The sequence below is a fragment of the Musca domestica genome, unplaced genomic scaffold, assembly GCF_030504385.1.
Source record: "Musca domestica strain aabys unplaced genomic scaffold, Musca_domestica.polishedcontigs.V.1.1 22, whole genome shotgun sequence".
Taxonomy (NCBI): Eukaryota; Metazoa; Arthropoda; class Insecta; order Diptera; family Muscidae; genus Musca; species Musca domestica.
The window spans coordinates 1,333,391-1,405,479 of record NW_026712262.1 but is presented as its reverse complement, the minus strand read 5'-3'; the positions used below and the strand labels follow the sequence as shown (position 1 = coordinate 1,405,479).

Here is a 72,089-nt window from a genome sequence, read left to right as displayed (position 1 = left end):
TAACAAGTAAGCAAAGGATATAGTCTTATATAATCCAATGGTCATCCAAAATGAAGGAATTCTTCCCTGTCCTTAGCTCTCTTCTCAGGCGTGTCAGTTGGCTTTAATTGTGTGATCAGGATTTTTCCTTTTTATACCCTACACCACAAGGTGGTCAGGGTATTATGTCTTTTTGCATTTGTTTGTAGCAGGCAAAAGGAAACGAGATAGACCCATAGTTCCTTTTGATGATCTGCATAGAATCACATTCTGAGTCGATTTATGCATGTCTGTCCGTCCGTCGGTCCGTCTGTCCATGTATTTTTGTAAACAAAGTACAATTCGCATTTATTGCCCTATCCAGATGAAATTTTGCACAAATCATTTGTTTGGCCCAAGGGCGAACCCTATTGAAATTGGAGATAATCGGTCAAAATTTAGATATAGCTCCCATATATATCTTCGTCCGATTTGTCTTTTATTCTGCACCAAGCGTGTAATATCAGGCCGAATGGTATGGAATTTTGCACATACAACCAGATTAGGCCTGAAAATAAGTATGCCAAATTTTATCGAAATCGGTTCAGATATAGCTATAGCTCCCATATATTGTTCATCCGATTTGTAATTTTTGTCCTCCGCAGCCGTAATATGCACTCTGTAACTACAATATTTTGGGAAATATATCAAATACAACTCAGAAATACATTCGCTAAATTTTATCGAGATCGGTTCAGATTTGGATATAGCTCCCATATATAACTTCGTCCGATTTACCTTTGATTGTGCACCAAACGTCTAATATTTGTCCAAATGGGATGGAATTTGGCAGTTACGACCAAATTGAGACTAGAAGCTAATATGTCAAATTTGGTGAAGATCGGTTCAGATATAGCTATAGCTCCCATACATACCCTCCATCCGATTTGTTATATTTGTTACCCACAGCTGTAGTATGCACTCCGTAACGACGATATTCAGGGAAATATATCAAATAGAGCTCAGAAATATCTTTGCCAAATTTTATCGAGATCGGTTCCGATTTGGATATAGCTCCCATATATATCATTATCCGATTTCAAGTTAATTGTGCACCAAATGGGTAATACAATTCCGGAGCTCTACTAAATTAGCAAAGTGGTGTAGGGTATCATAAAGTCGGCCCCGCCCGACTTTCTTTACTGTTTTTTTTTTTTTTTTGGTTATTTGAACCCTAAATATTTTGCGGTAATCCCCAAAAGCAAGAGGCCTTCTGTATCTCCAAATTTAGACTCATCTATATGATTAGCTTGTCTACGATATTTGGCTATATTCGCCAACGAAATCAGCATAACAAAGCCAGAAGTTTGACTTTTTATACCTTCCACCATACCATGGAGCGTATATTCATTTTGTCATTCCGTTTGTAACTCATCGAAATAATTATCTTAGACCCAACAAAGTATATATTCTTGATCAGCGTAAAATTCTAAGACGATTTAGCCCTGTACATCCCTCTGTCCGTCCGTCTGTTGTAACCACGCTACAGTCTAAACGAATTGAAATAGGAAGCTAAAATTTTGCACAGATCTCTCTTTTGTCTGCAGGCAGGTGAAGTTCGAAGATGGGCTATATCGGTCCACGATATCGTATAGCCCCCATATAACGGTACCCCCCGATATTCGGTATTTTGATGATTTTAGTGCCATTATTCACCGGAATTGTTTAAAATTTGGTATTTGAAGTTCGCAACGGATACTACAGCCTAAGACAGAAAATTGTCTATGCAGGTCCAAGTCTTCATATAGCCCCCATATAACGGTACCTCCCGATATTCGATATTTTCATGATTTTAGCGACATTAGTCACCGGAATTGTTTAAAATTTGGTATTTGAAGTTTGCAACGGATACTACAGCCTAAGACAGAAAATTGTCTATGCAGGTCCAGGTCTTCATATAGCCCCCATATACCAGTACTTCCTATATTCGGTATTTTGACGAGTTTAGGTACAATACTCACCGAAATTGTTTGAAATGTCGTATTTGAAGTTCGTAATGGATGCCACAGCCTATGACACCGTTTATTTCAAGTTCCGAATTTGAATTTGGTAATGACTTATGACAAACAATGCCCGTATGGGTCCAGGTCTTATAGGCACCAATATAACGGCTATATTCGGAATTTTTAAAATTTTAACAAAATTTTTTCAGGATTTTATTTCCAAATTCGTTCCAAATGGTGGAGGGTATTCAAAGTTCGGCCCGGCCGAACTTACCGCTTTTTAACTTGTTTGTTTTAAATTTTATTGAATGAAAGCAAAAATGTCGGAAATAGCATCAAATTTTAGAATAAGTTTAGATTTGTTCGAATTGGTCACCTTTGGCACGAATTATGGCCTTCAAACGGCCAATGAAACCGTCACACACTGCCCGAATGTTGCTCTGAGGTATTTTGGCCCACTCCCGGCGAAACGCTTGCTTGAGGTGATCGACTTTCCAAAATACTCCAGACACAATAGTCCAACAGATTGGTATCCGAAGATTTTGGTGGCCATTGTGCGCTGGAAATGAAGCGAGGAACCTAATTTTGTTACCATTCCTGGTTGGCGCGAACTGAGTCCTGTTGGAATGTCCAAGATCTGCAGCCTAAATGTTTGCGTGCCCAAGGCTTTAATACACCCTCCAGAATATTTTCACGATAATATTCGGCATTTATTCTGATGCCACGGTCGATTAATACTAGCAGAGAGCGACCATCGGCTGTTATGGTGGCTCACACCATCACTATGGCCGGCGCTTGAGTTCTGATGGCCAACCGAAGGTGCTTATTTTCAGCTGACCTCTTTGGCAAGTAAACACAATCATTTTGTTTGTTTACAAACTGCTGGACAACGAATCTTTTCTCATCGGAAAAAACCAAATTCAGCAGTTCACCACTTTCGGCCAAGCGAAGCAACTCTTTAGCTCTTTTGAGTCTATTTTCTTGCCGTTGCTGTGTAAGTTCTTGCACTTTTTGGAATTTCAATGGCTTTACCCCAAGCTAATTTTTCAATATTTGCCGAATGGAATATTGCGATATGTTCATGGCTCACGAGCTATTTTTCGGCCACTGCGACGCGGGTTTCGATCAAGTCGCTTCTTTACTTTTCGAACTGATGTTGCTGTTTTCTTCCGTTCACTTCCTTGACGTCGGGCTACGCTACCAGTACCACGGTAACGAGCGATGGTACGAGACACACACATTTAATGCTGGAGTGCTATAACGATAGTCACTTGCGGTTTTCCAGTCAAATATAAGGAAATCACACTATCACGCTTGACTTCCATCACGAATAACTTTTTTTCTAGAAAATTCTCTCCAAAATGCTTTTGTACCCTTGTAAACAATATATTGAGCTGTCACTGGAATAATTTTAACAGCTGTCGGACGAGTGGCTTAGAAATTACAGCAATCCGAATTTAAAGACAAGATATTGGTTTTAAGATAATTAAATTAGACTTTTGTACTATTTTTCGAGCTTTTGGTCCATTTGAACTATTGCATATCAAGTCGATAAAAATTCTGATCACGAATGGATGTTAGTTAAATAAGATCACTTTTGCTTCACAGTGTATATCTACAATGAACGTGAAAGACACCAAGTTGTCCTTCGAAATCATATTTCACAATAAAAACCAATCACAATTGACTGCTGATGTTCAGAATCAAATGATAAAATATTTTTATCCAGTGGATGACTAGTCAGCGAAGGAAACCCTTTTATAGGAGACATCATATCATCGTGAGATGTGCTCAACAACCATATTCATGTGACCATTTAGTCATGTAATTAATTAGCATTTTTTGGAGAAATCAGCAATAGACGAGGTTTCGCACAACGCATAGATTTGATTGAAGCCCATCCATAAAATTGGACAAAACTCATCAAAACCGGCGGATGGGAGATACCAAATATGTCGGTGCGTATTCGTACAGTTCATATGAAAGTATGACGGATTGATTTAATGTGCAGACATTCCAGCATGTCTCTGTCGGGCAGCGGTTACTTAGCCATCCATCCATCCGCCCGTCCGCCGAGCAATCCAATCATAATGGGCCTGCACAAAATGCTGACAACATAGACCGGCCGACAGCCACTGTTTGTCAGAGTTTAGGCCAAAGACTGGAGATTTTTTTTATGTGGAAACTTATTAAAAATTCATCATGATACTGCGTGATGTGATGTGCCCGATGTGCGCTGGCATAAGAAGAAATCACTTGAATTAACATATTTAAGCGAATTATCTGTCTGCTGATTGATTCTTTGGTCAAAACGAACGAAAAGAAAGAAATGATTGAAACTATTGATGGTCCGCCATTGATTTGTTTTGGGAGAAAGCAGGGACGGCGACACGCATCACACGAATCGTGATTCGCTATGTCAATGTTTTTATGATTAACGTTCTGACCATTGGTGGTTACAACTACTTCTTGGATGTTAACGGAAAGGTACGTGATCTGATGTCCTGAATTCGAATGGCATATTTTGGTGGGTGTAATTTATCAAAATTCCATAAAAGTGATCACAAATAGGAAAAAATGCATAGATCAGGCTTTAAAAAATTAAAATCGGTTAAACCACTATTTTAAGAGATATAACAAGGGTCTTGATTGGTATGTGCCTCTTAGAGGGTTTACCAAAAGAAGAAGGATGCTGCCAACTGTTCCTAAAAAACAACAGCTGATACTTAAAATTACTAAATGTCAATAAGGTTGGAAAATAATTTCCTGACAAAAATCGGAATGAAAATCTTTCCTTTTTATTTGATGGAAGGGGAGAGCGTTATTCAGGAGGTTCTCAACCCTACCACCATCAACCCTAGGGAATGAACACTTAAGGGAAATGAACTGATATAATAACTGACATAAACACAAACTTAAAACCAGTAAAAAAAGTCCTTAAGTCAGGCGGGGCCGACTTTATGATGCCCTACACCACTATGCCAATTAAGTAGAGCTCCACATAACAAAAGATTTTATGGGAGAATTTAATAATACACGCTATAATTATAATTGTAATTTAAAGTTCAAAGAACTAAATATGCCGAAGCATTTGTATCTTTTAAATTCGGACTTGTATAGCCCATTTGGTGCACAAATTATTTAAAATCGGATAAAAATATATCTTCACCAAATTTGACATACTAGCTTCTAGACTCAATTCGGTTGTAAGTGCCAAATTTCATCCAATTTGGGCAAATATTAGACGTTTGGTGCACAATAAAAGGTAAATCGGACGAAGTTATATATGGGAGCTATATCCAAATCTGAACCGATCTCGATAAAATTCAGCAAATGTATTTCTGAGCTGTATTTGATATATTTCCCTGAATATCGTTGTTGCGGAGTGCATATTACGGCTGTGGTTAACAAATACAACAAATCGGATGAACAATATACATGGGAGCTATAGCTATATCTAAACCGATCTTCACCAAATTTGACATACTAGCTTCTAGACTCAATTCCGATTCTGAACCGATTTCGATCAAATTTGGCATACTTATTTTCAGGTCCAATCTGATCGTACGTGCAAAATTCCATATTATTCGGACTGATATTACACGTTTGGTACACAATAAAAAGCAAATCGGGCGAAGATATATATGGGAGCTATATCTAAATTTTGATCGATTATCTCCAATTTCAATAGGGTTCGTCCTTGGGCCAAACAAATGATTTGTGCAAAATTTCATCTGGATAGGGCAATAAATGCGAACTGTACTTTGTTTATAAAAATACATGGACAGACGGACGGACATGCATAATTCGACTCAGAATGTGATTCTATGCACATCATCTCGTTTCCTTTTGCCTGTTACAAACAAGTGCACAAAGACATAATACCCTGACCACCTTGTGGTGTAGGGTATAATGAAAACAAAACATATACTTATGACACAGGGGCTTGATGTTCATTGCTCCCCCGGTATGCCCATCCATAAATGTCCAACCATAATAAAATTGTTAAAGGGACCCAAAAAGACACACACACTTACTTCCTTATAACATACGCATAATCTCCTATCTCACAAACAAAAATAAGAACGAAATATCAATTTTCGAAACAATTAGACGTAACAATCATTTATTGACACTATCAAGAGGGTATATTAATTTTATCATTCCGTTTGTTACACCTCGAAATAAATTATATAAGCTCCCGAACGAAATGAAGTAGGTTAATAAAATTTTTCTCAAATGTATATTATGTCTGCAGGACTTTTGGTATTGAAAATGGGCCATGTACGTCCACGTTTTGGAACAGCCCCCATATAACGGTATCTCCCGATATTCGGTACTTTGTTGATTTTTGCGACATTATTCACCAAAATTGTTTCAAATTTGGTAGTTGAAGTTCGTAATGGATGCTACAGCCTAAGACAGAAAAATGTCTGTGTAGGTCGAGGTCTTCGTATAGCTCACATATAAAGGTACCTCCCAATATTCGGTATTTTGATGATTTTAGCGACATTATTCACCGGAATTGTTTCAAATTTGGTATTTGAAGTTTGAAAGGGATAATACAGCTTGGGACAGACAATTGTCTGTGCAGGTCCACGTCTTCGCATAGCCTCATATGACGGTACCTCCCGATATTCGGTATTTTGTTGATTTTTGCGACATTATTCACTAGGATTGTTTCAAATTTGTTTGTTGTTTGTATTTAAAGTTCGAAATGGATACTACAGCCTATGACAGGAGATTGTCGGTGCAGGTCCACTTCTTCGTATAGCCCCCATATAAAGAACGTGATCTGTACCTCCCGATATTCGGTATTTTGATGGTTTTAGCAACATTATTCACCGGAATTGTTTCAAATTTGGTACTTGAAGTTCGTAATAGATACTACAGCCTAGGACAGAAAAATGTCTGTTCAGGTCCAGGTCTTCGTATAGCTTACATATAACGGTACCTCCCTATATTCGGTATTTTGACGATTTTATTATGGTTATAGTGGATTAATGTATTCATTTTCTCAATTCACGTTAGTATAGGCTCATTCAGCGGAACTGGTTTTCTTTTTGATTGTAAGTAATTTTTCTACCCTTAGCCATATGGCTAGAGAGGGTATATATCATTTGATACGGCCAAAACGTGCCTCATCGAAATAACGGTTTTAGACTCTAGGTTTCAGGGCATTTGCAGACGATCTAGCAATGTCCGTCCGTCTGTCCGGCAGGTGCGCACAATAACTCTGGAAAGTAGTATTCGATTTGACCCAAACTTGGTATATCATTATATTATTATCAAACTTAGATCGAGCTAGGAGATGGGAAATATCGGTCCACTCCTTCTGGTACTTCTCCAACAAAACGTCACAATTTTCAATACTTATATTTGTCAAAGAAGTCTCTCAACCTGGGACTTGAGATGAATATCGCATAAAATTGGATAAAAATTTTCGATTTTTGTTTTTTAAATTATGAAAATGGATTACTTCGGTCGACTATATCTGGTACCTCACACACATATAGTCCAAACCTGGCAAGTCGCGATACTTATATCATAGTTATTTTGGTCCAATACAAAATGGACGATATTGGCCCATTTCTTCGGAACCTACTCCATAGAGATTCAACAACTTAAATTATCATAACAGAAGTCAAAATTTATTTAAATAATCGAACATTGGCTGAGGGTCAACATATGTTGGCATATGACTGATTCCTTTTTTCATCTTGTTCTTAGTTTTGTTCCCTGGATAATTCCGTACTTATTTTAAAAATTTCTTTCTCTTTACAGAATTTTATATCATGATATCTGGATGCTATGGGGAGCTTCCAGGATTGGTCTTATCTCTCTGTTCTTTTATTAAACTTTCCCACAATTTTTCTGACATTTATTATACCCTACACCACAAGGTGGTCAGGATATTATGTCTTTGTGCATTTGTTTGTAACAGGCAAAAGGAAACAAGATAGACCCATAGTTCCTTTTGATGAGCTGCATAGAATCACTTTCTGAATTGATATATGCATGTCAGTCCGTCTGTCCGTCTGTCCATGTATTCTTGTGAACAAAATGCAGGTCGCATTTATTATCCGATTGAGATTAAATTTTGCAAGCAACATTTGTTTGGCCCAAGGACGAACCCTATTGAAATTGGAGATAATCGGTAAAAATTTAGATGTAGCTCCCATATATATCTTCGTCCGATTTGCCTTTTATTGTGCACCAAACGTGTAATATCAGCCCGAATAGTATGGAATTTTGCACATACAACCAAATTAGGCCTGAAAATAAGTATACCAAATTTTATCGAAATCGGTTCAGATATAGCTATAGCTTCCATATATATTGTTCATCCGATTTTTTATTTTTGTCCTCCGCAGCCGTAATATGCACTCTGTAACAACAATATTTGGGGAAATATATCAAATGCAGCTCGGAAATACCTTTGCTAAATTTTATCGAGATCGGTTCAGATTTGGATATAGCTCCCATATATAACTTCGTCGGATTTACCATTTATTGTGCACCAAACGTCTAATATTTGTTTAAATGGGATGGAATTTGGCACATACGACCGAATTTAGTCTAGAAGGTAGTATGCCAAATTTGGTGAAGATCGGTTCAGATATAGTTATAGCTCCCATATATATTGTTCATCCGATTTATTGTATTTGTTACCCACAGCCGTAATATGCACTCCGTAACAACGATATTCTGGGAAATATATCAAATACAGCTGAGAAATATCTTTGCCAAATTTTATCGAGATCGGTTCAGATTTGGATATAGTTCCCATATATATTTTTATCCGATTTCAAATTAATTTCGCACCAAATGGGCAATACAAGTCCGAATTTAGAAGATACAAATGCTTCGGCATATTTAGTCCTTTGAATTTTAAATTATAATTATAATCATAGCGTGTATGATTGAATTCTCCCATAAAAACTTTTAATTATTAAGTGGAGCTCAACTAAATTAGCAAAGTGGTGTAGGGTATCATAAAATCGGCCCCGCCCGTCTTTAGGACTTTCTTTACTGGTTTTCTTTATTTATCTTTATCAGGTGTTCTACCCAACCAATATTATTCCCAGAGCCGTATTTTTGTAACTCGTCTATTGTGTTGCAAAAAAAATCGTTTGAAAACTTGGCATCGCGCTTTCGGTGTATTAATTTCTCATAAATTTTCTTGGAAATATTATACCAGTTTTTGTCCATTATCAAAATTAGTCCTACAAATGAATCAAAGATGGTCGAAGACACGAGGTGTCGGTGTTTTATGGAAGCCACTAGGAATCGCCTACTCCTACAAGTTGGATGGAAAGTACAGTGTTTGCACTTTATTTGCGATCATGAAAGCGGCAAATTTGATTAGAACTGTGGAGAATGACTATAACTGAACCGGTGACTATTCATGTGGATAGTCAAGCGGCTCTTAAAGCTGTTGAATATTCTACAATAATTTCCAATTGGCAAATCTGTGATATTGAGGGAAATGTTAAAGCCGATGAATTGGCGAGGGCTTGCAGTCAAGAGACCATGAAGTCGCCGATATCTTAAAACGCATTCTTTGCCATTTCAAGAGAGCATTAGAACTACTCTTCAGGGAGAAACCCTAAACGTGCTGGTACAACGAACAACGTGCAAGGTGGTGAAACTAATTTGGCCAGACATCTCCTAGCGTAGAATTCAGTCTCTATAAAGCATGAATAAATCAACGTTTCGGATAACACTAGGGATACTAACAGGTCATTTCAACATCCGGCCAAAATGTCCAAATGGGATAAGTCTTACGTCGATGCATCACAATGGATCGGAAGGTCTGCGAGCGAGGTAGTTACAATCTCAATTGTAACTAAACATCCTCTAACCTTTCTAAACGCGTCTCATCGAAATAATTGTTTTAGTCCTTAGGACATTTGGAGTCGATCTATCGATGTTCGTTTCAGAAAATTTGGAGTCGATCTAACGATGTCCGTCCGTCCGTCTTTCTATCTGGATGGCTGATGCGCACGATTACTCTCGAAGCGAGTATCTGATTCGGTCCAAACTTGGGTACATCGCAATATTATTACCGAAATTAGATCGGGTTCCAAAATGGGCAATATCGGTCTACTCCTTCTGGTACAAATCCCACAAAAGGTCGAAATTTTAAAAAAATAGTTTTCTGCACAAAAAGAGAAAGGATAATCCGATTTTAGGTCAACTTTGCAAATCCTGATATTTTCATAAGATCTAGGTCAGGTGCGAAAAAGAGTCAAAATTTTGAAAAATTATAACTCCTGCTTCTCCCCCACAAAGGGTCAACATTTTGAATACTCATGAAGCTCATAAAACGCGAAATTAATATCCGATTCCATTTAGACTTGGCACATCTGAATATTTCTATCAACACGAGATCTGTTATAGAGATAGTAGAGATCGAACCATTCCTTCTGGTACCTCCCCCGCAAAGGGTCAAAGTTTTGAATAACCAAAACGATGTAAAATCCGAAATACGCGTCAGGTTCTCTTCATATTTCACACATTATTTCTACTAAAACAAGATCTTGGGTGAAGAGAGGATATATCGGCACACTCCTTCTGGTACCACCCTCACATAGGGTTCAAAATTTTGAGAATCAAACATTTCTGCTAACACAAGATCCGTAGTGAAGTTGATATATATCTGCGATCCCCTTTTATCTGCAGTAGATGAAGTATGAAAATGGAATACTTCGGCCGACTACTTTGGTACCTCACGCACATTTTTCTACAAATTTACACATATATCATATAAAGTGAAGGAAGTAACCAATATTGTCCGAATCTGGCACATCGCAATATTTATATCACATTTATTAAGGTCCGTTTTAGATTCCCTCAGAACCTAATCCATAGAGGCCAACAATTTGAGTAATCATAACCGAAGTCAAAATATATTTAAATAATCGAACATTGGCTGAGGGTATACATCTGTCGGCGAAACCGGCTGATACTTTATAACTTGTTTTATTAAATATAAGTACATTAATACCCTATATTTAAGAAGAGATATCTAGATAACTTCTAATTTAATAAAATATATTGTAAACTATTAATGTCAAAAACTACGTTTATTAAATAAGATCCGCAATACAAATATTTTTCTCATCACTTCTTTAAATCTGAATTCTTTGAGAAATACTCGTGATCGATGCCTCACGAACCTGAACCTTCCTTTCTTGCCGTTCTTTTACTTCATCCCAAAGCGAAATGCTAACTGACATTACTTACGGTGACCATCTTGAATTGAAGAAAGATGGCCACAGAATTCTAATGAATGGTGATAAATTTTCCACCAATCACGCATCCAAAAAGGTAGCGACGACACGAAAATATTTATCCAAAAGATACCTACCTAACCGAACATAAAGTACGTAGTCATGCCACAAACGATGAAAACAGACGACACAGTAACCACCAGAAGCTTCTTCAAGTCCCTCTGAAAAAAAAAAAAAAAAAAAAAAAAAAACGACACGAGGAAAATATTTATCACGAAAAGTCATCAAAGATCGATTGGCACTACCATTGAGCTGTGGTTGAGTTGAGCTGATGTTTCTTGCTCTGGCGTGTATGCGTATGAGTGTGTGAGACCAGTAGCTGTTGCAAGAAGTCTGCAGCCACAGTAAAGAGAAATGCTGCTGCATTGTCGCTGTTGTTGCTGCTTCTGTTGATGATGGTGCTGCACATGGAATAACAATTACGCTTAAACGGTCATAAAATTAAGCGAAGCCAACTAACGAGTGATGATTTTACATCCAGACTTGATTTAAAAAGGCAATCCAACCCAGCACTATTGCAGGTGATGGTAACGAAGATTCCCAGGGGTGAATCACACAACAAATCTAACAGAGTATACTATTCAACGCCTAAAAGTATGCAATCATGAAAAACCAAACATATTGTTTTATTTACCAAATCGTTGAAATTTACTTTTCAAATCAACGTAAATTTAATGTGCATGTTGCACCCTCTCAGGCAACAATAAACCGTTCGGTTGCCAATTTTCGACAAGGAGCGGTAAGTAAACTTCCGGTTCCGGCAGATTACGAAGTGTCCACACATTTGACAATATTCATTCAAGTTGCACAGGAGAGTGTTCGTGAGGATCCAGAAACATCAACCAGAAAACGTTCACCACAACTTGATCTCTCAAGAGGGTCGCTGCAGCGAATTTAGCATACCATAAGAATGTTTCCATACAAAATTCAACTTGACAGAGAATTGAAACCGACAGATTACCAACAACGACTTGACTAACAACGACCTATCAAGGTCGCAACGATCCAGGAAACGAAGCTGAGTACCACATGCAGGCTTCTAATTTGTGATCGACACAACGTATTGAGTAAGGATCGCACCAGATGTGGAGGATTAGCGTTCCTATTTCTTGATTCTATTATTTTTATTTGATTGTTATGAATTGAAAGTTTTATTTCGAATGAATATAAATTTTCATTACATTGACAATATTACAAAATAATTTACAACGCATGCTACTATTTAAAATTAAAATTTAATTGAGTGAAAAAACTTACAAAATCAAAGTGTTCAACACTATTGCACCACTCTGTCCAGTTCAGACCTATCTCGCCTAATCTTCACTCTAGTGACCCATACATGGAATGTATGTAGACAAATGTCATCCGTAACGCTAAGCCATCCAAAGCATTGGGCTCGGGCAAAATATTAATGGAAAATTTGAATCAGATACGTCTCCCTCTCTCTAGATCATGCAGGTACTTCTGACACGCCTCATGTAAATGGTGTATTGTAGTCATGACGCCCTCTGTTGCAGTTCGCAAGGCATTAAAGCACTAGTATTCTAGTTTTCGGTCTGTGATGGACCCACTAATTCTGCGACCACGTACCTATCTGTTTGCAGTCAAGTTACCGACGGATAACGGAGCTTTGTTTATAACTGGCCGCCTCAACAAATGTAAGTTTGAATTATCAAATCCGTACCATGGCACGGAGGCTAAGCCATGGTCGACATTAATTCCTATAGAAAACTATGACACATGGAAGATAAACTATAAACCACCAAACGAAATGGTGGACCCGCTAAGAATTAAGCAGTTGCAGCATGTCACAATGTTGATATCTTCTCTAATATGCTTTTAACTCCAAGTTGGGTCCATAGCGATACGGGAGATATATGAATAGATTTGGCTGGACAGTTAAAGAGGCTCAGCGTGTCATGTGCCTCACGCTGAACAGGTGTTCTGCACACTACTGTCAATTCGAGCACCATACGAATAGAGGCAGCTGCTCTTTTAAGATCTCAGTTATGCCAAAACTACTCTGGTTTGTAGCGGCAGCTCTCGTTCTTCAGCTGCAATGGGGGTGCAGAGGATCGCCAGTAGATCACGAGCAGACTTTCCTGGTTATTTTTCTTTTAAAGCAGAAACATAAACATGGACATGCTGGGCTGGTCGGACCTGTGATGCCTCTACATTCACTCCTTCAAAAGCAATGACGGACAGATCTAGTCGCAAACGGGTATTTGCAAGTGGGATTAGTTGACTTTGGGACAATACGAGTGTTTTACACAACCAGTCGAACACAAAGCTAATAAAAGAGGAATGGCACTCGGTCGGAACTGATATCTTTAGTCCCCAAATGCGGAGAAATTTAATGTTATTTTTTTACTTGACGCAAAATGACTGAAAAGTACACAGTTCTTCTAAATTATTTCAGATTTTAATATAAAATATACAGTCCCATCTATAGGTAATATAATATTTATTTACAAAAGTACATAAAACTAACAAAATAACAAAAAATAAAAAAGATTAATTCAAAAAATATTAATACGAACTACAGCTAAATAAATATAATACAGAGACCCCAACGACAAATCGATACTTGGTATCATTATTTCGCCTTGGTCTTCGTTTTTGGAATATATTTTGTTAAAATTGTTTTCAATTTCGCACAGGTTTCGTCCGTTGCCGTCGGCGAAAGGTTTCCAAAAGCATAAATCCAATTTTTGACAACTAAATCACTATCACAACTTGACATATTAATATCACTTATATAACGTTCGGGAAAAACGAAATCGGATGAGTTGTTTGTCTTCTCATCGTCCAAACTTTGATTCAATTCTGAGGGTGTTTTGATGTTGATTTTACGACGATTCGGTATTTTAACATTGCGAAAGATGTTATCGAACCGTTTGTAGTATTTCATGTTCAATGGACAACGATTTAATGTGTCCTGTTTTTTGTAGATGCAATACTTTTGTGCGGCACGTCTGAAGGACAGCAGGCAGTCGGAAACTGTAAAAATGAATCAATGAAATGGAGCATTATTAATGTTTATTTAAGTTTTTAGGCTTTCCAATTATGGCCCTGTTCCAGGACCTGCAAGAATCTATTACTTCAGCAAGATTGTTCGATATCATAAAATGAAAATCGGTTATCGTAGTAAGAACTTTTACATTCTTGCAGGTCTGAAACAGATCATGTGTATACCCGTACTTACCATCCATTTGCAAATCCTTGGCCACACTTTCCCAAGCCTCTAACTTCTGCAAACAATCACCCTTTCCATAAATTATGGGAAATTTCTCTATGGCAGTCAACAGGGTCACCATTTCCACATCCTTTTTCGGAATATCGTTTATTTGTAAAGTTCCCAATACAGCTTTGGAAGTTGAGGGCTTCTCTTCAGTTTTTATAGCATCTAAAAAAACAAATCAAAATTTCTTTATATCCTTTTAGACATTATTATTTCACCTCACTTACCCTTTTTCCCGTAACGTGCTTTCATTTCAATCATGGCACAACGATCGATTTCCTCCAACATTTTATTGCTAACAATATAATAGAATGGTTCATTGGTCGAATAACGAGCCTCAACGAAAAATTTCATTCGGGCCAAAACACGCCACCAGTTGATGTGCCATTTACTGACAACGCCAAACTCAATATCGGTCATATACTTGCAAAACACATTCTTTAGTTCAGTCCATATACCGCTGATATTAGCTATGAGGGGTTACAAAATAAAGGCATTTAAAAATGCATCAAATTTTGGTAGTTGTAGGTGGTACTTACATATTTTCGGAAATCTTAAACTTAGTGTACGAAAAACGCACAAAGCTTCCATATCAGTAGCTGATGTTGATACCGTATTACTGGCATTTTTGGAAACATCCTTATAGAGAACGGGATAGGTGCCAATACATTCCACAACTTCCGGAAGTTGTGAACTGTATTCTAACCAACCACTGGCAGCTAAAATAAAAATTGAGAAACATTACATACGGTTCAAGTCGAGTTTTTATGCCCTACACCACATAATGGTAAGGGTATTATGTCTTTTTGCATTTTTTTGAATCGAGATAGACCCATAGTTACTTTCTGAGGATCTTCATAGAATCACCTTCTGAGTCGATTTATGCATGTCAGTCCATAATTTGGCCCTCAAAGAAATACCAAAACTTACCAGCTTGTTTAGCAAAACGATCGAAAAGTTTGGTTGATTCTGTCCAAACTGGTAGCGTTGTTGTAAAGGGCTTCATTAATTCCTTTAACGGTGCAATTTGTGGGAAGTGATTGAAATTTTCCAACAAGAAGTTCCAACAGGCTTTGCAAATGTGGGCTAAAAAGGAGATTTTTTTTATTTTATCAAAAACCATTATTTGTCACAACATTTTAACCTACTTGGCAACATAAATTGTTTGGCAATATATTCCCAATAAGTATTAAGGAGATTCGCTTGATTGAGAGCTTTTGTGTTATGCAATTGTGGTATGGCGAGAACTTCACGTATAAATTTGGCCACAGTCGGCATTGTCAAATGATATTTTTCACTTAGTGGAGGTCCATGGACCACCAAGAGATTACCAGTCGGTGAGGCGATTAATTCAATTAAAATTTCATTTGGATTTAATAATGAAACGGCATTGCTAATTTTTGGTAATTCTCCCGTTGCTGAGGCTGCTGTGGGAATGGATGAAGATGTGTTGGCAGCTGGAACAGTAGATGAAGCAATGGGTTTAGGATTTGCGTTGGTGATGTTTGTGCCGCTAGGAATTGTTGCACTTTTATAATTATTGACTGCCCCAACATTGGTGGATTTAATTGTAGTATTTATGCAGACCATGGGAGCCATATTAACTTGCCCACCCGAACTCGACATTTGTTTTGGACCATTGGCCGCTGCCACAGCTTGCATTGCTGTTCTTATACTCGGCTTGCCGTTCTGTCCTGTATTGGAAGTGGTTGTAACCACCGAGGCCTTATTTATAGCTGAGACTTGGGTATTTTCTGGCAGTGTATAAGAAAACTGTATGCTATGCCCAGGTATCAAAGATCCATTTAATACAGTGGCGGGTTTTGGCGGTAGAATTGTTGACATGGCATTTGAAGTGATGGGGGTGCCAATTGGCCGGATTTGCAATGAAGAACTAACACCGTTTGTCGTAAGAATCTGTGGTGCTAAACTTATGGCCGATGTAATCTTTGGCAATGGTGCGGGCTCGTTTTGTGCTGGCTGTGGTGCTGGAATCGATATGGCATGTGCATTTGCAGTGCCTGTTTTTTGAGTATTTTTTTGCTTTTGTGAACCTTGTTTTTGCAGTTCCTGGCGTTTATTTTGAATTGTCTGCTTGGCCAATGGCGACTCTTTGGCCATGTCATAGAGTTCAGTGATGATAACTTCAAAATACCATTTATCGGTTAATTGATAGCTGTGTTGGCGCATATTCATCAATTCCCAATAGAATAAACGCATTATAAGCCAGGTTGTTTCACATTCTCCCGGAGAGTTACCTGTAAATAAATTCAATTGGTTAGATATACTTGAATTTTATTGGGAGTGGGGGCTGATAATTATCAATCAGAGAGACAGTTTACAGACAGAACACAGATTTGAAAGGAATCCTTAAATCATTTACACTGACACACATAAATACAAGCCATTAATTCATCATCCTAAAAATAATACTTGTCAATTTAAATCGGCATTAAACGTTTGACGTAGAATATATGGAGTTTCCTTCACCGAATTTTTCCATTAAGGCCATGCGAGGGACTTAAAACCCCATATCGAATGAAACATATATATATAGGGGCTATGGCTTTATCTGAAACGATTTTCAAATATGATGTAATTGCTTCTAGACTGAATTCGATTAGATGTGCCAAAAATTCAGGTCATTTAGACTGATATTCGTCGTTTGGTGCACAAATAACCCGAAATTGGTTAAAGATATATATGGGAGCTATATCTAAATTTGAACCGATTCGCACCAATTTCAATGGGGTTCGTCTTTGGACGAAACAAATATTGTTTGGAAAATTTCATCTCAATCAGATAATAAATGCGACCTGCATTTTTTTCACAAAAATGCATGGGCAGATTGAGGGACGGACGGACATGTATAAATCGACTCAGAATGTGATTTTTTTGCAGATCATCAAAAGGAACTATTGGTCTAACTCGCTTCTTTCGCTACGTTACAAACAAATTCACAAAGACATAATACCCAGACAACAGCGTGGTGTAGTTATACCCTACACCTACACAATTGGTGAAAGTTAATGGCCAAGTCGAAAGCTAGTCATTTCAGATAGAAGTTTCGACTATTGGAAAAATAGAAAATTCTAAATTCAAATAATAGAAATTCCATATTCTCACAATATCGGAGAATGAAACATGAACTTGAAGAGTCAATTCATATTAATTTAGAATTCAGGAACGAGAATATTTGCCCGGCATGTCATGAAAGATAGTATAGAAACAATTCAATCGAATCAAAATCCAAGGCACTTAGGCCAGTGTTATTGATGTGAAGGACGACATTCCATCGAGATATAAGCCGAAGTCAACGTACTTCGATAAGATCTCACCTGACTAAGCCTCTGGGACATGAAATCTTCAAATTGATCTGTTAATGGTCATATATTTTGTCCTCTAGATCTTCCAACCATCAATACAGGAACTTATGCCGATTATGTCCGAATATCGAAATTACAGAATTGTCTTTGTCCAATTCCGAAATGCTAAGAGAACTTTGTTATAGCAGAAAAGGCCATGTGACTAAATAAGTCGATAGTGAGGGGACCCTCAAAGGCATCAAGAAAAGTACCATCATAGAGGAACAAGGTCCCTTCTATTACTTAATAAGTCTGATCTTATTGACTGGCCAATGTAATGTCACATATCTGACCTTTAGATGGAACAACGTATGTTCCGATTATGTGAGGACGAAGAAGAGGTAGAGACAATTGAACATCCACTATGCAGATGCCCCAAGCAGTCAAGCAAAAGACAAAGGCTGTTCTGTAGGGGAGAGATTAAAACTCTAACGTTCTTCTCAGACGTAGATCATACAAAGGGTTTCAAAAAGCATATCATGGCTAGGCAAGCCTTCGTATAACTAGTTATCTCTATCTCTTCTTTCTTTCGTACCATAACTCTTCTTTCTTTCCAATTTATATATTTCCTAAAATAACTAATTCTTCTTAGGATGAACACAATGGACCAGTGGTTCCGAGGGAAGCAGCTGTAGACTTTAGTGTAGCTGCGCATAGAAAACTTGCTTAATATGAATTCGGACATAGATCAACTCTACCCGGTCTTCACTTCGGCCAAAACTTGATTGCTGCCAACGGAAACGTTGAACACTAATATACAGTATTCAGATATTTCACCCCTTTAATAGAATTGAAGCAAACGCTTTTTCATGTCCTTCGATGGTCCACAACTGTTTGTATAAATTGCATTGGTGTTGACATTATCCGCAATTTGTAGTCACATTTCCAACAATCCCAATATATAATTACATCGGTTTTCACTTCTCCCAAAACTGAATTTCTTCCCAATACGTACCCTTCATTTTAGCCACATCGCCCCACAGTGTGAAAAATTGTTTTGTCTTTTCAGGATCCTTTAGCTGAGTATCGGTTATATAGACAACATCGGGCATTTTCTTTAAACGCAATATAAAGTTGTAGATGTCTTTGAAGTAATCCATGGGCTCACACCAGCATTTTTTCAAATAATACGAATGTTTATAAACAGTTTCGGGACTGGTAAAAAATACAAAGCAAAATAACATTAATTACAATTTAATTTTAAATTAACAATAACAATAACTCTGTTCCACAACTAGCAAGGATCTACTAGTTTTGCAATTTTTTTCGATATCATTAATCGGTTATCATAGTAAAAACTGTTACATTCTTGTTGTTCTGGAACAGACCTAATACTAGAACCAAAATTCTACATACTTTGTTAAAATATAAGGTTCAAAGAACTCCATTTCCTTTTGCAGTTGTGTTTGACATTTGGCCACATCAGTACCCTGTGGGGTCTTTGATATTTCCCATTCGTAACGGGTCATCATTAAAATCCAACATTTCATTAATTTGGTGGCTAAAATTAGACAAAGTGGAAACTTAATCACTGTTGCAAAAACAATAATTGTAATCTTACCTTTATCTCCAACTTGTACAGCTATGGAATTCCACAGTAAACTCTTACGCGAATAATCATTGTAATCATAACGTGTCGTATCATAAAGTTCTGGATATTTTTTAATCTCAGCAATAAGTTTGCGCATTTCTTCGGTGACCTTAAACGACTTTTCTGTCTGCTTCGCATCATCATCCTCGTCAATGACTATCAGTTCCACAGGTTGTTCAATCAAAATTAGGTCATCATCAATCTTGTGTTGTTGTATTTCTGGTTTCCGAACAGGTTCCGGAATATCATATGGTATATCACAATATTTACGATTTTCAATGAAACGAAACAGATATATCAAATCGGAATCGAATTCCATGGTGGGACGTGTACCGGACGACTTTTTGACACCATTGATAAAGTATTTGCGCAAACGTCGAACGTAACTTTGATAATTGTAACGCAGTTCAATCCAGGTTGTTTTACACGTATCAACTGTAATGAGGAATGTGGGATGTTGTTCAATGACAATTTTACGTGATTCGAAGATTTGAATCCAATTACTTACCATCACTTTTTAGCTTCTTGGCAATTTCTTGCCAAACTATGTCCTTTTTAGCCACGTTTGAGAATAGTTTGTGTTTGTTGTCATACAGTATCCGATGTTTTCGCACTTGTCGTATTAACCGCTTCTCAAATGTTTGGGCAGCTTTTTCTTTGTCGCCACTTTTTGAAGAGGAAGCGGCAGCGGCAGCTGGCATTATTTCATCTTCATCATCTAAAACAATGCAATCCATCTAAAAGCAACGAAAACAAAACAAATAAAATAAGTTATTACTGAATCTTCCAAACGAAATGAAGTAGGTTGATAAAATTTTACTCAAATGTATACTATGTCTGCAGGACTTTTGGTATTGAAAATGGGCCATTTACCTCCCTATTTTCAGTATTTTGGTGATTTAAGCGTACTTAAGGGATATTGATTTTTTTAACGACATTATTCACCGGAATTGTTTCAAATTTGGTATTAGAAGTTCGTAATGGATACTATAGCCTATGAAAGAAAATTATTTGTGCAGGTCCACGTTTTGGTATAGCCCCATATAATAGTACCTCCCTATATCGATTATATAATACTCTGTGTTATATATATTCAAGTATTCCAAGAAGTGAAATCAAACAAAAACCAGTGAGCTCTATGTGGTATACGGTACCAAATATCATTATTGTAGAGTGTATATTAGTTGATTCTAGATTTAAAACGGTGGGATGTACCGAAATTCAGGTCATTTGGACTGTCCATTTGGTGCACAATTAATCTGAAATCGGCGGAAGATATATATGGGAGCTATATTTAAATTTGAACGGATTCATAATAAAAGCGACTCGGGCTGGGTCGACTTTATGATACCCTACACCGCTTTGCTAATTCAGTAGAGCTCCACATAACAATTAAAAGTTTTTATGGGAGAATTCAATCATACACCCTGTGATTATAATTATAATTAAAAATTCAAAGGACTAAATATGCCGAAGCATCTGCATCTTTTAAATTCGGACTTGTATTGCCCATTTGGTGCACAATTTATTTAAAATCAGATAAAGATATATATGGGAGCTACATCCAAATCTGAACCGATCTCGATAAAATTTAGCAAAGGTATTTATGAGCTGCATTTGATATATTTCCCTAAATATTTTTGTTACAGAGTGCATATTACGGAGGACAAAAATAACAAATCGGATGAACAATATATATGGGAGCTATAGCTATATCTGAGCCGATCTTCACCAAATTTGGCATACTAGCTTCTAGACTCAATTCTGTCGTATTCCATCCCATTCCATTTTCCAATTCCAATTCCATTTGGGCAAATATTAGACGTTTCACAATAAAAGGTAAATCGGTCGAAGTTATATATGGGAGCTATATCCAAATCTGAACCGATCTCGATAACATTTAGCAAAGGTATTTATGAGCTGCATTTGATATATTTCCCCAAATATTGTTGTTACAGAGTGCATATTACGGCTGCGGAGGACAAAAATAACAAATCGGATGAACAGTATATATGGGAGCTATAGCTATATCTGAACCGATTTCGATCAAATTTGGCATACTTATTTTCAGGCCTAATTTGTTGGTTGTATGTACAAAATTCCATACTATTCGGGCTGGTATTACACGTTTGGTGCACAATAAAAAGCAAATCGGACGAAAACATATATGGAAGCTATATCTAAATTTTTACCGATTGTCTCCAATTTCAATAGGATTCGTCCTTGGGCCAAACAAACGTTTTTTGGAAAATTTCATCTAAATCGGATAATAAATGCGACCTGCATTTTGTTCACAAGAATACGTGGACAGTTGGACGGGCGGACTGACATGCATAAATCAACTCAGAAAGTGATTCTATGGAGATCCTCAAAAGTAACTATGGGTCTATCTCGCTTCCTTCTCCATGTTACAAACAAAGGCACAAATACATAATATCCTTACCACTACGTGGTGTAGGGTATAAAAATCGTTTATCGTAGTAAAACATTTTACATACTTGCAGGTATGGAACAGAGCAACTGCAGTTTTGTCACCCCCCGGGTGACTGCAACATCAACAATTGTTTGTACTACAGACGCACAAACACAAAAATTAACAAAAAATCGATTTATTTATACACTCGATTTCACTAAAAGAGTGAACTTACTCATCTTGAGTAATCTTCATGTAAAACTCGTAATCTTCGAGCACTTCCACACGAAAGTGTTTTTCACTCTCGAGTAAAATCGAGCATATCTGCCACTGTAGCGAATATGAATTGTTGTTGAACGACGTGTGTGATCGTCTTTGCTGGCATAATGTTGTCATTATTTATATGGTACTTGAATGCTTAAAGAATCACACATGGTTAATATTAATTTTTTCGATGTCATTGAGGGAAAATCGGTTATTTTAGTAAAAGTTTTATATTCCTGTAGTTCTGAAACAGACCAATAGAGTCTCTAACTAATTTTTGCATTGAGAAAAATAGTTAGTTTTTATATAACTACGACTAAAATGTGTACAGTATTAACATCGGCGTTCAACTACAATAATTCATGAAGTATATTTTCATTCGTTAAATTACAAAAATATCGGAACAATTATTTTGATTCGCACTGCATGCAACGCAAACGAAAAGTTGGCATCACTATGTTATTAATGTTACCAATCAAACAACATTTTGATTTGGCAATGTCAAACACGAAGAATAACACACACAGACGGAGAGAGAAAAATGAGAACATTTGCTGTTACTTGGCAACAAGTTGCCAGCCATTGATGGCTACTTAACATTTGACAACTGTCGGCACACTCAACCGCACACACATGTTCAAAACATCTCTTTTCTGTTAGTCCATTCTCCTTTACAGTAGCATGGCTTTGTGTTGTTTATGAAAATGTGCGCTCTCCAAGAAATTTGAAAAACAACCACCAATTGACGCTAGGAGCTAATGCCCGTTATGTCTGTCGGTATGATAGCATTCGAATTTGATCTGATGGAAGGCAAGGAAAACCAAAGCCGGTAAACACATTGTTGATGTATGGTAATTGTTTGAGACTGAAGCAGTTCTAAAGAAGTCATGTAGGCACATATGCATGATATCAAACGATAACCAGAAAATAGTTCAATTATGGGTCTAATTTAAACATAGCTTCAATTACGGAACATCGGGTTAAAGAAAAACACAAATCACAAATAAATATAAACAATTGCTGGGTTCCAGAACTGCAAGATTTATAACTTTTTTTGCCTTTATGATATCGAAAAAAAAATCGAAACTAGTAGATACACAATAATTTATTCTTTTTATACCCTCAACCATATAGCTAGAGAGAGTATATCTCATTTGATACGGCAAAACGTGCCTCATCGAAAAAACGATTGCATACCAAAATTTTCTAAAAATGATCACATATTTCATATAAAGTGAAGGAATTAGTCGATGTAGTACAAACCTGGCACGTCGGTATATTTGTATAATATTAATTTAGGTCCGATACGACAATATCGACCCATTCCTTCGAAACCTACTCCATATATATATAAATAATCGAACATTGTCTGAGGGCATAAATCTGTCGGCATATCATTTTTGATATGTAAAATTCAATAGAAAAGCTATTCGGAATAGAATTTAAATAAATGACTCCCCTTATTAAGGGTATAATTTCTTTGAAGTATTACAGTGTCATACCAAGATGAGTACAGCGAGACTCATAGGGTACAAGAATACAGGTAGACGCATCAAGAAGGTATACAAGAATACAGGTAGACGAACATTGACATTTTTATTAAAAATTTTCAAATTCAAAATTAGTTCGACAGTTCATTGTCCCATGATACAATAAAACGTATGGTAGAGCTACCAGCTGATTACAATTTTTTCCGACTTCTGCCAATTTTGTGTATGTATTTATTGTTTTGAAAAACAAAAACCAATCATTTTCAAAATCAATAATTGAAAAAAAAAAACGTACGTTACAGGGCGAACAATAAAGTTAATAAGATTGATCAATGTAGATCTTTTATTTGAAAGAAAATCCAGGCATTTGATTCATTTCGAGACTTTTAAACAATATTCAAAATATAAAACAATATTAAATTAATTAGAGCCACCTGTTGCATCTACTTTTGAATAATTCTGACAGAAAGCGGCACAGCCTCAGGGTGTATTTCTGTACTACAAAGCTGTTCTACCCCCTTATTGTACCATGCCAGCAACTGTAGAACAAAGCTGTTCTACCCCCTTATTGTACCATGCCAGCAACTGTGTCGATGCGACTACCCGTTTCTTCTACCATGATTGTAACACTTTCTAAGGTTAACCTTTAGACCATATATAAAACACCAATCGTTAAAATGGCCAAGATCTTCTTGCATAAATGATATATTAGAAAAGGGCTGTGTTTCAGAAAAATTTTCAAATCATCCGTATAGAGTAACAATTCTGAACAGAAATATCATTTTTACACAGAATAAAAAATAATGATCTCAAAACAATACCCTGTGCGACACCCGAGATCTGAATATAAAGAAATGATGCATACTTTTCAATACGGACTCTATTGTCAAGGTAAGAACACCAAGGAATGAAAAATGTATGCCCATGGAAAATAGTTTTACTAATAACAACTTGTCGGGTAAAGCTTTAGAAAAGTCTGTGTAAATGACATTATTGACTTGTTTTAGCGAAAATCATGCTGTTGAGGAATAGTAAGCGACTTATTTGGAAAACAAAAATTATGTTATTTTATATAGCTCATAGATTTTCGAAATGATAGTGAATTTGGAAATTGACCTATAATTGGAAACATCATTGCGGCAACCTGATTTATTATCGTATGCTCTGTTTGTACAGATTAGCTACAATGCTTTTCAACGTGTTTGGTTTTGTTTCGTTTGCTGCTGTGGTTGTAAAAATGTAAATGCTCGCATTCGAACGAATTTTGCTCCAACTCTAATACCAGGAAAGCATGCTCGCTAGAGTTTACTCGTTTTGTTTTTTCTACTCTACCACTCGACTTCGAGCCAGTTTCAATCTTTAATCACATTCGGGTGGGTTTTTCGGATGTCTGGCATATACACAAATATGAGATTGAGACCTTTTTAAATCGAGTTAAATTTGACAAAGTAAAATACAGATGGAGTGGTCCGATTTTGCCTATTTTCGCAATTAAAATAACACTGGTAAAAATAATAGGATTTTCAAAAGTTGAAAAAAATTAAAGATCCCGTCATGTTCTATGAGATAAATTAATTTCTATGAAAATATTGATCTTTTGTAGGGGGAGGTACCAGAACTCGATCTAAGTTTGATAATAATCGGATACTCCATTGGACATTCTTAGATTCGAAAGTTACCATATTGTTACAAAATGTATAATATTTTCTTTCTTTTCCCGTACTATTTAGATGCGTTTGTTCTCCTAAAGCTTTCCCAAAGGTTTTCTCTTTTAGAAACAGCGCGATCTTTTAACAACAAAGGGTCGCATTTATTAATTTAAGGAACAATATTCCATCCTAAGATTGAAAAAAAAAAAAACATATTTAATACACAAACCATAAAAGTGGCAACCCTCGTTAATCGCTTTTCAAAGACAAAAACCCTGTTTCACTTCATTCTACAAAAATGAAACAACAATTTTAAGCAGACTATCTCACACCCTTATTTCATTACTGTCTCTGAAGTGTCTCTTTTTTCACTCTCTCTCTCCCTCTATCTTGCTCAATTCTGTATATGCCAAGGCATAACAGTAGATGCTGTTATTTTTTCGTTTATCTTTTGTGCTTCATTTTCGCCAGCAGACCAACAAACAAATCATAAAAATATGCAAAGAAACTTAATGCCCAACAACTTACATTTGGAGATATGTTTATTTCCTTTTGTTTGGCGAGATTTGCAATATTCTTAATGGTTTAATATTTATTTCACTATTCACCGAGTCTGTGTAGTATTTTCAGTATTTGTTATTGTTGCTCACACGTAAATAAAACACCCGAGCAGACCACAACCGTATGTTATTAACACGACCACACGACGCAACTAACTGATAGAGAGTAAATGACTGAGCAGCCGAACAAGAGACTGTTGCTGGCAAGGGGACAGAAACTTAACAGAGTTAGGCATATTTGTCCTATATGGCAATGCTGTCAAATGTTTCAGCATCATCTTGAATCGTTGCCTATTTCTATAGAGAACTCAAACACTCACACGCACATACAGAAGAAGAACAACAACAGGCAGAGAGATATGAAAGAGACATAATAATCGCGAGCAGCTCATATGAGTTGGTGAGAGTTAAATTTGTATCCGTTCGTTTACATTGGATTCAGTGAAAACTAGACCAAGATATTTGTTGAGAGTTGCCACTATTTTTTTTTCGAAAATATTATTGTTTGTGGTACAGTTGTGCTAAAACACGTGAACAAAATGCATAGGGTTGCCATCGTATGAAAAATTAATATTATGTAATTAATGTAATGTTGTAATAATTTATATTTTTTTTTTTCTAGAAAAATCATGACACCATAGAAGAATGTAGTTGCAGTTGGGAAACCTGTGATGGCAACCCTCTTAATATATGTGAGCAATTAAACTGCTATCAGACGATAAGGGTTTACATATGTGCTGTCACTTTTATTATCCATGTGTATTTCCGTATATATTGTATCAACATTGCTATTTTACATATGACTCATAATTCTTACTATCATGTGTGTGCAACTTCTACATATGGAAAGTTTGACACTACATATGTAAAACATCGTCTGATAACAGCTTTACAGATGTGATTCTGGGAGAAATTCGTTCAATGGAGTTATTCAGTGAAAGGAACCATTGGGTGAATTTTTAAGAGGTTAAAAACTTTTTCCAAAAAAAAAACATAACAGTAAGAAAAATGCAAGAAATCTTTGTTTGAAATTTTATTACGGTCCATATAGTTTAAAGTTTGGAAATTATTTTGTGCATATGTTGATCGCGACTGCGCCTCAAGTGATCCATCCGCTTAGTCCAATTTTGACATACTTTTTCCAACATTTCAGCTTTAAGATAACCCCACAAAAAATAATCTAAAGGCGTCAGATCACACGATCTAGGCGACCCGGTCCCGAACGTAGAACAAAATGTTCATCGAATTCGCCTAGCAATAAGTCCATTGTCAGGAGCACTGTGTAGCATCGTCTTGTTGAAACCTTATGTCATGAAATTCAAGCCCTTGCTTTTTGGGCCAAAAAAATTGATTTAATCTCACGGTAGTGCTCTCCTTTCGCAGTTACGTTACGATTCGGAGTATCTTTGAAGAAATATGGTCCAGTGATGCCTCACGCCCATAATCCGTGCCAAACTGTGTCTGTTTCTATATATATTGGTAACTTTGGCAATGTTTCTGGCTCCGAAATTGGCAATTCCGAGCCATAGAGCCAAAACTGAAGTTCGTCGTCCGCCTGCCATTAACTTTCTTAACAGAGCACGCAGTTTAATAAGAAAATTCATTGATTTGCAAGCTTTATTTGTTAGTAAAACAATTCACGGTAAAATTATAGACTAAACTGAATACGTTTGACAGTGAAACAAAACACGAAACATGTGTAAGCTGTTTAAACCAGTGTTGCAAAACTTTTAATACTCTCCACATTGGGTAAACCAAACATTTTTATATAAAATTATCTGAATTCCAACGTGTTCCACTTTAAACTGCAAATACCAGTAAGACCGTTTGGATAAGGCTGTAAAACTTTTCAAAAACCCATAAGTTGAGTGAGGCCGTTATATGGGGGCCATACCAAAACGAGAATCTCTAAAGACAATTTTATACTTCAAGGATTGCCATCTACAAAATCTTCCAAATTTACCAAAGGATTTTCAAAATACCGAATACTTGTAGGTTTCGCAACATGTGAGCTATAGGAAAACGTGGACGTAAATATTCAATGTTCTGCCACCGGGGCTAGAACCCATTACAAACTGCAAATACCAATTTCTGCACAAATCCGTGTGGTAAAAATCACCAAAACGCCATATATCGGGAGGTACTGTTATATGGGGGCTATACCTAAACGTGGACCTATATATATTATGTTCCGCCGCCGGAGCTAGAACCGATTACGAACTACAATTTCCAATTTTTAGACAAATTCTTGAAAAAATGTGGCAAAAATCATTAAAATATCGGGAGGTACCGTTATATGGGGCTACATCAAAACGTGGACCGATATATCTTATTTTTAATACCTACATACATACATACTAGACACAATACAAAATTTTCCGCCAAATTTTGAAGCCCACGTCAAATAATGTGGCTGTATCGTGATTTCTACAGTCAGGCGGACATCGGTGGACCGACTTAGAATTTTATGCTGGTCATGAATATATGAATATATATACTTTATATATATACTTTAGGGATGCTACAAACGGAATGACAAAGTTTCAAGGTGTAGGGTATAAAAATACGAAGTTCGTGACTTTTCAAACTTCCCTCGTAGTTATATGATATTCAATTCTGCATTCGGACGGAATAGATGAAGAATGTCAAAGCCGCGCTCGAATTCTATCGCCGTTTCAGCCAATTTACATACTAATACTAATAGAACATTGTATCTCTCTTGATATTTTTCTATTCTTCTTCTATTTTCATTCTCCTCCAACCCACCCCCTTTTTTTAAGAGTGAGTGAAATCGAATGGTATGAATATTCAATTACAATTAACATTAGTCAATAGTATATAAATATATTAATGTAACGTAAAAATTGCCTAAACATATGTACCTTCTTTTTCCGCTTACAATATATTTTTACTTTAACAAACAGGAGAAATGCTGGGAAACGAATGAACGACACGAATACACACCGCACTCTGAGAAAAAAACTACATCGATAATGTCCATAGCAACATAAAGGCTGTATACAAAATTTGCAACTGGCAACGCCGTTCGCCAATAATCAACATGTATGGAATTATTAAACCGCCTTGTGGTATGCAACATTTTTGGAAGCATAAATTGGTTTGAGAAATTATTTAACACCTCATGCATTGCAATGCCAGCGTAAAGTAAGAAAATAGAAATAATCGATCACCAATCGATTACGATCAACGTCGATGATATTAAGCAGTATTGACGTCATTTGCAGGCAGATGGAAAGCGAAGTGGGGAAAATGACTTAAAAGAGATCTCTTTTTTTATATTTCAGGATTTGTTTAGAATGTTACGCATATAAATATCTCATGCAGATTGGTTTTAACTTTATTATATTTAGAATTTAAACTGTTTCCATACTTATACATTTTTATACCCTCCACCATACATGATATGGAGGATATGTTAAGTTCGTCATTCCGTTTGTAACTCATCGAAATAATAATTTTAGACCCAACAAAGTATATATATTCTTGGTCAGCGTAAAATTCTAAGACGATTTGGGCCTGTCCGTACGTTCGTCTGTCGTAATCACGCAACAGTCAAAACGAATTAAGATAGGAAGCTAAAAATTTGCACAGATATGTCTTTTGTCTACAGACGGGTCAAGTTCGAAGATTGGCTATATCGGTCCACGATAGCATATATCCTGCATACAACGGTACCCCCGATATTCGGTATTTTGATAATTTTAGCCACATTATACCCCGATATTCGGAATTGGAATTGTCTGAAATTCAACACAAGGAGTTCCACGTGACTACCTTACTCCCTGGAAGAGAACTGTTCACGATATCGTATATCCCCCATATAACTTCACTTTCAGATATTGGGTATTTTTATGATATTAGCCAGATTTTTCAATGGAATTGTCTGAAAATCCACACAAGGAGTTCCTTGTGAGTACTTCATCCCCTGGAAGAGAATTATCCATGTAGGACCACAATATCGTATAACCCCCATATAACGGTACCCCGCGATATTCGGTATTTTCATGATTTTTGCGACATTATTCACCGGAATTATTTCAAATTTCGTATAAAAAAGTTCGAAACCTTAAAAACTGACCTGAAATCTACGTTAAAGAATAATGAACGAAGTTTGAAAATTGAAAGCATGCACATCAAATGCAAAAAAAAAAATCAGTTTGAAGATGCAGAGAGGCGTGAAGAGAGGGGCGCCCGTTCTCTGTACTCAGAATTTTTCTTGTACTCTCTATTCATTTCGTGGTTGTTTTCATTCGGCAATGTTCAATAGTAGTTCCTAGATCATGCTCATTTACGAACGAATCAAATCGCGAAATTCATGATTTTGGTTATGAAATTATCCGACACACTATGGAGTTGCAATGTATTTAGAAGCCGGTCTCTGGTTGTAATCATTGGTGGAATTCTCTAACTCATTTTTTGAGTTACCGACAAAAATCGGTAACTTTGTAGACCAAAAGTAGTTAAAATTGACAACATTAGTATCTATCGGTAGGTCTACTTTGATTTTGTCTCTAACTGACCAACAAATTGCGTATACTACCGAAATTATAAGCATTTTATTTTTATCGACTTTTGTCGGTAACTCAAAGTTAGAAAATTCCACTACAGAGCTCAGATTTGCTCATTTTCACTCGGGAGCGAAACTTGCTCGCGAGCAGGTTTACTCTTAGAGTGGGAGTTGTTTACGGAGTCTACTTTTTTGTTTTGTGTGTGAGCGCTCCTGAGTCACTCCGGTTTGAAAAATTAGAGTGGAAGCGGAATCACTCAAAACAGAGCATGAGTTTACTCTAAGAGTGAAAATGAGCAGAATTTTTTTTGTTTGTTGATTTGCGTGAGCATGTGTGCAACAGCAAACCGGTTTTGAATAGTAGAATCTACTCGATTTTGAACAAATTTTGCTTCCACCCAAAAACGAGGAAAACATGTCCACTTCCCTTCAAAAAAATTGATTTGCTCGATTTTTTTCTCTTCACTAGACCGCACTCACTCGAATTCGAGTGTTACATTCTTTGAGCAAACTCGAGCTCGTTTTTCGGTGGTCTGGTTGTAATCAATTGTAATTTGACACACAACATACAAATCAGCTAAAAATCTACTCGATTTCACTCTTAGAGTAAACATACTCATCGTGAGTAATCTTCGAGAACCTCTACATGCGAGTATGAATACCCTCCACCATTTGGAACGAATTTGGCAATTTTCAAAAAAATAAAATCCGTTAAAAATTATGTTAAAATCTTAAAAATACCAAATGTAGCCGTCATCTTAGGGTCCAAACGACGACGTGGACCGGCATAGCCAACTTTTTTCATAAGCCATTACAATATTCAAATGCGAAACTTGAAAAAAAAATCGGTGAATAATGTAGCTAAAATCATCAATTAGGGAGGTACTATTATATGGGGACATACCAAAATGTGGACCTGCATAGACAATTTTCTGCCTGAGACTGCAGTATCCATTACGAACTTCAAATACTAAATTTGAAACAATTCCGATGAATAATGTCGCTAAAATCATCAAAATACCAAATATAAGGAAATACTTCTATATGGGGGTTATAAGAAGACATGGACCTGCACAGAAAATTGTCTGTAATAGGCAGTAGTATTTATTACGAACTTTAAATATCAAATTTGAAACAATTCCGGTTAATAATGTCGCTAAAATCATCAAAACTGAATATCGGGAGGTACCGTTATATGAGGGATATACGAAGACGTGGACCTACATGGCCCATTTTCAATACCAAAAGTCCTGCAGACATAATATACATTTGAGTAAAATGTTATCAATCTACTTCATTTCGTTCGGAAGCTAGAGTGATTTCTACAGACGGACATCGCTAAATCGGCATAGAATTTTATGCTGATCAAGAATATATATATACTTTGTGGGGTATAATTTCGAGGTGTTACAAACGGAATGACAAACTTAATATACCCTCCATACTATGGTGGAGTGTATAAAAATCGAGGCTATTATTTTGATTCGCACTACATGCAACATTTTTAAATCAAAAGTTGCCAACTTTTATTAATGTTACCAACCAAACAACATTTTGGCATGTCAATGTCAAACACGAAGAATAAGCACAAGACGCAGAGGGAGAGAGGACAACATTTACTGTTACTTGGCAACAAGTTGCCATCCATTGTTGGATGCTTAACATTTAATAACTGTTGGTACACTCAACCATACATACATGTTCCAAAAAAACAACTCTTTTCTGTTAGTCCATTCTCTTTTACTGTAGCATCGTTTCAAGTTGTTTATGAAATGATTTTGAGAAACAACCACCAATTGACATTAGTAGCCGATGTCCGCTCTGCCTGTCGGTATGTCAGCATTCGGTTCCGATCTGATGGCAAGGAAAGAAAAACCAAAGCCAGCAAACACATTATATACATAAATAGTAATTGTTTGAGGCTGAAGCAATCCTTAAAGAAATCATGTGCATAGAGAAAATCTAGTGGTATTTCTATTTTTATCAATGGCTTGTAATGAATATAGCAACATACAGTGGCTTTTGTGTTACTAGAACGATGTCTATGATCACATATAAATTCACAAAACTTGCCTTTACATCATCTAGTTCATGTAAATTTTCATACATTTTAAGTCAAAAAAGTTTAGAGAAGTTGTTTTTTTTATCATAATAGTAGAATTACAGTTCACTAGACCTTAGTAACGCTAATATAAAGCTGATATCAGACGATAAGGGTTTTACATATGCAGTGTCAAATTTTCCATATGTAGAAGTTGCACACATCGTTTGATACATGGACAAAGTACATACGAACTTTTTCGATCACAGCAAGCCCTATTTTCATCGAAAAGAATGTAATTTAATCAAATGTGTTGTTTGTTGCATGGTAAAATTAAGAAGTTAAAATCATATCAAATAAGGATATCTATCTCTGCATTTTCTGTAATTTACCTTGTCAAATTTCACTACATAGAAAACAAGTTTCCAACTCTGATTTGTGTGTATACAATGGGTTTGTTAATATAAATTTTGACGATAAGATGTTTTCAAAAGAATAATTTAAAAAAAAATTAAATATATTATTACATGACTTTGCCTTCTTAATTCTACAATGGTTTCTTTTGTGAAAATATATAAAATTAGATTTGCTGTAAAATGTCATCCATAAACTATTATATTTTTTTAGGAAATACAATATAATCACAATGCATTTTTTAGTTCCCGTGAAGTTGAGCAACCTTTCTTGTTGAGCCATGACTCATGGCCCATGAGTCATATGTTAAATGGCAATTTTGACATACACACGGAAATACACATGGATAATAAAAGTGACAGTGCATATGGAAAACCCTTATCGTCTGATAGCAGCTTAACCGTACAAAATGTTCTATAATGTAGAATTTTGTGTGAAATGTGTGGAATCATGCCCCGAATTGCTAATAACAATGAAATTATAATAGTAAAGAGCTCAAAATAAACAACGGTTAATGTAAAAAGCTTTTTGTAGTATACCTAAAAATAGCATGTGTACCAAGGTAGATAGATACCAGATACTCGCATCTGGTTTGGGACGCAAATTTTTTGATAAGAAATAATAAAAATGTTATTATATTTGAAAAACGCATATCAGAACAACTTCTGAATTTCACTGTATAATTGTAAAAATCATTTAAAAATCAACGTATTTTTGCAGAAAATTTTTAATTATTTTTGATATTTCAAAATTACTCAAAATTACTCTACATTTATTCTTTATTTACAACAAATTGTTTTGACATTTAATGCTGCCGTCATTTAATGGACGTTTAATGGTGCTGGGCTGTTGCAGCTACCTAGTAGATCTGCTTTTTGCCACGTTAAGGTGAGAGTGCATTGAAGGTTTTTTTTATTGGCTTAAGTCCTCGGCTAGCTTCTTCGTAGAGGAACAAAGAATTTTTAGGTTGACTTAGTTCGATTTTGGCCCTAAGCTCCTTTGTTCTTTTCCGAAGAACCCAGCCGATGACTTAAGCCAGTCAAAAAAGCTTTTTATGTATTCTCACACTTAAACATCTTTATGTGGATTTACTTGACGTTTACGCGTACGAAACCAGTAAACTGTAAACGTCCGTATGAGAGAACGAGTGTTGCCAGTATTGTGGAATTTTCCCCAAATAGGGGATATTTTTTTCAAATTGGAGACGGAAAATTCTATTTGGGGGCTTAAGGATTTAGTGAGGATCTTTTTTAAAAACTGCGGAATTTGTGAAGATTTTTTTTTTGCAATAAAAATTCTAACTGCCTTACTAATTTTGATATTTACATTTATGTTACACATGCGTAACGCATCAATAAAATACGTTCCCCACTAACCAAACAAAGTTGTTATAATTTATGGATTTGCTATCTAGTTATCTCTTCCCATACTCTGTGTTTGCCTATAACACATTTGCGATTTGGAAAATTTTCAATAATTCAATTTTTAAAAAATTCCATTTGCTTCAACAATTTTGAGCCTACCAAAGAAATGTTAAAGCTTTTTAATTATTAGAAATTATATAAACCAAATGAGACTGAAAATGATGACGATTTGAAATTTAAAGTTTTTGACGTAGTTAGTTTCAATTATATATAAATTATTGTTAGAAATGTATTGCAACTTTGAAAACACTAGTTTATGAAATTAAAATGTTCTACTTTTTGTTTTTTTTTTTCTATTTTTATACCCTCAGACATATTGCTACAGAGGGTATATATCATTTGATACGGTCAAAACGTGCCTAGTCGAAATAACGGTTTTAGACCCTTGGTCTCTTTGAACTAAATCCGTTTCAGAACATTTGTAGTCGATGTCCGACTGGATGGCTGGTGCGCACGATAACTCTTGAAGGGAGTATCCGATTTGGTCCAAACTTGGTACATAGTACTATTTTTGTCAAACATAGATCGAGTTCGGAGACGGGCAATATCGGTCCACTCCTTCTGGTACCTCCCCCACAAAAGGTTGAAATTTTCAAAAACTATATTTTTTACACATAAAAAGAAAGGATAAGCTGATTTTGCTCCAACTTTAAAAATTCTAAAATTTTCCAAAAGTGCTAGGTCAGGTGTGAAAATGGACAATATCGGTCCACTCCATTTTCTGAAAGATTTTTTCTTTTAGACACAGTGAGATCTTTTAACAACAAAAGATCAATATATTAATTTAAGAAACAATTTTCCTCCTTTCCAAGTTATAAAAAATCCATATTCGACAAACAAACCATAAAAGCGGCAACCCTCGTTAATCACTTTTCAAAGACAAGAACCCCTTATCACTTCTTTCTACTAAAATAAAGCAACAATTTTTAACAGACTAGCTCACTCCCTTATTTCATTGCTCTCTGCGAAGTGTCTCATTTTTAGCGCTCTCCCCTACTCAATTATGTACATGCCAAGGCATAACACGTTGTTGCTGTTATTGTCGTCTACCTTTTGTGCTTCATTTTCGCCAGCAGACCAACAAACAAACCTTAAAAATATACAAAGAAACTTAACACTGAAATACTTACATTTGAGGATGTGTTTATTTCTTTTTATTTGGCAAGGTTTGCAACGTTCTTTGAAGCTTTATATTTATTTTACTATTCACTGAGTCTGTGTAGTATTTCAGTATGCCACATTTGTTATTGTTGCTCTTTTATATCGTAGCCCTGATAACTTCAGAGTGAGCAAGAGGGTACTTCTTTAGCCAATTTTGCAATTTTATCCTTGAAAACTCGCGACATAGTCACAGAATGTAGTTTCTTTTAAAGATGTCGTTCCGGAAGAAATTCGTTCAAACGAGATATTCAGTGAAAGGAACGGTTAGAACTATGAGCAGCTTTTTCTTTGTTTTTATTTTAATTTATTTGATATTTGTCCTTATTTTAATAGGCGTAACAAATATTTTGTTTTTATTTTTCAAAACAATAAATACATACAGGGTGAGATGAAAAAAACTACAACCAACTTCAAACTGCTGTCATTTCCAAGCCACTCGTCCGACAGCTTTAAAAATTATTCCAGTGACAGCTCACTATATTGTTTACAAGCGAACAAAGGCATTTTGGTGAGAATATTCCCGAAAAAAAAAATATTCGGAATTCAAGCGTGAAAACCACAAGTGGCTATCGTTAGAGCACTCCAGCATTTAAATGTGAATAAATCTTTTGTGTCTCCTACCATCACTCGTTACGGTGATACTGGTAACGTAGCCCGACGTCAAGGAAGTAGACGGAAGAAAACAGCAAAGTCAGCAGAAATTCGTTCGAAAAGTAAAGAATCGACTTGATCGAAACCGCGTTGCCGTTGCCGATAAATGTCTCGTGAGCTGAACATATCGCAATTTTCCATTCGCAAATATTGAAAAATGAGCTCGGGGTAAAGCCAGTGAAATTCCAAAAAGTGCAATAACTTACACCGCAACGGACAGAAAATAGACTCAAAAGAGCTAAAGAGTTGCTTCGCTTGGCGGAAAGTGGTGAACTGCCGAATTTAGTTTTCTAAGATGAAAAAACATTCGTTGTCCAGCAGTTTGTAAACAAACAAAATGATCGTGTTTATTTGCCAAAGAGGTTAGCTGAAAATGTGCACCTTCGGTTGGCCACCAGAACTCAAGCGCCGTCCATGGTAATGGTGTGGGCCGCCATAACTGCCGATGGTCGCTCTCCGCTCGTATTGATCGATCGACCGAATATTATCGCGAAAATATTCTGGAGGGTGTATTAAAGCCTTGGGGACTCAAACATTTTGACCTTGGAGATTCCATCTGGACTCAGATCCATCGCACTCAGCACGCTCCACCCAAGAATGGTAACAAAATGAGGTTCCTCTCTTAATTTCCAGCGCACAGTGACCACCAAAATCTCCGGATACCAATCCGTTGGACTATTGTGTCTGGAGTATTTTGAAAATAAAGGTTGGAACTAAAAAATACCAAAGAGTCGATCACCTCAAGCAAGCGCTTCGGCGGGAATGGACCGAAAATACCGCAGAACAACATTCGGGCAGCGTGTGACGGTTTCATTGGCCGTTTGAAGGGCACAATTCGTACCAAAGGTGACCAATTTGAACAAATCTAAAATTATTCTAAAATTTTATGCTATGTCCGACATTTTTTGATTTCATTCAATAAAATTACAAAAAAATGTAAAAATTATTGCGTTTGACTTTGTTGCAGTTTTTTTATCTCACCCTGCACTTTTAACTTTACTTCCCTTTATGGTTTTTGTAAAGCTATTTTTATTAATATCCAAACAAATGTTCCGACAAATAAAAAGCTTTATTGTGTAGTTTTTTTTCACATGAGCAAATGATTCAAATCATGGTACAATAAAAAAGTATGGTAGAGCTCCCAGCTGATTACAATTCTTTTCTAAGTGTGCCCGACTTCTGCCAATTTTGTGTATGTATTTATTGTTTTGAAAAAATAAAAACAAAATATTTTCAAAATCTATGATTGGAAGAAACTTAAATTGCGGGGCGCGCATTATTAATATTAACGATATTTGCCATGGAATTGAAAGATTGAACACTTAGGATCAAATAAATCAAATAAATGAAAACAACTTGTTACCTATAATTTTGAATAATTCTGACAGGAAGCGGGCATAGCCTCAGGGCTGTATTTTAGCAGTTTTACGAAGCTGTTCCACCTTATTATTGTAGCATGATTTAAGTAAAATAAATGACAGAACGAAAAGGAACGACTGAACTAAAAGGAACTAAATGACCTAGTTCCTCTTGTGAAAGGAACGAGGAAGATCGACTGCTCAGTGAACTAGATTGTCCAACACGAGTCAATTAAGAATACCACATACGAGGTTTTATCCATTTAAGTGATTTAATGTACCAAAAAAGTCGGAGTTGTACAAAAGTTATGTTTAGCGCCGTGTTCATAACCTTGATAATGCACAATTGATGTCTTTTGGTAAACCATATTTTTATTCGACCCCCAAATAATTGTATTTATTTCAAACTAATTTAAAAAAAATATTTATACCTTTTAAAATTAAAAAAAATACCAAGTCCGTGATTTTTAAACTTCCCTCGTAGTTATATCAAATGCGACACTGACCCATGTATTCGGCCGGAATCTAAAGGTGATAATACATAAGCAGATTGGCATATTTAGTGACATTTTGATGTCGTACTAGAATCCTGCAGGCGTTTTCTTTTATAATCTGGTATAAATACACCATTACATGATACCAAGCTGCTTATGTGTCATCACTCTATATGGAAATGGCAACTCTGAAAAATTGTTGACGCGGCAACACTAATACCCATTTGCATCTCTCGGGATATATTTTGCATTTTTCTTTCATTTTCGTTCTCCTTCAACCCACCCCCTTTTTAATGAGAGTAAGTGAATACGAGTTGTATAATAATCAATTAGTCTATAGGTACTATAATATTGTATAAGTATATAAATATTATGAACAAATCGCTCAAACATACATACCTTCTTTTTCCGCTTACAATACTATTTTAGTTTACCAAAAAACGCGAATTGCTGGCAAATGAATGAACTACACGAACACACACAGCACTCTGACAAAGAACTAAAACGATAATGACCAAACCCATAGCAACATAAAGGTTGTATGCAAATTTGCAACTGGCAACGTCATTCCTCAAAAGTCAACATGTATAGAATTATCAAACCGCCTTATGGTATGCAACATTTTTGGAACTATAAATTGGTGTGAGAAATTATTTAACACCTCATGCATTGCAATGTTGCTATATTTGCGTAGAGTAAGAAAATGGATATAATCGACTACCAATCGGTTACGATCGACGTCGATGACATTGACCAGTATTGCCGCAATTTCCAGGCAGATGAAATGCGAAAAGAGCAAAAAATTCATAATAATAATATAATAATAATAAATCTGTGATTCTGTGGTTTATATTATTTCAATCACATTTCAGACTGAGTGCATTAAAACAGTTGCAGAAATTCAAAATAAGTGTAATATTAGTGAAAGAGATAAAGAAGCTGAAATATGGGAAAAGAGTGTTCAGAGAAATTTGACATGGTAACTTACAGAAAATGCAGGGATGGATATGCTTATTTCAAATTAATTTACCTTTTTAATTTTACCATGGAAATAACCTTAATGTAATACATTTTTTGTAAGCTAATTCCACAATAGGTGTGTCTGGTTACTTTTCCTGCAGGAATTCTCCAGCAGCATCTTTCTGAGAGAGTAAGATAGTTTTATTCTCTTTTGTAAGGAAAGTGGGAGAAATAAACAGACGGTATTCCTGCAGAAGCTTGCAATTAATCAGCTGATTTGTCAAAACAAACCAATTTCCCATTAAAAGAAAAAACACAAACTTTACGTTTTATAAATAAAAAGAAAATTAGAAATAAAATAAAAATATAAGCAATACAAGAAAGATAGATTTGATGTGTTCCCCGGAATACTTTAAACGTAAAGCTGTTCTCCGAAAACAATTAGTCTTCCTAATTCCAAAAAAAAAAATATTTTCAAAGTGAAAGCACAAAAAAATAAATAAACAATAGAAAACATCTGATTGAATGTCGATGAATGAGAAAAAGAAGAGTTGCCAGTGATTGCAAGAAGAAGAATTTGCAAACTCTTACTGAAAGAACTGTCAAAATTTCTCTCTCCAACCGCCAATCTCGCCTAAATAGACAGCCTCGAAGGCGACCAAGTCCCCCCCCCCCCCCTCAGCCAGTGACTGTGAAGAGGATGCGGTCAACTGAGAAGCAGCAACCCAAGGCAAAGAAAATGGTGACGGCACAGATGGTACGACATTCGGTCTCGTATGCTTTGGTGCCAGCAAAGAACTATAGTGGGTAGCGCGCTAATGGTAAGACGACAATAGATCCTGCCAGTAATCATTCGCAGAAATCCTGAGGCTAGAAAACCGAAGCAGAATCATGTATCTACTCAACGGATAGTACTGGAGGACGTTAGTGTAGCGGTCATTGAAGAGCTTACTTAAAAGGGCCTCATTGCACTATGAAAAAGAAAAGAGCTGGGGGCTTAGAAAACAAGTCATACACCGGTTGTTCGTGCCTCTTCCGGTTACAAGCTATTAAATACGGGTCACTCATGTCCAAATTAAACACAGCCGATCCGGAAATCTTGAGAAAAAGAACATTCTACCTCTTAGTAGGTCTAATCTAAGAATGGTAGTAGGCATACTGACTGGCCAATGTAGTATCTGATGTCTGACCGCAAGGTGGGAAAGCACTCAATTCATCTACCTTTAAGTCTACGCTAGTTCTGGAGTGCAGAAATGACCTGGAAAAAGTTAGATCCTCCTTCAAACTTTGTTAGGTTCCTCGTCATTGCAATATCACTGGCAATAAAGATTGGCAAGATGTGAATCCGAGTCAGTTGATCGAGATCTCGGTGTCGGGGTGATTCCAATCAAATTGGCTAAATGGAAGTGGCTGTAATGCCTCCAAGAAAATTTGGCCTGATATTCTTGAAAGGATATCAATTTCGCTAATTTCCATTGCGATATCTGCCCCAAAACATGTGGTAGGATTAATCATATGTCACTGTTCAGGGTTGCCCATATTCGACGGACCCATCTGGCAACGCCATAACTTTTGACAGAGATGTCACATCACTTAATGACATACCGCGTTTGAAGCGTCAGTCCAAGCACATTTTTACCATGAACCAATACACGCCACGCGAGCGCTCTGAAATAGTTGAAATTTACATTCAACAGATGAAGTCAATTGCGAAAACTCAACGTGCTTTTAAAACATTAACAAATGTGAGATGTGCTCCTTCTAAGAACACCATTAAGCGTTTATACGACCGTAGAAGAGCTCAAGGACAACATTCGTGAAGAAATAGCCGCCATTCCGGCCGAAATGTTGGCAAAAACGATGGGAAATGCAGCAAAAAGGGCACAATACGTCATCAACGCCAGAGGCGGCCATTTGAGAGATGTAACGAATCTACTTGGAACAAATTAAATGATTAACATTGCCAACAGCCAAAATTTTTTTTTTCTTTGATTTAAAAAAAAAAACATGGGTCCGTCGAATATGGGCAACCCTGTAATCTTCTAAGTTTGGTAGCGACAATACTTAATACTGTAGTTTTTTCCAAGGCGAGGAGTAAACTGAGACTTACTCTGCTACTGTCCAACTCTTTTTGGTGCCAGACGGAGGCTCATGGGTAAGCAAATTCTACCATGGGGGTTATAAAACCTGGACCTGCTCAGACAATTTTCTGTCTTAGGCTGTAGTATTTATTACGAACTTCAAATGCGAAATATGAAACAATTCCGGTAAATAATGTCGCTTAAATCATCAAAATACCGAATATCGGGGGTACCGTTAGATGGGGGCTATACGAAGACGTGGACCTGCACAGACAATTTTCTGTCTTAGGCTGTAATTTCCATTACGAACTTCAAATGCCTATTTTGAAACAATTCCGATAAATAATGTCGCTAAAACCATCAAAATACCGCATATCGAGAGGTACCGTTATAAGGAGGCTATGCGAAGACGTGAACCTACATGACCCATTTTCAATACAAAAAGTCCTGCAGACATAATACACATTTGAGTACATTTTTATCAACTTACTTCATTTTGTTTGGAAGCTAGAGTGATTTCCCCAAACGGGCGGACATTGCTAAATCGACATAGAATTTCATGCTGATCAAGAATATATATTTTTTGGGGTCTAAAATGTATATTTCGATGTGTTACAAACGGAATGACAAACCTAAAACTATGGTTGAGAGTATACAAATATATTCCAGAGCATTTTCTTGTACATTCAGCGAAATCCCATAAAAGTGTCAGCGCTGTTAAATTATAACATAATGCTATGTCACTATATGGTGACAACATATTTTTTTCTACCACTAACACCATCTATTGAGTCAAAACCAAGATGAAATGTCTCATCTTTATATATATATATGGCTTTGCTCTTTTACTCACCACCAGCAAAGACATATAATATAATAAGATGCGACCAAAGACATATAATATAATAAGATGCGACATTACATTTGCACTTTTCTTCAATAGATGGCGTTGGTCGTGGAAAAATATGTTATGTCACGATATCGTGACATAGCATTATGTTAAATTTAACAGAGCTGACACATTTTAAGGGTTGTTGTTGATTTTTATCGATTCAATGTACAAGGAAATGCTCTGGAATAGATTTTTGAGAGCATGTCTATCATACCCGATATTTTTTTCCGCGTATTTCCGCCATTTTTCGGCGATATCGGAATAACATATTTTTCTAAAATTTCCAATGCATTTCTGTTATGTCGCCTGCCATCTGTTACCTGATTGAAGAATTAAAGTCCATATGCATTTTGTCCAATCTTTATAGTTTTATGTCTTTGCCACCAGCCAAGAAATATATCGGCGACCACAACCACACAAAATGTTGAGAATGGCAATACTATCAATGCCAAAAGCAATGTTGACGCAACATGTTTCATCTAATGTTGAGAGCACACGAGAGATATTCAATGAGAGAGTGAAGTGCCTTACCATCAGTGTTGCCAACAATTTGAGAGCTAAAAGCGTAATTAAAAACCAGAAAAGCGTAAATGGCGTAAAAACTTTCCTTAAAAAAGCGTAAAAAGCGCTATGTATTTTTTTTTACCAAAATGGCAAAATTGTCAATAAAACACTATTTTTAACTAAATGCTGTTTTATTCAAAAATTGAGATCGTATATTATATAAATATTTCATATGCATGAAGAGCATATTTATTTTTAAAAAATATGATATATTAAGAAGTTTTAACATGTGGTTAAAACTTTCAGACATACATTTTTATAAACAATTATGTTCACTCATAAATCCCATAGCTTCAAATGCAGTTGAAGTTCTGTAAACTCGTACAACAAAGCAGCCATGTATGAACTTACTTTTTTATACCCTCCACCATACTATGGATGGTATATTAACTTTGTCATACCGTTTGTAACTCCTCGAAATACTCATGTCATATTCTTGATGTCCGATGTCCGTCTGTCTGTCTGTTGTAATCACGCTATCTTTTGAACGAATTAAGATAGAAGGCTAAGATTTTGCACACATGTTTATTTTTTCAGTAGGCAGGTTAAGTTCGTGAATGGGCCACGTGTAGGTCCATGTCTTCGTATAGCCACCATATAATGGTACCTCCCGAATATTCGGTATTTTGATGATTTTAGCGACATTATTCACCGGAATTGTTTCAAATTACGTATTTAGAATTCGTAATGGGATCTACAATATGTGACAGAAAATTGTCTATGCAGTTCCAGGTTTTCGTATAGGCCCCATATATCACAACCTCCCTATATTCGGTATTTTGACGAGTTTAGGTACAATACCCACCGAAATTGTTTGAGATGTCGTATTTGAACTTCGTAATGTATGCTTCAGCCTATGACAGAAAATTGTCTATGCTGGTCCAGGTCTTCGCACAGCTCCGATATAACGGAACCTCCCTATAACGATATTTTGATGATTTTAGCTACATTATTCACCGTTTATTTCAAGTTTTCGAATTTGAATATGGTAATGGCTTATGACAAACAATGTCTATGTAGGTCCACGTCGTATAGACCCTAGTAAAACGGCTATATTCGGTATTTTTAAAATTTATACAGAATTTTTAAGGATTTTATTTTTTTAAAATTTCCAAATTCGTTCCAAATGGTGGAGGGTATTCAAAGTTCGGTCCGGTCGAACCTACTGCTTTTTAACTTGTTTCTCGTTCATTTCACTTTTCCTTCAATTGGTTTATAATACACAAAATTCTTCGTTTTATTTTAGTTTATTAAAAAAGAGTTACATGTAAACTAAAGAACTTCAATGACAGGAATGGAAGACACGTAAAGAATTTACAGTAAAGAACTTGCGATAAGTAGATGTCATACTATCGAAATATTCGAATGTATAAACATTGACACGTTTTAAAATCTAAAACCCGCTAAAAGCACCAACAGAAAAGATGAAAAGCGTACGTACAGTGCTTTTTTTTCGTTTCGCGCTATGCCTACTATTTTGGCGTTTTGGGGGGTCTAAAAAGCACCATAAATATCGCGAAAAGCACTAAGTTGGCATCGCTGCTTACCATAGCATAGACCAAGGTAGATCTAACAGTTAACCGCATCGGCGAATTGCTACAACAAAGCAACTTTTGTGGTCCCCTCAAATGTCAAAATTGGCATCTAAGGCGAAAAACATAGATTCGCCATGACATTTAAAGGTTGCGGCAAATTTGTTTCAACCAATCAGAAACGAGGTATTTGTTTACATTTTAATTTAGTGTGCCGCTCGTCGTAAACGAACGTCGCAATAAAAGTTTTTATTGTAAAACAAATAAGAGTAAAATAAGTATTAATTGTAGTATTGCGATATTTTTTAAACCAAGAAACTTATAATGACTATATTTTACTGGTTTAAACCGAAAGTTTTCCGGAACTGCAAATGGCAAGAGTCGAATTCTTGCACTACTTCCCGTGACGTGCTTTGGAAATCTTAGATGTTGAGGCTAACTTAATTCTTAATGCTGCACTCCATTCTAACCTCCTTCCTTCATTTTCTTTTAATTTTTTTACTGGTTTCACTCTAAATTTGCTCTTAAATTATTTGAAATATTATAAAAAGGTACTTTTAGGGAAGACAACATAAAAAAATTTGTTGTTGCATTCATTTAGGGCGAATTCTTCATTACAACAATTTGTTTTGACATTTAATGGTGCCGCCAGCTGGGCTGATGCGATTACCTAGTACATCTACCTTGGCATAGACTAATGAATATATAGACTAATTGAAGACTTGACTTGAAGAACATTTAACACATGGTAAAATTAAGAAAGTAAAGACATTTCAAATAAGCATTTCCATATCTGTATTTTTTTGTAGATTACCTTGTCACATTTCACAGCATAGACAGAAGGTTCCCATTTCTGATTTGTGAATGTACAATGGATTTATAAATATACATTTTGACAAAGAGATGTCAAATAAATAGTTTCGAAAAAAATGTAAACATATAATTCTAGCACGATTTAATATTTATATTTTAATTTTTTTATTTTCTTGGCTTAATATATCATCTTTATTTGTTTATGTATGTGTTTTCTGTGCAATAACATGGATGCATCCATGGTACAATGAAGAGAAGGTAGGTCAACTTTGAAAAAATTGCAAGTATTGAGGTCTACCTGTTTGGCTTGTAATGTCAGAATTAGTATCAAAATAATTAAAAATAAACAACTTGTTGCATTTATTTTGAAAAAATAATTGAAAACCGCGATAGTCGAATGAAAGGTCAACACTTCTTTTCAAAATCATGTACTATATATCTCTAAAGGATTATTTCGCTACAAAAACTCTAAATTTTGTCGATGCATACGTTGAAATAAACATTTTGAAAACACCCGAATTTGAATGTTTTCTGAACAATTTTTTTTGTTATTGCAAAGAAAACACATACATAAACAAATAAAGATGATATATTAAGCCAAGAAAATAAAAAAATTAAAATCATATGGTAGTTCTGCCCTACCTTGATATCATTGTACCATGGATGCATCAACGCTTGGGAACATTGATATGCCAATTGTTTTTTTCAAAAACGAGTAGATTTTTCTTATACGACACCAACAGGAGGTTTTTAGGATATGCATTTCTCAACAATTTTTACAAATTTGAATAATTTTTCATTCAAAATTGGTTTGGCAGTTCATTGTGTCGATGTGACTACCTGTTTGAACCCTTTTTATGGCATTTTCCATCACTTTCGCTAAAACTTACGGCGATAGGTCCTCACATTCCTTACGGATATTGTCTTTAAGAGTTGAAAGAGTCTGAGGTTTGTTGACAGAAACCCGCTACTTTAAAAAGCCCTACAAACAGAAGTCTGAAGCGGTGAAATCAGGCGATCTTGCTGGCCAGTGCAAGACGCCAAAGCGGTGCCGTTGCACCGTCCTGTTCGAACAGGATGTTTTCCAATCCCAACTCATCAAGTTTCGGCAAAAAGAAGTCGTTGATATCTGCTTTGTAGTGCTCGCCAACAGTAACCGTTTGGCCTGCGATGTAAATTTTGCCTTTTTACGTGAGGAAAAATCCTCTTCTTCTTGGTTTTGATTGAGGATGGCTTGAGCGTATGTTAGACGCAATTGACGGTCAGCAGCTAACAGCTGATGCACTGTAGGGACTTTTTTTGATTGAGGATGGCTTGAGCGTATGTTAGACGCGATTGACGGTCAGCAGCTAACAGCTGATGCACCATCGGGACTTTTTTACGAGAACATCTTCAAATCTTGTACCAAAATTCGTCCTAAAGGCCGTCGACTAATACCCATTTGCGTGGCACATCGTCTGGTCGATGTCAACGACGACAGAACGGATAGCCCGGGGTCTGTCATGCCAGGCAGCATATTTTGTTGTGCCTGTCTTTCCGAGGCTAGCGGCTAAACGTAGCATTGTTTCACCAGTAGGCGTTGAACGGCCAAAAAACTGTGACGAAATTTACGTTGTGCCAAAGTCACCGAACGATTACTTTTGCGCCATATGTTATATACCTTATGGCGTGTTATAAACGGAATGGCAAATTTAAAATAACCCCCTTAAAGAGGTGGAGGATATAAACATATGCATCAAAAATTATGATAATAAAAGTGACAGCACATATGTAAACCACTTGTCGTATGAGATCAGCTTTAAATAAATGATTTTGACAGATTTGGTATTCACACCAAACTTTGTCAGTTACCATGGTAAAATTAGGAAGGTAAAATCATTCCAAATAAGCATTTCCATCTCTGGATTTTCTGTAATTTACCTTGTCAAATTTTACTGAATAAAAACAGGTTCCCATTTCTGATTTCTGTGAATACAACAGATTTATAAATTTTGACAATTAGATGTTGTCAAATAAATAATTTTAAAAAAATTTTAAACATATGGTTGCTTGACGTTACCTTCTTAATTCTGCCATGTCAGTTACCTTTAAAAATAAAATTTTAATTGAAAATGAAAATGAAAAGGTTAATTTCGAATTTGAAAACATGAGACCGTGCTAATTTTCCAATACAAGTGACGCTGGTGAAAATGGACCTATTTATTGTTTCCAAATCCAAAAAAGACCCCATAAAATGGTCTTAAGTTTCAACTGTTATGAAATTATACGATTATACCCATAATATAATAAGGTGGTAGAACAGCCTCATAGAACTAGAGAAATACAGCCCTGAGGCTATGTCCGCTTTCTGTCTAAATTATTGGAAATTATATGCAAAAAGTATTCATTTATTTGGTATTTGTCCTTATTTTTAAATTGTATTAAATAGCGCGAAAGATTGAAAGATTGTGCCATGAAAATAAATGAACTCATTTTTCGATCTTTAGAGCCCTGGTAATGGCGTTTTTGTTTTGATTTTTAACTTTTATCACTCATTATTGTTTTGTTCTCTGATTTCGTAATTCCACAGAAAGTAGTGTGAGGGAGCAGCAGCGTGCATCCAATTTAAAACTATTTTTTTGCAAAATAATGAATTAAATAATATTTAACAAATAAACAAATAGTAAAAATATGTTTCCTAGGCAAATATTTAGAAGTATTTTAACAACAAATCTACTCTTTTCACAACGAACAACAACAAAACTATGGAAGCATGTGACTGCAGCGAGAAGTCTTCATTTGATGCCTTCAAACTTTGCCAAAATTTACATGGACCGGGAGAATTTACATGCCCATCAAGTGCTGGAGGAATCATTGAAACCCTATCAAATATTTGCCACTGACATTGCCTTTAGTGTGGATGATCTCTCGTCATCTGAACTCCAAGAAATTGTGAAATGTCTACCAGAAAATTTCAGTACCACAGAAGTTTTCCAACAATTCCGCAGGGTATGTCACTACTGCCATAAGACCAATACCTTGATATCGAATGAAGCATTCACGGCATTTGTACAACAATTCTGCGATCGTATTCATTTGCTAAGCGATGATGAGTTGAGGGAGTCCCTTAAAGGCATGGCCCTGCTGCCTCAAGAGGAGAATGTTCGAGCACATAATTTTGTGGAGCTTTGGAATATCTTGGATATCGAATGTTGTCGCCGAATAGAAAAGTGGTCTACGGATGAGCTTTTGTTGGTGTGTGATGCCTGGTATGCCTTGAATTTGGCACGCATCTGTGAATATGTTTGGGAAGCGTTACGTAAATTAGGTCGTAAAGTTATAAAAATGCAGCCATCGCAACTGGTCCAGACCATGTTCTTTTGTAATGTGATGCGCCGCACTGTTTTCGATATGTTTGATTTTGAAGTTAATTTGGCCAAGTGTGCCAAGGATATGAGCCTGGGAGAGTTGGGTGTTATGTCAATGGGATTTTTTAAGACCCAAACACCGATTCGAAATCCTGAACTCATTAATTATATGTATGAGAGATTAATGAGCGAATTGGACACAGTTGATGAAATAACATTTGTGGCAATACTGAAGGTGGGTACACTGTTTTCCAGCTGAGATTAGTTATTTCCAATTTAATGTTTTCTATTTTAGGTCCTGCGTTATAGCTCCAAGCTGCCTCAAGTTGATATAATGATGAAATTACTGGATAAAATTAGCCAGGAAAAGTTTGATGATATGAATTTATTGACCTGTCTACACGTTGCCCTGCTTGGCTGTGAGCTGCAATGTTGTCACGAAGAAATCGTGGAGAAAATTCTGAATAAGTTTCACAATGAAATAGCCAATACTCGTCTTAAAGATCTGGAACGAATCTCCCTTGCAGTGGCTTTATTTAATATTAAAACTCCCAACAAAATTGAGGACTTGTTGTGTCAGAGAATTTTAGATTCTCTCAAGGGACGTGTTGATGAAATCATGAAACATCCCAAATGTTTTACAAATTGTCTGCACTATCTCAGCTTGAGAGGATTTTACGATAAGGAAATGTTATCTGTGGCCCTTGATAGGAAATTTTTAAAACATGCCGTTGGCTCAAGTCTAGCCGTAAGTAGGGAAGTTTTTAATTTGGACACATTTGTTAAAGTGAATCTGGCGGATGATAATTATGAAGGAAATCAATTGGCCGATAAATATCGCAAGACAATGGGTAAAATGTTGACACATTATATACCTGATAATAATCCCAAATACAAACTGAATGCAACCGATCGAATTTTGTTGCAAATGAAGGAGATAACAGCTGGTTTCTTGCCACATTGTCAATTGAAACATATCTTACCAAATTACGAAAGGGCTGATGTGGTTATATGCTATGATCGGTCGACACGTAAATCGATACCTCTGGCTGAGACATGTCCGGAAGATTATAGTGGTAAGTCGAATAATTTGACTCGGGGTAAAATTGTCTACATTTCTATAATTTTAGGCATTGTGTTGACGCGGGACCGACTTTTAGGCGATAAACTGAATAAGGATATTGAAACGGTTGCCCTGATAATTGCTGGTTGGAACAATGTGGTAAGGGGCAAGGACAGACATACTGGATTGTTTGACATGAAATTGAAACAGTTGGAAATATTGGGACACAAATCTGTGGTGGTAAGTGTGGATATATTGTAAGCGCTTACTTTAAGATAAGTAAAGGTATAATTTAATATGCAAAATATATTCTTTACATATACCCATATCAATGAATTGAACAGACCGGTGACTATATAGGTGGATAGTTAGGCGGCCTTGAAGGCTCTTAATTCTGTTACAATCAAATCTGTGACTGTTCTGGAATTTTGTTGGGTCCCTAATCATTGTAACATATCTGGCAATGAATTAGCAGATGAATTGGCCAGAAGCGGATCCGAGTCAGTAAGTCTAGAGATCGACAGCTCAGTGAAGTCACCGTTATGCCACTTTTTCCAAGTTTGTTGTAATCACGCTTGAGAATTAAGATGGAAGCTAACATTTTGCACAGATCAGGTCAAGTTTGAAGATGGGCTATATCCACGATATCGTAGGGCCCTCATATAACCGTACCTCCCTATATTCGGTATTTTGGTGGTTGTTGCCAATTTTTTCAATGGAATTGCCTGAGAATCCACACCAGGAGTTGCTTCTGAGTTCTTCTCCCCCTGAAAGAGAATTGCTTATATAGGTCCACGATATCGTAAACTCCCCCTATAACAGTACCTCTCGATATTCGGTATTTCGATTATTGTAGCCACATTTTTAAATGGAATTGTCCGAAATTCCACACCAGGAATTGCTTCTGAGTACTTCACCCCTGAAAGGTACCTCCCCATGTAACGGTACCTCCCGATATTCGCTATATATATATATGATTTTAGCTACATTTTTAAATGGAATTGTCTCAAAATCCACACACGGAGTTCCTTCTGAGTACTTTACCACCAGGAAGAGAATTGTCTATATATTCACGATATCGTATATTCCCCCTATAACGGTAGCTCTCAAAATTGGGTATTTTGATGATTATAGCCACATTTTTAATGGAATCCACACAAGGAGTCCCTTTACTCCCTAGAAGAGAATTGTCTATTTAGGTCCACAATATCGTATATCCCCCATATAACGGTACCTCCCTATATTCGGTATTCGGCTTATGACAAAAAATTACTTATGCAGGTCCACGTCTTCCTATATCCCCTACGTAATGGTTTTCATTTAAGTGTGTTTTTTGAAATTATTCAAGATCCTTCAAAATGGTGGAGGGTATTAAAAGGGTTCGGAGGGATTGTTCGGCCCGGGCGAACTTAGCTGCCTTTTTACTTGCGATGAACGATGAACGCAATGGACCAGCAGGTCACCGAGTGGAGTTGTTATTCAAACAACCACGCATTAAATCTATACACCTATAAGATTTACGGTTAGATCACAAATTTTTATTATAATAAATAGACATGCTTCGACAACCCATTTCTCTTCAGGCAAAAATAACTTGAAGTAATTATTCGTAAATGTTTTATTTCCCACTCCCAAAAGATTGAAGACTAGGGAAGTAGTGGATAGAAGTGTGTACCTATGAGGTACTAGCTACAGCACAATTACATCTCAACGAAAAATCTCTAAAATAAATGCAGGTTCTTCTCCTGATAGTCAGGAAGATTTAGGCTCGACGGCTTAGTCGAAACATGAGAAAGCTGTGAAGAATTCAAATCCTATATCCGACAACAATTGACCTAAAAACGGAAGAATAACGGTTATTTGTTTGTCATAGCCAAAGCAACTAAAATTCTGGTACCATACACAAGTTTAGCAAATCTCTTACATTGGAAATTTTATGTTGCAATTCTGATTTGGATATTTGACATTTTCTAAATGCCTGTTTCTTTTTATTTTTCTTTCAGATATATTGGCATGAATGGCGTGAGCTAGAAACTCGCCAAGATCGTGTAAAATTTGTTAAAAGACGTCTATCTTCTGTTATTAATTTATAAGTAAGTTTTGTAACACAACCACAACTTATTTGAATAACCTAAAAAATACATTGCATTCTCGTTTAATTTTCATTCAGAGTCTTTTTCGTGTATTCATAGACAAGGAATAGTGTGGCAGTAGCTGGTATTGTACGCAAAATTGAGGGGAGTACACCATTGTAAAGCGCAAAAAATCCTTCTGTGCGTACAATTTCCAATCCCACAGAGGTCATTGAACGCTTAAGATTATTCACTTGTATACGGGATTTAATTACATCAGCCGGGAACGTGCTAACCCATAATATAATACCACTTACTGCACCGGCAAACATTGTTTTCAGTGCGCCAATTTCTTCCTTGGTTTGATGAGGCCTGCGACAATAAGCAAAAAAAAATGGATTATTCGAAATTAATGTAAAATGAAATAAAAAGAAAAAACATACTTCCTTAGGAGCTCACGTGTTCCTTCATAAGCGCCAAAGAAGCAGAAATAGCCGGGCATTTCTCGCACAAATGTCGACGTGAGGCCACGAAAGAATCCAGGTATACCTGCAAAAAACATACATAATGAAAAAAAATTTGATATATTTTAATTTAAAGGAATGCTTGCAACCTATACTGAATGTCTCTACTAAAACAATGGATAGTTTTTGTGAAGAGCTTAATCTAACATTCGGGATAAGAAAAAATACGCTTCATGCAGTAGTTAAGATTACACTTCGAGGAAGATCGTGGAAATTTAAAAACTTGGAAACACTGAATGTCTTTAAAACTATGACTGGTATTCTTTAAATTCTAATATGAGGATATATCAAATTACCACCTTTGTTTTCACTCCTATAAAAAATGTGAAGATTTCAAAACAAATTTCCAATTTTTACTTTTTCCATGCTTCGTTACTTTTTAAATATTTATAAACAAAGACAAAAAAGTTGATTTTCAAAATGACTCGCTAGGAAAATTCCTCAGCAATGCTAACATTTTTAAAAATATCTCATTCCGAGTTTAGTTCAGAAAGCAACAGCCAGGTTAGATTAAAGGTTGTGCTGTTACCTTATAACAGCCACTTCACTCGGAGACCTGCTGGCCCATTATGTTCATCCTCAAGTTCAAGAAAAAAAGAAAGAGAACTACAGAAGTACAAATGATAGATAGAAATTATGTGTGATCCACGAAGAGATTTATCTGTCCCCTTTAGCGTCCTGGCTAACTGAAGAATAACTGCTGGCTCAGATTCTGATAATGACAATTTTCTTAGAGCCTTTGCATCCGCTTTCATTTAGCCAGTTTTATTAAAATCTCTCAGAATAATGTTTACTATCTCGAAGTAATGTCCCCTCGGAAGAATTGACACAAGGGTGGCTTCACCAAGTTCTCGAACGCCTGATCGATTGACTCGGATAAACGTGTCGTCTTTAGCTACTTAAATATTCTGGCTAATTGAGGAATAACTGCTGGCTAATTTTCTGAGAATGAAAATGAATGTCTATCACTGAAAAGAGTTGGACAAAGGCAAAGTAAGGGTTCCGTCTTGAAAAAGTCTGCAGTACTCAGTGTTGTCATCACACCACTAAGAAGTCATGACACTTATGTTACAGTGAGCTGTTATAAATCCCACCACAAGTTTTAGGTCTGAGCGACCTTGACCTCTTCTCGGAGAGCATCGGTCAAATTACCCTTCCGTTTGTTTAGTTTTGTTGAAATCTCCCGGAATGTTTATGTATCACTCGGAAGAAGTGGTATAAGGGTAGCTCCACCTAGTTCTCGATTTCCAGATCGATTGACATGTCATCTTTAGCCACTGTTGCCTTTTGTCTAACTGAAGAATGACTGCCTGCTCAGTTTCTGAGAATGAAAATCAAAATCAAAACGTGCAGAATTTGCTTCTTGATAAGCCTATGACTAACACCGAAAAACACCACAAGTTGTAGGTCTGATTTCGCCATGGCTATGAGTGACCTTGATTTCTTCTCAGAGAGCACAAGCCAATTTTTTTAGAGCCATTGCATCCCTTTCCCTTTAGCGAGTTTTGTTATAAGTGGCAAAAGTGTAGCTTTACCGAGTATTCGATCTTCAGATCGATAGACACGTGTCGTCTTTAGCCACTTTAGCCTTCTGGATAACTGAAGAATAACTGCTGGTTCAGTTTCTGAGAATGAATGTGTAATGTAACACCGAAAAGAGTAGGACTATGGCAGAATAAGTGCTCTACCGTTTCAATTCTTCTTCTTCTTGACAAAGCCTGCAGTAATCGTTGTTGTCGTAACCCCACTTAGATGTTAAGGCCTGTGATTAATAGCACCAAAGTCGCTCAGACATAGACTTTGATCTCTTCTCAGAGAGCATTGGTCATAATTTTTAGAGCCATTGCATACCCTTCAATTTAATCTCTTTTTTTTTGAAGTCTCCCTGAGTATTGTTTATATATCATTCGGACGAAATGGCACAAGGATATCTTCACGAGTTCTCGATTTACAGATCGATTGACACGGATCCAAGTCTTAACAATTTATAGAGGTGTTGCAATGACCTTGAACCAAAAAAATCTTGTTGGACGACTTAACTTTTTCCAGTCCATTCCCATAATGCAAAACTGCCATAGATTTAATGGTATGCGAATTTAGTGCTTTTAGGACTGTATGATTATCGACACATATAGCCAGTGCAGTTTACTGTTTCTGTTTGCCAACGGATCTATGGCTTCTTTGAAAACACAGATTTCTGCCTGATTTCTCTTAAGTTGTCAAACATTTAATACAATAATATTACCTTCCGTAGCCATAATGTGTTTAGTCAATTTCCATGGTGTTATGGGCAAATGAGCACAACTCTTTGGATTGTGTAGGCGCATCTAAAATAGAAAAAGGAAAAATATTAAGACTTAAGGCTAATCATACATGATTTCAGTCCTACCTCCCTCAATGCCTGTAGTTTACATTTAACCAATTCCGTTGGACAAAGGGTAAACGTCGAGAAGAATGCTGCCAAAAAACCGGAAAAGGCATGACCCAGTGTAGGCATATCCTTCACATCTTCTATATTCATGGCATAAGCAACAACTTTTTGACAACCACCAAAGGCAGCAAATAGTACGGAATTTTCGGCAACACTTGCCACCACAGCCGGAACAGAACCGGCATACAGTCCACGAAAGATGCCATCGGTGCGATAGGTTTTTACGAAGCAATCTATCATGTTTTTGTACATTTGTGGAAAAGACTGCTGTTTTACTTTTACCGTGTCCATTGGTTGCGAGACATAAATCTGGGCTGCACCACCTGCAAAATAATGAGATATTAAAGTCAAACGCCAACGATTGGAGACTATATTAATTTGGTAGTCCTCTGACAGCTAATTTTTTCTGCCATGAGCTCTTGTAACATTGTGGTAACCCAAAATAGAGATTCAAAATTAAAGACGTTTTTGCTTTTTAGTAATTTCTTGACTTTGAGGAGCTACCTCATAACTTAGCTCATGTCTGATATTTTTTATTACCTCAAAATAGTGTTACGATATCTTGCCCTAACAAGCTGTCACATATCAAGACAATGTCAAACACAAATGAGCCTCAATAAACCAACTTCATCCAAATATCTTAATCAGTACCTTATCGGGGGAAATCAAACATTCCAGTTGTACAAACAAAAACAATGCACCAAGCTCTCACACTTACCCAATGATCCAGCCGTAAAATCAATAAAGCCATTTCTAAATTTTCCATCTGGAGACGAAAGTTTTTGATCTGTTGCAAATAATAATTAATTAAAATAAAATAAATGCAAAATAAGTGTAGTAAACAAATGTAAACATACCCAACATGGCTGTCAGTTATTATCCACCTTTTCTTTGTTAGTTAAATAAAAATTTATGAATATTATTATTTACAATAATACATCGCCGTTATTAATAACAACAACAACAGCGGCGACAACAAGCTTTAATCCAAAACTGCAATATTTACACAACTACATTTGGGAAAACGCAACTTCAACCGAACACCATTGCAAGACAACTGATCAATGAACCGATCGTGAATATCTCGAAAAGCCCTATAAACAAAATGTTATATTCGTTCTCTTATTTGTTGATCGATGTGCTGACGGTGTCGGAAGTTCTCTTGAATTGAGTTTCAACTTTTATCAATGAGATTGCGTCATATAAACCAGCAGGTTGTTATGTTGTTGCTAGTATTTATAACAAAGTTTTATTCTGCCTCAACATAATCTCTGTGAACTAAGAGAGTATTGATCTGGTATCGGTACTGCAGCATATGTGACTTCTCAGTGGGAGAAAGTCTGAAAGAAAGAGTTAGTCAATTAAAATTTAGTTAAAAACATCTCTCTGGATTTTAATAAGTGTTCTGTTTCTGTATGTGGATACGAAATTGAATGCGTAAGAAAAACACTGGCCGCAGACATTTTGAGGATCTGGGGAGAGTTCCAGTAATCATAAAAAGGTGAGTCGAAGTTTGACGATCCACAATTATTGTCCATCAAGTTCTGTTGGGTTCCTGGTTCCTGGCTAGACGAATGGGAATTGAAACATTTCCAAAAGAATCTGGAGAAAAGAACAAAGTCACTACTGTCCTTGTCGAAACCTGACTTAAAACTTACTTAAAAGTGAAATGGGAAAGCGCTGATATTGACTACTGCAGAGTCTGCCAAGACGAAGAAGAAATTGAGACGATCGAACATTTGTTCTGCCACTGTCCAGCATGCATTAACGTGAGACACAGGTTGGTGGGGGACAAATGATTTGTCTTCGTTCTCTAACACTGATCCTACAGTTATTCTTCAATTATCCAAAAGACTTAACTGTCTAAAGACGACACGGCAAGATTTCTAGCTGTGGATCACCCTTATATCCTATCAATAGTACCTTCACTTTTTCCACTATTCTTTCTTTCTTTCAATTTCTTATTAGGATGAACACAATGGATCAGCAGGTCTCCGAGTGGAGCGGTTACCAAAAGACAACCGCGCATCCTTTAACCTAACCAGTAGTGGAATTCTCGAACATAACGAAAATATTTGCAGACAAAAACCAAGGGAAGTGATTGGGATTGGTGGTTCTTTTCAAAACCTTGGTATTCCCTGCCTTTTCCCCTGGTAAACATTTCCATTTTTACACCCTCCACCATACTATGGAAGGTATATTTGTCATTCCGTTTGTAACTCCTCGAAATGCTCATTTAGACCCAACAAAATGTATATATTCTTGATCAGCGACTTAGAAAATGTCTGTCCGATCAAATCAGTCTATCATTGGAACGAATTGAGATAGAAGGCTACTTTTTACACATACGCGTATTTTTGTCAGCAGGCGGGTTAAGTTTGTATATCGCCCATGTAACAGTACCTCCCTATATACTGTATTTTTATGATTTTAGCGACATATTTTAAAAGAATTGTTTAAAAATTCGATTTTTGGAGCCCGTAATGGGTTCTACCGCCTATGACAAAAAATTACTTATGAAGGAAAACGTCTTCGTATAGGACCCATATAAGGGGTTTCATTTGAAAGATATTTTTTACGGAATTTTGTTGAAGTTTTTCAATTTCCCTCAAAATGGCGGAGGGTATTAAAAACTTCGGCTCGGCCGAACTTAACTGCTTTTTTACTTGTTTTGCAATAATCCTACCTAAACGTAGTGTATAATTGTGGAATCTTCACATTAAAAAAAATTCTTGTATTCTCCAACATAAATTCCCCATAAATAGCCCTGATTTTCGGGGCTTTAGCCTCAATTATCAACATAAACAGCTGCAAGTTCATATTTCGGGTTCCTCTTTTTGCTAAGGTCACCTCCTGATATTTGATATTTCCAACCAAACTATTCAGGGTTTGTAACTCCTCGGATTATAATTGTTAGACCCGACAAAGTAAATACATTCTTGATCAGCATAATATTCTATTTCGTTTTAGCCATATTCGTCCGTCTGTGTAAATCGCTCTAGCTTCCGTATAAATTTTGGTATTGAAAATAAGCGATGTAGGTCCACATTCATGCGGCCCTAGCTATAATGTGCCCTTAAAGCTATTAAGTCAAGTGCCTTTAAATCGAGAGCCACTCTTGACTGCAAAAAATACCTCATTGAAATACGTGATTGAATTAAGCTTTAGTAGGTTCCAGGACATAGCAACATAATGGGGAATGAGGTGGCTGATGAGTTAACTCGAGGAGGTTCCCAGCCGATTGATCTTCCACCAATAAGCTATTATGTCAGCTGCTTCAAAAAATCTCTCATCAAAAAAACTGGAAGAAGGGGGCAATTAGAGACCTTAAGATGGGATAACAGTCTTCCTGACTGCTTTAGACTATGTGAAGATGAAGAAGAGATAGTTTGAACATATACTATGCAGATGCCCAAGGAGATATAGGCTATTTGATATGTGGGAAATCCAAACCTCAACATAGATCCAACCATCATCTATAAGTTTGCCAAAAACATTTCATGGCTAAGCGGACAACTCTGCTAACTGTACTTCTATCTATAAACCCTTCCTTCCCCTTCTCTGTCTCTCCTATAACCATAAAATTTATTCCTCCTAAGATGAACGTAATGGACCAACGGTCTCTGAGTAAGCAGTTGTGAAGCACTCATGCGCATATTTAAACCAAACCAAACATGGTCCACATTTTGATATGGCCCCATATAACTCTACCGCCTGATTTAAGGAGTTTTGGCTGTTCTAATCATATTTTTGACCAGAACTTGTGGTAAATTGGTTGTTTGTGTTTCCCATACCTAGGAAATATCTTTGCCAAGAACTCTACATTTAGGTTCAAGTTTATATTTGATATTTGGAGTTCGTAATGGATACTACGTCCATTGATCCAAAATTGTTTATACAGATGACGGTACTTCCCTATATCGGGTATTTTGATGATTTTAGTTACAAAATTGTATCTTGACTTGGTGTTTGGGTTCGTAATAAGCACTTCCTTCTCTTGCTATAGAGCTCCAAGTTTTCTCATAGCCTCATGTAAATGTAACCCCCGATTTTCGAAATTTTAAAAATTTTAGCGGTATTTTCAATGGCATTTTTACATTTTAGGAGTTGCTTCCAAAAGATCCGCCCGGCCCAAATTAGCTGCTTTTTCACTTGGTTTAAATTGTGAATTTAAGACAAAATATCAAACATTTTCAAAACTCATTTGAAATTGAATTTGTTTACATTCACCTTTGTAACGTCACAGAGAAGCAGGCTCGAGTTCTTAGTTGTAAGTTTAACTTCCCTCAAATATTTACAATTTAGGAATAGCTCCCATATCCCCATCCATGGTAGACGGACTCAACAAATATTGTTAAATATCTAAATAATTTTCTAATTTTAAATCAATTTTTACAGGTGAATAAATATGGAGACTAATGGAGACAAGAAGCTAGAAAAAATCTAATTTTTATAAATTCTATTAAAATACCTGTATCTTCTTTTTATTAACTATATAGCAATTGTATAAAAAAAAACAAAACATGTACAATAACAAGATACACCTAAAAGAACTAAATAAAACCATTGTTTTGCTTTCGAGGTCACAGAATTTCATTCAGAGTCTTTTTCGTGTATTCATAGACAAGGAATAGAGTGGCAGTAGCTGGTATTGTACGTAACACTGACGGCAACAGACCATTGTACAAAGCCAAAAATCCTTCTTTGCGTATGATTTCCAAACCCACTGACGTCATTGAACGTTTCAGATTGTTCACTTGGATGCGTGATTTAATGACATCGGCTGGGAAAATGCTGGTCCATAATGTAACACCACCCACGGCGCCGGCAAACATCGTTTTCAAGGCACCAATCTCCTCTTTGGTTTGATCCGGCCTGGGGAAAGTTAAAAAATATTGGATTAATTGAAGTAAAATGAAAAGAAAAATAACTTACTTCCTAAGCAGTTCTCTTGTTCCCTCATAGCCTCCAAAGAAGAAGAAGTAGCCCGGCATTTCACGCATAAATGTCGATGTAAGGCCTCGGAAGAAACCGGGTATACCTGCAAAAGATGAAAACATTAAAAATGTACATAAAAGTAGTTTGTGGGAACCATATCCTCCAACTAATAACTAAGGGAACACGTAATGAAATTTTGGATTGCAATTTTATACTGACAAGAATTTGAAACATTTTATCTCTTTTGCAGAAGAAGGCAAAGTGAGCAAAACAAAAATCTATGCGCCACATAGCGGACAACTACTTTAGTGATAAAGGAGACAATTTAACAACCGGAACAGTATGATTATATGGCTAGAGGGTATATCATTTGATACGGCCAAAACATGCCTCATCGAATAACGGTTTTAGACCCTAAATCTCTTTGGACCAAATCCGTTTCAGGACATTTGGAGTCGATCTAGCGATATCCGTCCGTCCGTCTGGCTGGTGCACACGATAACTCTTGAAGGGAGTATTCGATCCGATCCAAACTTGGTACATCGTAATATTATTTTTAAACTTAGATCGAGTTCAAAGATGGGCAATATCGGTCCACTTCTTCCGGTACCTCCCCCACAAACCAAAAAATTTACTGCACAGGAAGTAAAAGTATAATCCGATTTTGCCCCCACTTTGCGAATCCTAATATTTTCATCAGTGCTAGGTCAGGTGCGAATATGGACAATATCGGTCCACTCCATCAAGTACCTCCCCCACAAAGGGTCAAAATTTTGAATATTTATTACTCTTATAAAATGTGATATGAGTTTCCGATTGTCTTCAAATTACACACATCCCAATACTTTTACTAACCCAATATCTGGTTTGAAGATAGAATATATCGGTCCACTCCTTCTGGCACCTCCCCACAAAGGGTAAGAGTTGAATAACCAAAGCGATTATAAAATCCGAAATAAGCATCCGGATCTCTTCATATTACACACATTACAATATTTTTATTAACCCAAGTGGTGTGAAGTAGAATATATTGGTCTACTCATTCTGGAACCTCCCCCACAAAGGGTCAATTTTGTATAACCATGAAGCACATAAAACACGAACACATAAAGATGGTAGAGATCGGACCATTCCTTCTGGTACCTCCCCCACATAGGGTTCAAAGACTTGGAAAAACAAAACGTTCAAAGAAAGCCAACCCCATCTGGTTCCTCACCCACAAAGGGTCACAATTTCCAATATTTATATCTGTCATAACTTGCGAAACAACATATGAGAGGAATAATATTATGATTTCCCATAAAAGTGGATATAAATGTTCGATTACCTTCAAATTTTGCACATACCAATATTTTGTATTAGATGAAATTAGAAAATGGAATACTTCGGTCCGCTATATCTGGTACCTCACCAATATTTCCATATTTTTCAAAACTTTCCACATATCTCATACAAAGTATAGGAAGTAGTCGATATAGTCCAAATCTGGCACGTTGGCATATTTATATCAGTCTTAGGTCAGATACGAATTGGTCAATATTGGCCAACTGCTTAGGAACCTCTCCCATAAAGGGTCAACAGTTTAAATAATCATAACTCAAAGCTGGGGGCATTCATCTGTCGGAAAAACTGACTGATACTATTTTACTCCAATGCCCCTTTACTTAAACACAATTTTTGTTTCTCTTTACAGATATTTCCTCCAAAGACGATCACAACGGCCCGGAAGGCCAGAGAGTGGATTTGGATACCATTTAAAAAAATGAAATCTGTTGTCAAGTATTTAGAACAAGTTTCTCATTGACGATACAAAAGTGAATGTGAAAGAAAACAAAAGTCTCTTATTTTTTAGAGTTATGAATTCTGCATATCCTTTCTCTTCCGAGTTTTTCCCATGTATTATTAAAAAATCATCGGTCTTCTTTTACGTAAATACAAGTGGCATGCTAATCGGTCACCCTTATTGCTAATGGGGGGCTCTAGACACACCTACCAAATCTGTTGTGCATTTTTTCTATAACTGACTCGTCATATCTAATCTGAAGATGTTTGGTTTTTTTGTTGTATTTACTGATACTAAATCACTTTGCAAACACCAGGTAATCTAAAACATTTGTTTTTAAATAGATTTAGCAAAAAATAAAATACAATAACCTTACCTTCAGTGGCCATGATATGTTTTGTTAATTTCCATGGGGTTATTGGCAAATTATTGCCGCCTTTGGGATTGTGTTGTTGCATCTAAAAGACAAATTCGAAAAATTAACCGAATTTCCAATTCTTCTTCAAAATCATCCCTCTTACCTCTCTCAATGCCTGCAGTTTACATTTAACCAACTCCGTTGGACATAAAGTGAACGTGGAAAAGAATGCTGCCAAAAATCCAGCAAATGCATGACCTACTGTTGGCATATCCTTTACCTCTTCTACATTCATACCATAGGCAACGACTTTTTGACAACCACCATAGGCAGCAAATAAAACAGAATTCTCAGCAACATTTGCAATGACAGCTGGAACTGAACCTGCATACAGTCCGCGAAAGATACCATCTGTACGATAGGTTTTCACAAAACAATCTACCATATTTTTGTACATTTGTGGGAATGATTGTTGTTTCACTTTGACCGTGTCCAAGGGTTGGGAGACATAAACCTGCATTGCACCGCCTGAAAAAAAGAAGAGCAAATGATAATTAATACTGGATCAAACACTATAAAATTTAAATATTCTGACAATTAAAATTTTAAGCTAGGATTTTGATTCGGTTAAAAATATAAATTCAATGAGAGCCCCAAATACCAAATCATAGCTGATTCCATTAGAAAACGATTTCCAAATTCAATCACTGGATAATTTAAAAGGCTGATTGATTGGAAAGAACTATTGCAGGAGACTGCAAGAAGAAATTTTGAAGAAAAAACTCTCGGTTAAGGAACTGCCGAACTTTCGCAGACTATTGGTTACCATTTTTTTTAGGGTAAACAGACACACCTATAGTTGATAAGTTTTTTACAGAAAATTCCAATATAAATGTATATTTCCTACTAAATGTATATTTCTGCTAAATATTGGTCTGTTCTAGAACTACAAGAATGAAATAAGAAATTGCAAAACTAGTAGATTCAAGATTTTGGATCATATAGTCGGTTTCGCCTGACTTTTGTGCTTTCCATCTTACTGGTTTTGTTATATTTTGTTACAAATTTTAAGAATTCTTATCTCGTTTCAATTTTAACACCCTGGACCATAGTATGGAGGGTACACCTCGAAATATAAATTTTAGCATAAAATTCTATGACAATTTTTCAATGTCCGTCCGTCTGTATTTTTGTTCGTCCGCCTGTGGAAATCACTCTAGCTTTCAAACGAATTTATGTAGGTTGATAAAATGTTATCCAGTTGTACCTTAGGTCCGTTGAACTTTTGGTATTGAAAATGGGGCGTTTTAGTATATCCCCATATAAATATAGCACTGCCAGATTTAAGGTGTTTTCGTTCTTTTGGTCACCATTTTATCCGAAATTTGCCGTAAATTATTTGTTGTTGTAGGAGCCACACATGTATTGTATATTTGAATTCTGCTAATACGGCTCTAACTCCAGGTTAAAAAATTTGGCTACATTTGCAGACTGAAACCCGAAATCTCCTGGAGTGAATGGGTTAGGTTTGGATGGTCTATTAAGGGGGTCCCGCATGGTATGGGGGCTCTTATGGCACGCTGGGCTGATATTCCGCACATCTTCTTCAATTCGTACCCAATGCGAGACGTCTGCACCATCCTGAGCGTAAATGCACCAAAACTACTCTGGTTTGTCTAGGCACCTGATGGACTCCGAACTCGCCATTCATACTGCATTTGTTGTTGTTGTAGCAGTTATACATGCAGATGTTGGAATTCCAGGTTTAAAAATTCGGCTTACTTGATGAGCTGTAATCAGAGATCTTCTTGGGTGAGTTGGGTAGGTTTGACGGTGCAGCCTGTATCACACGCCGGGCAGACGTCACACACATCTTCGTCAATTCGTACCAAATTCGAATTGAGACGACTGCACCATCCTGAACGTAATTGCGCCAAAACTACCCTGGTTTGTCTAAGCAGCTGACGTTCTTCAGCTGCAATGGATGGCGAAGGTGGCATTCATAAAGTAATTGTTGATGTCATCTGTAATTGCATCAGTATGAATGTCACTCAGACCTGCCTGATAGGCCTCTTGATCTAGGGGCTCCTTCTTATAGCGGACCTCCCTCTCTAGATCGTGTATGTCTTTCCGGAAATGTCTGGGTTGGCGAGTTGTATTCAATATATTATGGTTTGGATGACTTTCACGATAACCTGCAAGGAGGAACTTCAACGAAAGCATATATTCTGAGGGTAACATTCTGGCAGGTCTTGATATTCTTCCACTGCGTAGCACTTGCATTTGCCTATAGCTGAGCAAATACCCACATATTGCGTTACAAGATATCACCAAGGTCTCCTTGTCCGCACCCAAGTGCTGTTTTAAGACCTTGTTCCTACTTTTCATTTTATCGCAGATAGCTATGACTGCCGCGGACGACTTGAAAACGTTATCGAATTTGACCCCTAGGATCTTGGGGTAGTTTGTGGTTGGAATTAATTTTCCCTCGACCAGCACATTCAGCTATGTTCTCATCTCCGCAGACCATGTGGTAAAGAGTGTGTCGGTTGATTTCTTGGCGGATATTTTCATATTCCTCGCGTAGAAGTGGCGGCAAGCTCCGATACCGAGATAGGTGTTTAACCTTATACATATGCCACCAACAAAAGGGTACTACAATCATTCGCATAAGCTACAATCTCTATGCCTCCTGGAGGGTGAGGAATTGTTCTGCTTGTTCCGGAATTCTACGGACGATTGGCGTTCACACATATATGTGATTATCCAACGTTTCCAACTTGTTCTAGTTTAATCCAAAGCTGATATGACGTGCCAGGCGGTGGTGAACAGAATCCGTGTTGATGGTTGGCAAGTGGGTAGCTTGCTCTGATGCGAGGGATGGGGAAGTAGAGTCTCAAAATTCTTAGCTACTTGCGACAAAAGCTAATTTGCTGGCATACTTTCCTGGCCTTAGTAGCGGGACCACCCAGCCCATTTTCCAGGCTTCGACTAGTGACAGAACTAACGGCGTATGCAGTTGTTTCAACATTACCATTAAGATTCCGTCCGTGCCCAATGCTTTGGATGACATATGCAACATCACCCATTGTAGACTGCGGTCTCCTCGGCGGGAAGAAATTTGATACCACGTAATACTCTTCGCTCTATGGCGTTAAAAGCTCCCAGGATTCAAGAGAGTGATTTAATCGTTATCCACATCCTATTCTTATCGCTTCCAATGTTGTAGCACTACAGATGGCCTAGCTACTTTTTCCTCTTATGCCCCTGTGCCAACCGCTTGACTTCAGTAGGGCTGGAGCGACGGTGATCATCACGTTCATTTGTTAGTCCCACTGTCTCTGCTGGGCAATTAGGTAGTTTGTATTCATAGTATGTAGGCAATATCCTTCATAGAAATGACCACATATGTCCAAGTTTTGGTATAGTCTCCATGTAACTGTACCGCGAGATATTCAGTATTTTAATGATTTTTTTTCTTAAGTCGGAAAATTTCCTAAGCAGGTCCATATCTTCGTATTGCCCCTATGTGACGGTACCTGCCACACTTTTCACCGGACTTATTTCAATTTTGGAATTCGCAAATGGTACTCCTTCCTATGATAAATCATTTCTCGTGCAGAGCTCATCTGTGTAGACCCCATATAATAGTACCTCAAACTTGGTACGTGTAGTTTGTAATAGTACCGTAAACTTAGCACGTGCAGTTTGTAATAGGCACCACCTTCTCTGACACTGGATGAAGAAGTCCACATTTGCATTTGGGTCCATATAACTACAACACCTGATTTTCGGAATTGTTTAAATTACAGAGGCATTTTTAACGTTTTGTTTTAGAGAAGTTCTTCAAAAGAGACAGGTTCGGGAGAGAACATTTGACAGCTCTTTCCCTGAGAAGTTAATGAATTATTGCCGGACAAATTTCTTTTTGCAAACACTTCCATTTTTTTGTTCTCCTTCCGGTGGTTTATATTTTTGCAAGCAATTTTAAAACGTCGTTATTTTGGATCTCGCAAGCCTACTTTTTTTTGTTTTTATTTTTATGGCGGACAAAAATCAGCTGATTTTTTGAAAGTTTTTGCAGGAATTCAGTCTGTTTACTTTTTACAATTTTCTTGCTAAAGACAATACAACTGCCTTACCCTATCGAAAAGAAGCTGCTGAAAAAGTAAGCAGTCAGATCTATTCCCAGTGAGAATTTGCCAACTGTCATTAACTCAACTACCAAAATCGCTCTATTCGAACATTTTTTAAAAATGTGTACATATTATTGTGTTCTCGTACACACCTAATAATTTCTTTGCACCCTTTCTGAACTGTTCCAGAACCGGCAAGAATCTACTAGTTTTGCAGTTTTTTTTTGCCTTTGAAAAGTTTAGCAAGTTTTTCTTGTACAGCAACATCCAATGATGGTAAAATTAAGAAAGTAGTCGTATCAAAAAAAAAAAAACATTCCCATCTCTGCATTTTCTGTATTTACCTTGCCAAATTTTACTGCATAGAAAACAGATTCCCATCTCTGATTTGTGTATTTTGAATACACATACATTTTGACAATGAGATGTTGTTAAGTGAATAATTTTGAAAAAAAAAATGTATGATTGTTTGGCTATACCTTCTTAATTCTACCATACACACAATGTATTTTGTTTTCAAAAAAATTTGAGAAATTATCTTATTTACAAGTTTGTCCAATTTCGGCTTGGACTAAGTGTATAGTTTTATGATTGTGTTCCGCCAAAAAAATCTATTCCATCATAACAACATGAAATTTTGTTTATCGATACAGGTTGAAAATTGTTATCTGTACAACTTGCCGGGTAATCAAACTAATCTAAATACTCATTTGACATATGAAACTATTAATATGAATATGTTAAGTTCTGAAATGTTTATACTTCGGGAATCATCAGCACATTATCTACAAAATCAAGTGTCAGTCGAGACGACAAAACTCACCAACAACAAAAACAACTTACCCAATGAACCAGCCGTAAAATCGATGAAGCCTTGTCGCAATTTTCCCTCGGAAGCCGGAACATTTTGATCTGTCGAATAGATAGCCAAGATTAAAAACAGAGTTTAAGAAAACAATTGTAAACAACATACCCAACATTGTTGACAGTTTTTCTTTTATTCTTTGTTAATAGAAAATAAATTAAAAACGTATTCTATGTAAATTTTTCTCTACGAATTGCTTTGCCTCAATCCACAATAGCAATAATAACAGCAGCGACACAAATATCAAATCACAATGCCTTGCAATTACATTTGGGTAAACTCGGCGCACAACTCCCCCAGAACACTTTTGGCACACAACTAATCAATGAAATGAACTTGAAAAGACTGGAGAGCTCAATAAACAAAACTGTTTACCGCCAAGATAGAGAGTGGTATTCCACATTGACTTGTGAAAGAGCATGGAGAGTGTCACATTTCTCTAGGCAATTCTGCTCTTTTTTTGGTGTGAGTATTTCTCTTGAATAGAGTTTCCTTTGTTATCAGTAAAATTGCGTCATATGAGCGAACACGTTTTTGGTTTTTTGATCGGTCTCAGATGTTTGTTGGCGAGCGTTATCAGCTAAATTTTTGTTGTGCTTCACAAGAATTCATTGAACTAAGAGAATTACGATTTTCAGACATGGATATTTAATGGGAAAGATTGTAAATTTGTGAATATTCTCGAAGTGTTAAAGAGATAAATATTTTCAGATAAAATCAATCCTTTTGAGCATTATCCGCATTGTTGGTTAATGTTGGGTTTAAGAGTGAGGAAATAGATCTCCTCGTTATACTTTCATTACTCAAAATGTTTGTTCAGCTACAAGGTTAGATAAAAAACTGCAACAAAGTTATAATTTTTACATTTTTTTTTTAAATTTTATTGAATGAAACCAAAAAAATGTTAGAAATAGCATCAAATTTTAGAATAAGTTTAGACTTGTCACCTTTGGCACGAATTATGGCCTTCAAACGGCCAATGAAACCGTCACACGCTAACCGAATGTTGCTCTGCGTTATTTTGGCCCATTCCCGGCGAAGCGCGTGCTTGAAGTGATCGACACTTTGGTATTTTTTAGTGCCAACCTTCCTTTCCATAATACTCCAGACACAATAGTCCACGGATTGTCATTCGGAGATTTTGATGGCTATTGTGCACTGGAAATCAAGCGAGGAACCTCATTTTGTAACCATTCTTGGGTGGCGCATGCTGAGTCCTGTTGGAATGTCCAAGGTTTGCGTGTCCAAGGCTTTAATACACCCTCCAGAATATTTTCGCGATAACATTCGGCATTTATTCTAATGCCACGGTCCGAGCGGACAGCGACCATTGGCTGTTATGGCGGTCCACACCATCACCATGGCGGGCGATTGAGTACTGGTGGCCAACCAAAGGTGCACATTTTCAGCTGACCTCTATGGCAAGTAAACACGATCATTTTGTTTGTTTACAAACTGCTGGACAACGAATGTTTACTCATCGGAGAAAACCGAATCCGACAGTTCACCACTTTCAGCCAAGCGAAGCAACTCTTTAGCTCTTTTGAGTCTATTTTCATTCTCTTGCGGTGTAAGTTCTTGCACTTTTTTGAATTTCAATGGCTTTACCCCGAGCTAATTTTTCAATATTTACCGAATGGAATGTTGCGATATGTTCAGCTCACTAGCCATTTTTCGGCCACTGCGACTAAGTCTCTTCTTTACTTTTCGAACCCTTTCTGCTGATGTTGCTGTTTTCTTCCTTCCACTTCCAGTGTCACGGTAACGAGCAATGGTACGAGACACAAAAGATTTATTCACATTTAAGTGCTGGAGTGCTCTAACGATAGCCACTTGTGGTTTTCCAGACAAAAAGAAATCATACTATCACGCTTGAATTCCATCACGAATAACTTTTTTTCTGGAAAATTCTCACCAAAATGCCTTTGTTCGCTTGTAAACAATATAATGAGCTGTCACTGGAATAATTTTAACAGCTTTCGGACGAGTGGCTTAGAAATGACAGCAGTCCGAATTTGGTTGCGGTTTTTTCATCACACCCTTTATTTATTCTTGATCAGCGTAAAATTCTAAGACGATTTAGTCCTGTCCGTCCGTAAAAGGAATTAAGATATGGAGTTAATATTTTGCACAGATCTGTCTTTTGTCTGCAGGCAGGTAAGTACTAGAATGGGCTATACCGGTCCACGATATCGTATATCCCTCATATAACGGTACCCCCCGATATTCGGTATTTTGATGATTTTAGCCACATTTTTCAATGGAATTGTCAGACACAAGGAGTTATTTATGAGTACTTCACCCCCTGAAAGAGAATTGACTATATAGGTCCACGATATCGTATAGCCCTCATATAACGGCACCTCCCGATATTCGGTATTTTGAAGGTTTTTAGCCCCATTTTTCAATGGAATTGTCTTAAAATCCACAAAAGGATTTTCTTTTGAGTACATTACCCCCTGGAAGAGAATTGCCTATATAGGTCCACGATATCATACATCCCCTATATAACGATATTCGGAATTTGGATGATTTGCGAAAACCGGAATTGTTTCAAATTTCGTATATAAAGTTCGGAATAGTTACTACAAATTACTTATTCGTATAGTCCCCATATAATAGTTTTTATTTGAACGGTATTTTTGGACGGAATTTTTCCACATGGTGGAGGGTAAAAAAAGTTCGGCTCGGTCGAACTTGGCTGCTTTTTACTTTTTAACCCTACAACACCATCGTCCGTTCTTCAAGAAATTTAGCATGGAGTTAGGGTCACAATAGAAGCCTATTACTTTTAAAGATGTTCGCCAAATAAATATATTTAAATCTGTGGCAGATGTGGTTAACCTCGAATTTCTAAATGTTGATGACGTTCGTATCAATTTAATTATTCATTGTCCTCTTGAAGGATAAGGTGGAAAAGCGAACAAAGACAACGAAGTACCATCTTTTCTGCTAATTTGACATAAATATATTTTGATTTTTTGTTTCTTTTTCGGTTTTGTGTTCTGGGGTTCAGTAAATAGCGTATAAGTAAGTGATAAATAAAAGTCTTATTTTTATCTTAACAATTTCTATTTCCCACTTTTTTATTCATCACTAATCGTTATTTTCCAATTCCATAGCTTCGGAAGTAGTTTCTTTTTCTATTACTGTGGAAGGATATTCCTTAACTTTCTTCAAGTTTTCGTATAATATATATAGAGCACCAGTTGACGGGATATTTCTAAATATCGATGGCAAAATCCCACTGTAAAATGCCAGATAACCATCCTTTCGTAAAATGTCCCTTGCTATATGGCGGAAACTACCTTTTAGATTCTCTATTTGTATGCGAGATTTCATAACGTCTAACGGGAATGTTGTAATACTTTGGACGACTGCACCAATTGTTCCAGCCAACAATATTCTCCAAGTATCGATGTCATCTTTAGATTCTATTTCTCTGAAAAATAATAATGATAAATACTTATATAATAAAATAAATTAATTAATTATAGACTACAATTTTAAACATTTTCATATCGGCCAAATAACTGATTTTTAATCTGTCTCTCTCTCTCTCTCTCATTTACTGGATGAAAAACAATTGGTTTAGATTTTTATTATTGGTTTTAGAAAAATTGAGGTGGAGAGAATCACACTCATAGAAGGCACGCGAACCTGGTCGAACTTTGACTACCCTCCACCATTTGGAAAGAATTTGGCAGTTTTCAAAAAAAAAAAAAAAAAATAAATAAATAAATAAATCAATTTGTTAAAAATTCTGTAAACATCTTAAAAATACCGAATGCAGCCGTTATATTAGGGTCTATACGACCTGTATATGCAACTTTTGTCATACGCCAATACAATATTTAAATGCGAAACCTGACAAAAAATTGTGAATAATGTAGCTAAAATCATCAAAGTACCGAATATCGGGAGGTGCCGTTATATGGGGGCTATACGAAGGCGAGGACCTGCATGGACAATTTTCTGTCATAGGCTGTAGTATCCGTTGCGAGCTTCAAATACCAAATTTGAAACAATACCGGTGAATAATGTCGCTAAAATCATCAAAATACCGAATATCGGGAGGTACCGTTATATGGGGGCTATATGAAACCGTGGACCTACATTGTCATTTTACCAAAAGTCCTACAGACATAATATACATTTGAGTAAAATTGTATCAACCTACTTCATTTCGTTCGGAAGCTAGAGTGATTTCCACAGACGGGTGGGTGAACAGACGGACAGAATGACGGACATCGGTAAATCGACATAATATTTTATGCTGATCAAGAATATATATAAATACTTTGTGGCGTCTAAAATGTATATTTCGAGGTGTTACAAACGGAATGACAAACTTAATATACCCTCCATACTATGGTGGAGGTTATAATAAATACAAGTTAGAAAATATCAGTCGGTTTTGCCGACAGATATATACCCTCCGCCAACGTCCGTTTGTGAAAACTAATTCTGACTTGCGTTATGATTATTTAAATGTTTACCGCGAATGGTACGGAAGCAGTGGGCCAATATTTTCTATTTCGTATCTGACTTATAAATATTACAACGTGCCAGATTTTTAATATATCGACTACATCCTTAAAGAATCCCTGACTTGTTTCACAAGTTGTGATAAATATAGTTACTGAAAGTTGTGACCCTTTGTGGAGAGGTACGAGAAGGAGTGGTCCGACATAGTCCGTCTTCCCACCTGATCTTGTGTTGATAGAAATATTGGGATGTGCCAAATTTGAAAATAATCGGTTGATCATTTCACGTTTTATGAGTTCATGCTTGTTCAAAATGTTGGAGCCAGAAGGAGTGTGTCGATATCTACAATTCTCACCACAGGACTTGTGCTAGTAATAATATTGGTATGTGTTGAATTTGAAGATAATCGGTTAATAATTTCACTTTTTATGAGAGTTATAATTATTCAAAATTTTGACCTTTTCTGGGGAGATACCAGAAGCAGTAATCCGATATACCCCATCTTAACAGCTGATCCTGCGATAGTAGAAATATTCCGATGTGCCGAGTTTGAAAGGAATCGGATGCTCATTTCGGGTTTTGCAAGCTTCATGGATATTCAAAATCTTGAACCCTATGTTGGGGAGGAACAAGAAGGAGGAGTCCGATCTCTGCTGCCTTTATAACAGATATTGTGTTGATAGAAATATTAATTTTGCGTTTTATATGCTTCATGGATATTCAAAACTTTTACCCTTTGTGGGGGAGGTATCAGAAGGATTGGACCGATCTATCTTCACTCCACACCTTGGTTTAATAAAAATATTGTGATATTTGTAATTTGAAGACAATCGGACACTTACATCACATTTTATAAGAATTATAATTTTTAAAATGTTGACCCTTTGTGGGGGAGGAACTTGATGGAGTGGATATATATTGGCCATTTTCGTACTCGACCTAGCACTGATGAAAATGTTGGGATTTACAAAGTTTTCACAAAATTGGATTATATTGTCTCGTTTTATACGGTAAATTATATTCTGTGAAATTTTGGAACTTTTGTGGGGGAGATACCAGAAGGAGTGGAGCGATATTGCTTATCTCCGAACTCGATCTAAGTTTGACAAAAAATTACGTTGTACCAAATTTGGATCAAATTGGATACTCTTCGAGAGTTATCGTGCGCAACAGTCGGCCAAATAGACAGACACACAAACGGACGGACACCTCTAGATCTACCACAAATGTCGTGACACGGATTTGATTCAAAGAGACCTAGGGTCTAAAACCGTTAGTTCATGGTTTGGTCGTATCAAATGATATACATGGTTGCCCATATTCGACGGACCTTAGGGCCCA

At 36.5% G+C, this 72,089-nt stretch overlaps 4 protein-coding genes across 5 annotated transcripts; 1 reads left to right on the top strand and 3 right to left on the bottom strand.

Annotated features, from left to right (window-relative positions):
* Positions 1-13,704: 13,704 nt before the first annotated feature.
* On the bottom strand, positions 13,705-35,493 carry LOC101894856 (uncharacterized). 2 transcript variants are annotated; one of them, XM_011292746.3, is made up of 11 exons: positions 35,368-35,493; positions 19,963-20,191; positions 19,425-19,889; positions 19,220-19,364; positions 18,819-19,018; positions 15,647-16,756; positions 15,429-15,584; positions 15,038-15,217; positions 14,726-14,968; positions 14,463-14,663; positions 13,705-14,257 (listed from the first exon to the last, which is right to left on the bottom strand). In XM_011292746.3, exons 2-11 carry the CDS (start codon positions 20,189-20,191, stop codon positions 13,854-13,856), a joined length of 3,333 nt encoding a protein of 1,110 aa, XP_011291048.1. In that variant the 5' UTR covers positions 35,368-35,493; the 3' UTR covers positions 13,705-13,853. The 2 variants fall into 2 exon arrangements, with proteins under 2 accessions (XP_011291048.1, XP_011291047.1); XM_011292745.3 differs by lacking the exon at positions 35,368-35,493 and adding an exon at positions 25,799-25,963.
* Positions 35,494-47,193: 11,700 nt separating this feature from the next.
* LOC101894698 (FAST kinase domain-containing protein 5, mitochondrial) lies at positions 47,194-51,380 on the top strand. Its single transcript, XM_020035523.2, has 5 exons — positions 47,194-48,325; positions 48,386-49,166; positions 49,221-49,393; positions 51,157-51,246; positions 51,324-51,380. The coding sequence occupies exons 1-4, from the start codon at positions 47,414-47,416 to the stop codon at positions 51,244-51,246; spliced, it is 1,956 nt and encodes a 651-aa protein (XP_019891082.1). The 5' UTR covers positions 47,194-47,413; the 3' UTR covers positions 51,324-51,380.
* LOC101894537 (mitochondrial ornithine transporter 1) lies at positions 51,309-55,219 on the bottom strand. Its single transcript, XM_005179940.4, has 6 exons — positions 55,038-55,219; positions 54,899-54,967; positions 54,139-54,503; positions 53,995-54,076; positions 51,669-51,774; positions 51,309-51,597 (listed from the first exon to the last, which is right to left on the bottom strand). The coding sequence occupies exons 1-6, from the start codon at positions 55,042-55,044 to the stop codon at positions 51,309-51,311; spliced, it is 918 nt and encodes a 305-aa protein (XP_005179997.3). The 5' UTR covers positions 55,045-55,219.
* Positions 55,220-58,637: 3,418 nt separating this feature from the next.
* LOC101894024 (mitochondrial ornithine transporter 1) lies at positions 58,638-66,615 on the bottom strand. The gene is made up of 6 exons (XM_005179937.4): positions 66,369-66,615; positions 66,239-66,307; positions 61,423-61,787; positions 61,278-61,359; positions 59,116-59,221; positions 58,638-59,055 (listed from the first exon to the last, which is right to left on the bottom strand). The coding sequence occupies exons 1-6, from the start codon at positions 66,373-66,375 to the stop codon at positions 58,764-58,766; spliced, it is 921 nt and encodes a 306-aa protein (XP_005179994.1). The 5' UTR covers positions 66,376-66,615; the 3' UTR covers positions 58,638-58,763.
* Positions 66,616-72,089: the final 5,474 nt, after the last annotated feature.

Excerpts from the sequence above, each read along its gene's own strand:
- LOC101894856 (XM_011292746.3), bottom strand. The coding sequence starts at position 20,191 with ATGGATTGCATTGTTTTAGATGATGAAGATGAAATAATGCCAGCTGCC. Across the intron at positions 14,664-14,725 it reads AGCACGTTACGGGAAAAAGG|ATGCTATAAAAACTGAAGAG; the intron begins GTAAGTGAGGTG and ends TTGTTTTTTTAG. Across the intron at positions 14,258-14,462 it reads CAAGGATTTGCAAATGGATG|TTTCCGACTGCCTGCTGTCC; the intron begins GTAAGTACGGGT and ends TCATTTTTACAG.
- LOC101894698 (XM_020035523.2), top strand. The coding sequence starts at position 47,414 with ATGTTTCCTAGGCAAATATTTAGAAGTATTTTAACAACAAATCTACTC. Across the intron at positions 48,326-48,385 it reads CATTTGTGGCAATACTGAAG|GTCCTGCGTTATAGCTCCAA; the intron begins GTGGGTACACTG and ends TTTCTATTTTAG. Across the intron at positions 49,394-51,156 it reads TGGGACACAAATCTGTGGTG|ATATATTGGCATGAATGGCG; the intron begins GTAAGTGTGGAT and ends TTTTTCTTTCAG.
- LOC101894537 (XM_005179940.4), bottom strand. Across the intron at positions 54,504-54,898 it reads TTTTACGGCTGGATCATTGG|GTGGTGCAGCCCAGATTTAT; the intron begins GTAAGTGTGAGA and ends ATTATTTTGCAG. Across the intron at positions 51,775-53,994 it reads ACACATTATGGCTACGGAAG|GTATACCTGGATTCTTTCGT; the intron begins GTAATATTATTG and ends TGTTTTTTGCAG.
- LOC101894024 (XM_005179937.4), bottom strand. Across the intron at positions 61,360-61,422 it reads AACTGCAGGCATTGAGAGAG|ATGCAACAACACAATCCCAA; the intron begins GTAAGAGGGATG and ends TTTGTCTTTTAG. Across the intron at positions 59,222-61,277 it reads ACATATCATGGCCACTGAAG|GTATACCCGGTTTCTTCCGA; the intron begins GTAAGGTTATTG and ends CATCTTTTGCAG.